Here is a 72,089-nt window from a genome sequence, read left to right as displayed (position 1 = left end):
TTACATTCCCACCAACACAACACTAAAATTTGTATGGAACCCTAAAAGACGCCAAGAAGAAAGAACAAAGTTGGAGGCATCACGCCTCCTAATTTAAAACTTATCAGATGCAGATTGTTATAAATTGTATAAAAAATTTTAGGAAGAGAAAATACAACTTGTATAAAAAGCTCTTTCAAAAAATAGATGGGGAAAAATAAAGTTTATTACAAAAAAATATATTTGTGTCCTTTACATCTATGAAAAATAAGAATAGACATCTGAAAATAAGAATAGACATCTAAGATTAGGCATGCTGTTTCTGCTAAAATCCAATTTCTTTTGATGGTTTTAGAAGTAGGTATTTTTCTGCTATTTATGCTAAGACACATTTAGAAGTCTCAACTCTAGTCTGTACTTTATACAAGGGCCTGTATTTTGTATATATTGTTCACTTAAGAAATTGTTGAGGTTTTATATATATATGATTGTTGCTCTTCAATAACTGAACAGAATGAAAGTTGTGAAAAAGAAGGGAAGCTAATAGGCTGTGATGAAGTCTTTCATTCTATTATTTTGGTTATTTGATTAGTTAGATAAGAGAAATGTTTAACAGCTTCCAGAAGTCTAAGGCAGCCCATAGCTATGTCCTTATTGAAGTCTTACAACATATATCTAAATTAATTTTATTCAAAATATATCCATGCAACAACTTTTGAATGATCAATTCTTACTGGGAACTGAAGATTTCAATAAAAAACACACACTCATTTTCCCCACCCCCAGCATCACAGATACTGTTTAAGAGAGGTACGGAGAGATTTTTTAAATATTAAAAGTGAAAAAATATATTTTAATAAATATTATAACATACATCTACATGGAAAAGGTAACTTATCTCACCAGGAGAGAATCAAGTCAAGGTTCAGTTTAAGAGCTATAACTCTTAAAAAAACACAATTTGCCCAGCGGGTGTGGCTCAGCAGTTGAGCATTGACCTAGGAGCCAGAAGATCGCAGTTCGATTGCGGGTCAGGGCTCATGCCCGGGTTGCGGGCTCCATCCCCAGGGCGGGCAAGCAGGAGGCAGCCGATCAATGACTCTCTCATCATTGATGCTTCTATTTCTCTCTCCCACTCCTTTCCTCTCTCTGAAACCAATAAAGATATATTTTTTAAAAAAAGAAAACACAATTTATTGATGACTTTGGTTTGTAATAATTGTTCTATAAAGAGTTTTGAAGAGCTGATATTATTTATTGAATGTCTGTCATAGTGTTATGCATAATTTTATTTAGAAAGTGTAGATGATTTTTGTACGATATCAATGACTCTCTGCTAGCAATGTTTTTAATGGCAGAATAATAACAGAAATGGAGAATACCCCAGTTATTTTTGTGAACTCAATATTCCTTTTGTTTTCAATTTTTCCCTAAGAAATAATATTCCAATTCATATGCCTATGTGTAAACTCCAGGATTTTCCATATCTTTATCATAATGTTCCAGGATAGGATTAGCAATATTACCAACATTTAAAAGTAGCAGGGTAAAGGCTATAACACATTCGGGGGCCCTATGCATATTGCTAAAATGATTTCTTAGTAACTGTTACCAATTCATGGTTCCATCATCAAATTCATTGCATTCCTACCAACATTAAGAATTTTTATTTAAAAACAATATTAGTTTATAGAATGTGAAAAAATTATACAATCAAAGCAAAATGTAATATTAAAGACAGAGGCAAAATTTTATCACAAGAATGTGTTAACCCATTAATAAAGGTAAAAAAAAAAAAGAAAGATTTGGGAAAATTAGTAACTACTAGTCGGGGTGAGAAAATTAATGCACAAACAAGTCTACCATCTTGCTGACATCACAAAAGACTGTTTAAAGTTTAAAACATGGAATAAATAAATGCTAGCAATGAATATATACACATTGGAATTAAAACTCCAATACCATTTACAACCACATAAAATAAAATACTTCAACTTAAATCTAACAAACCTTGCATAGGATTTGCATGTTGCAGACTACATAAAGCTAATGTAAGAGATCAAGGATGTAAAAAATGGGAAGATATATTACATTCATGGACTAAAAAACAATATAGTAAAAATGTTGATTCTCTCCAAATTGATGTACAAATTTAACATAATTCCTATCTTAAACCCCACAAGGCTTTTTGTACAGATAGACAAACTTATTACAAAATTTATATGGAAAGGCAAAAAAATAAGTGTAGCCAAGTAATTTTGAAAAAGGAGTATGAAGTGGGAGGAATCAGTCTACTAAATTTCAAAACTTGTTATATAGCTCAAGTAGTCAAGAATCTGTGGTATTGGCAGAGGGATAGAAACAGATCAATGAAACAGAACAAAGAACCCAGAAAAAGATTCCCATCAATATTCTCAACCAATTATTGACAGAGGTAAAAGCACAATTTAATTGAGGACAGATAGCCTTTTCAGTAAGTGGAGCAATTGGATATCCATAGGCCAAAAAAAAAAAAAAAAGCAAAAAGACAATAAAAAACTGATGTCAAATATCATACCTTATACACAATAAACTCAAAATGGACCATAGATTTAAATATAAACTCTAAAACTATGAGAGTATGAGTCTAGAAAACAAACAAAAGAGACAAAAACTTTAGAATCTGGAGCCAAGAAACAAATTATTAGACTTGAGGCTAAAAGCATAATTCTTAAAAGGAAAATGTTGATAAAGTACACTGCATAAAAATTTAAAATATCATATGTTACGCCGTGTAAAAGAATGAAAGACAGTCTACAGAGTAGGAGAATATATTTGTAAACAATATAGCCAACAAAAGACTACAAAAACTCTCTGAATTCAACATTGAAAAAATACAATCTAATTAAAATATGGACAAAAGACATATAGGCATATTTTATAGAATAGAATATACACCAGAAAATAAACACTTGGAAAGATGTGCAACATTATTAGCTGTTAGGGAAATGCAAATTACAACCACAATGAAATGCCATTCTGTGGCCAAAATAAATAAAAAAATAGTGACAATATCAAATTCAGGAGAGAATGCAGGAACTGGACCACTTAAACCTTTCTGATGGGAATGTAAAGTGATACAACCATTCTAAAAAACATTTTTGAAGGTTTTTTTGTTTTGTTTTGTTTTTAAATAAGCATTCAACTACCATATAGTATAGTCCACCAACTGCACTCCTGGGCATTTATCCCAGAAAAATGAAATTCATGTTCTCACCAAAACCTGTACAAGAATATTTATAGCAGCATTACTTTTAATAGCTGAAACTGCAAACAACTCAGATGTTCTGCAACTGGTGAACGTTGAAACGAACTCTGTTACATTCACAGCATGAACTAGTACTCACAAAAATAAATAAGAACACATTATTGATACATTTATAACCTGACAGAATCTTCAGAGAATATTGCTGAATGAAAAAAGCCAATCCCTAGAGGTTTTATTTTGTATGATTCAATTTATATAAAAATTGTAGAAATAGAAAACTTAGTGATTGTCAGAATTTAAGGAGTGGGTGAGTGTGGGAGAGAAGTAACTGTGGTTATAAAAGGCACCAGGAGGGGTCCTTGTAGTGATGGAAATATTTTATATCTTGATTTATACCAATATCATTATCCTGCTTGTGATGTTGTACTATAGTTTTGCAAGATAATATCATTGAAAGAAACTAGGTAAGTGGTACAAAGAATCGCTCTGTATTTTTTCTTAAAACTTCATGATAATCTGTTATCTCAAATAAATAATCTCAAGCAAACTTTTTAATTTAAAGAGCAACTACATGTTTATAGTGCAGAGTAAGATGTCATCTATTGAAAACTATAAACATAGAAAATATTTTTAACCATGAAAATAAGACCAATTGAGCAACCTTAACTTTCTTGTTTTATATAACATGACAAAAGATAGAATGCCATATGGTTAAAGGAATTAAATATCTTCATTGTGGAAATTACCTATAATGGAAAATAAAATATCAGAATTTCAAACCAGTTACAGATGTCATTCCTTCATTTTCATGACTGCAACATGAAGATATTGTTATAGGATATTAAAAAATCTTGAAATAGGAAACTTTAAAAACTAGAATATAACCAAACTAAATAAATTTGAAGTCTAATTTGGTTTTCTTAAATTTTAACAGTAGTTGTAAGGCATAAAATTATATGATTTTTAGCCATAAAACAATCTAGAATTTGCTCAATTTAAAATTTATAGTTCACTCAGAAAGTAATAAAATAATAAGCTTGAAACCACTATTTTAAAATATGTGTATGCTTCATAAAATGATAGCAGATATCATATAATGGAGACAGTATTTGTGTTTAAGTGGTACATATGCAAATGATATCTTTTTAAATAGCAGAATTTTTCTTTCTTTCTTTCTTTTTTAATGTTATTTTTCAATTAGAGTTTGCATTCAATATCATTTTTATTAGTTTCAAATGATAGTTTTAAAATCTCTATTTTATAAATTTTCTCTAGAACCATCACGCTAATATATATATATATATTAATTCTATGCATTTTATAATGTAACTTTATGAAATTACATTAAAAGAAATAGTTTGGCCTAAAAATTTTTTAAAAATGTAATCTACCCTTTATTGAGAGAATACTATTTATAACACATAGCATATATTTACAAACATATAACTGTGTACTAATTAACTCACTGATTTTTATCATTTAAAATTCTTTTCTGAAATCTAAATATGACCTTAGTGATATTCGGTATCCTAAGGACTGAGCAGTGAAAACTCCTGTCTGTTCGCCAGGAGACCACCACCCAGGAGAGAAATGTGTCTCCCCCTCCTCCTTAATCTGTAATACACCATGGCTGCTTGGAAAGACTTCTGCTTCATCAAACGTTCAAACAAAACCCATCCAAATTAAAAAGGATTCCCATCAACTAAAATTATAAAGGATATTTTATTTTCCTCTACTGTTTCCTTCTGCAGCATTGCATTTTTTTTCTTCTTTCCATCCTTCTTGTCCCTTCCTTCTTCCTTCCTTCCTTCCTTCCTTCCTTCCTTCCTTCCTTCCTTCCTTCCTTCCTTCCTTCCTTCCTTCCCTTCACATTTTTGCTTGTTAAATTGTGTCCCCCACAAAGAATATGTTGTGTTCCCCCAAAAGACATGTTAAGGAGCCCTAAGCCCTGTACCTATGAGTGTGACACTACTTGGACAGAGTTTTTTCATATGGATTTAGTCAAGATGAGGTCACACTGGATGAAGGGGGCCTTCTATTCAATTAGACTGTGTCCTCATGCAGAGAGACACAGAGACTCACAGGGAAGAACACTCGGTGACAAGGCAGGCTGAAAGTGGAGCAACGCTTCCACAAACTAAGAAATGACAGATTGCTGGTGCTCACCAGAAGCTGAAAAAAGGCTAGGAGAAAGCCTCCCTTAGGGCCTGTAGAGAGAACATGGTCCACTAACACCTTAATTCCAGTTTCCAGCCTTCTGAACTGTAAGAGGATACGCTTGTGTTGTGTTAAGCCACCCAGTATGTAGTAATTTGTTACAGCTGCCTTAGGAAACCAATACACGTATTTTTGCATCTTTTGTTATCTCACATCTCTCACACAGGTCCTTGCCACCTCCATATACATTCATACTTTTCTATTTCTATCTGACATAAAACTTCAGAGCCTATCCAGAGAAACTTAGGTCTTCTTGGAATGGAGGGAGAGGGAGTACATGAAAATGGGGACCTTATTTTATAGACTGCCTTTTAATATGTCAGGGACACCCAGTCTGATATTGCCAGGAGAGAATTACAAGGTAAAGAAGAAGCTGTGTAGTCATCCAGTCTGAAACAGCTTTCAGAAATCACTGCCAATACAGATACATTGTCTTTGAAATAAGCTGTAGGTAGATACATCAACTCCTAATATGGAAATGCACTGCACTAAATTGTCCTGGCCTAGAAAGGGCCTCAGGCTAAGCTGAAACTTGAGCCTACTAAAGTCTGGAAAGCCAACGGAATTATCTTTGATTCATTCAGTCTTTAATAGCTCAGGATAGGACAGGGCTTGTAATCTGTTACTTGCACTTGGAAATGGGCAAGAATGTTGTCAGTTTTCAAAACAGTGAGGAGAGGCAGAGGACTGTATAAATATCCCTGAGAGAAGAAAAAAGACAAACTTCTTAATGGTTAGAAGGTGATATTCTTTCTGCTCAGAGATTATCAGAAACACTGGGCAAATTTGAGAAGACTTTGAAGGACAGAGAAAATGGCTCTTCTGACTGGTGTCTCCAGCCTTACATAATAACATCACTCAGTAAATCTCATATTGTTCACCTACCCGTATGTCTCATTGTTTTTCCAGGTCTTTAGACATCTTTCATTTAACAATCATGTTAAATCTTTGGGAAAACTGTGCAAAAAATATACACTATAATGTCTCCTTCAACTGGGCTTGTAGGCTATCTGATGACTCAGAAATACCAGCCATATTATACTTGCAAATTGACATGAAAAATTAAAAGTGCCTAATGAGTTCTGACTTCAGAGTGCTCCATTCCAGCTGTCAAAGAAATTTTACAGGAGAAGATGAGAATTCATCTGCTCCTAGCTGGTTTAAGAGGAATCGTATAGACAGGAGAAAGGAAAATTTGCATGAAGAAATTCATACAGTGAAAAATATATGTCAGAAAAAGGAACTATCAGTGTAGATAGAGTAAAAGGTTCATGGTTTTTCTATCACAGCATTGATATCCAGTCTTTTAGTTGACTGACAATTGATGACTCCTACAGGCTTTACTTTAAGTATAAACAAAAACAAAACACATGAAAATATTTAAGCAGAAATATATATTTTATTAGAATAGGATCAAGGTTTGCTTTTTTAAATTTCTGAAATATCTAAGTAAGATCTTTAGCTTTAATAACTATTCAACTTTTTACATTATATAAATAAACATATTTATTCTATATATGGGGATATACCAATGTATTATAAAAATGAACTTTTTATCTTAAGCAACAAGAACATTTAGTATTAAGATATTGGGAAATCACAATACTGAATCAATGATATGTGAAGGTCAGGTAGCACTCCAAGGAGCTACTGAATGTAAACTACAGTGAACAGGAAAAATGGTCAACATGTTGGTGTTACAAATTTGAGCCCTACTGTCCCTATTTGTTGTTTTACATACTAGAGCCCTTAAAGAACTTGAAGGAAACATCCAATTGGCTGAGCAAAATTACATGACTCTTGGTTGGTTTTATCTGGATGGGAGCATAAAGGCTGAATTTTCACTTAATTGGAAGGAGAGTAGAATGGCTGACAGTCAAACTTTTTTTTGTTTTTAAAAAATGATGATGCCTATGAAACTGGCAAAAATGAAATTTAGTCAATTGTCAATAATATTAATTATACATTAAGCACTGTGCTAATAATCTAGGAGCTATACAAGCAACATAAAATATTAGCTTTTCTTTAAGCAATCTTGCAGTCTTATTGGCTATAAAAGATTTATATTGCTTCATTCTACCTATATCTATAATTGTATCTATTTATCTGTATATCATCCATTATCATCTCTATCCATTATTTATATTAAGGAAACAATAGGAATGCCCCAGCTTATTTCATATAGACAAATACATAGACAATATGACCTAGATGAACTCATAAGGTATTTTTAAATGTCTATTTGCTTAAATTATCAAGATGTCTGGAGAAAAAATATATAAATATACCCTTTTGGAATATACTCCCTGATTTGTTTGAACTTTTTTCCATTTCTCTAATTTTCAAAACTCTCTCCTTTTCAAACTAAATTCTACCAACAAATCTACCATTTCATTGCTTAAGTATCTAACACTTGCTTTTTTCTTCCTAAATTGCACCCCCTTTTACCTCTGTGTCCTTGCCAACCTTTAAGGTTCTCTGCCCAATCTTTCATCATTGCATCGTTATATATAAAACCCCATGTTTAATGTCTGGTTAGCTCTTCTCACAACATAGAATTATTTCATTTGTTTCTGTGTTTACTTGTTTATTGTCTGACTTTTGATAATGGCATGAGTGTTGTAGCTTCTATAGCCCCTGACCTAGACGGTGTATGTTACACAATACATGCTTATAAATTATTTGTTCACTAGATCAAGGAATGATGCTCTACCTTTTAAATTCATGGAAGTGGATTATTAGCCTGAAACTTAAATACATATTTTAAAAAATTGTTTTTATTTCAGAAAAAAAGAATTATGATAGATTTTCTAGAGTTTTATAGATAAAGAGTATGGTATGCCGAGCTATGCAAATGAATATTTTGTTCAAGTTTGAAGAGTATGAAATGTAGTCTATGCTAATATTAAAAATAATTTTTTGGATGCTATTTTTTCCAAATCAGTGGAGAAACATTTAAAAATTTGCTGAATTAATTCTCTAAAATATTCCAGCTGTTGCCAATATCAATACAGAGTGACAGAGGCAGCTGCTGGTGGTCTCAAGGGCCAAACATTTAATGTGTTCTGTGGCTCAAGATGTGATAATTCTTTGGCCACAGTACATGATGGCTGGAGGCTTTTTTTGAGTGTATGGGGAGAGTGGAGAGCAGGGAAGATCTCCATATCAAATTTCTAACCAGTAATCCAAATGAAGGGGAAAAGATCTCCACTAATGTTCACACCTTGGGGGGAGGCAGATATTAGAACAAGAAAAGCAGTGGCTAAAGGATAAATGCTTTGGGGCCATGTGGATTAGAAAAATATAATTTAGTAAATATTCTATCCATATGTTAATATTTAAAATGAGGATGGGGAGGAGTTTGATGAGCAAAAAACAATTTAATGAGTGAAATCTAAGCTGTGGCCTTTTTTTTTTTTTTTAATTTATTTAAAATTGGGAAATTAGAGCCAAACACTAAAAATTTTGAGAAAAGATCAACTGCCTTTTGTTTTCTGTTGAATTAAATAGGTAATAACAGATTGCTCACATTTGGAAAATACCAGCCAGAACCTTAGAAAAATGAAACTGGGCAGCACCAGAAAGGAAGAAAAAACTCTCCTGTCTCTGGCTTTAAACTGACAATTTGATAATTTCACCAACATAGTGGAGACTCTGACTGGAAAGATTCTAAATATGAAGGGGTTAATTTTGACTATTTACCTCTATAAAGAAATGACATCAAAATCAATAATTTTTATATCTTTCATTCCTCTATGGGTTGACCAACTTAACTCCATGGTTCTCTCTTGGGTTACTCAGTGGCCGTGGTCAGATACTGTAGGAACCTGAAGGATTTGTAGGAATGGATGGCAGCCGATGCTTATTATTGTCTGGAAATTCTTTTTTCTTTCTTTTCTTTTAATTTTTTTAACCCTCCCCCGAGGATATTTTTTCCATTGCTTTTCAGAGAGTGGAAGGGAGGGAGGGAGAGAGAGAGAGAATGAATTATCGATGTGAGAGAGACACATCCATTGGTTGCCTCCTCGATAGGGGCTGGATCAAGCCTGCAACCAAGGGACATGCCCCTGACCGGAATCGAACCCCAGACCCTTCACTCCGCTGGCTGACGCTCTAACCACTGAGCCAAACCAATCTTACACTGTTCAAAATAATTTTTTTTAAGTGTAATCAATGGACAAATTATTTTTTTTGTTTGAAGAAGACATAATTATTCATCATATGCTAAATGTTCCTAAAAAATGCTAAAGTTTAAATTTATAATAAAGCTTGTGAAGTTCTAAGCCCTTAGTGAAGAAGTAGTTGAGCCTGCATGATAACAGGTGAGATGGAAAGAGCCTAATGACAAGCACTAATCTTGGTCTCAGTGGCAGGTAATGTACCCCAGACCTTATGGATGGTTCTTTCTACACTGAATCTACAGTCTGGAGTACTGGCTTAGAAACTTCCTACTGTAGGAAGCTGGAACAGCTGTATGGCTCACTTAAGTTGTTTATTGTCCCTGAGGGCTCACTCTCCTTTATTACCTGTTATTCGGTGTCTTAAAAAACATTGTTTCATATATTTTGGTTTTTTGCTTTTGTATTTTCTGTTTGCTTTGTTTTGGTCTTTGCTCTGTTTTGAGCAGGATGGTAACACTGATCCTGTTGCTCTATGTTGGCTGAAAACAGAAGTTTCTTTTATCTGCCCTAAAAGATAAAGATAAAATAAGTGTATTATTTTACTAAATAAGTGTACTATTTTAAGTGTACACTTAAAGATAAAATAAGTGTACTATCACTCTCTACCTAAGAATGCTCAACTACTAAATTATATAATTATAATTTATTACTGTATTTTATATATTATTTCTCAATTTACTATTAATCATAATTAAATAATAAAAGTTCTTTTAATAGCATCTGAAACAGATTGAATGTTCAATAAATAGTATATCTTATGATGTTGCCATTCTAAGCCATACTCTCAAGTATCCCCTACCCACTGACACAGACCATGTTATTGACCAGACTTTAGTTACGCTCTTCTGAGCCCCTTTCTCCAGTAGACCCTGACATTTGCCTTCTGTGCCCATCCTTGCCTTGTCCAGTTTTAGCAAGAGTTTTGCTAAGTTAATAGAGTGAAAATCTCCCCAGACTTGATACCTTATCACCCTTAATATTTGATGTAACTCCCGATCCCCACCCTTGCTACCTGGTCGGCTTAGTCTACCTTCATCAAGAATCCTATTAAGTCAGATTAGCAAGAATCCCTAACCTCTTGGTATCTCCTTTTAAGTGACTTTTCATCCACTGACACCCCTCACTGTTCTCTTGACTATAAATCTTCAGCTATATTCTCTGTATTCAGAGTTTATTCTGGCTTCTCTTTTATTGAAATAGGAATCTATTGTAATAATCCAGAATAAAGTCTTCTCTACTGTTTTAAAAGTGTCAGAATAATATTTTTTCTTAACACTGCCCTTTTCCCCCTCAATCCAATAATCAAATTCTCACTTATTTTATGGTCGCATCTATTTGCCTTTCACTTTAGTTTCAATTTCTTGTTTCTATTGAAAACATTTCTGCCTAGTCCACTAGTAGACTTAGTGGTTCCTTTGTTTCTGTCAGTCTCCCATGAATGAGAAGGGAACTTTGGATCTGTATATGATAGAATGGAAGTTTTGTTCAATGGTGCAATGTCTCTTCTCCCACATCCATTTAATTTTAATGGCAATCTGACCCCACTACCACCAAGCTGAACATGTACAACTCAAAGATGTTTTGTTACCAAAATATGTCCCTTCTTTTATATTTTTCCATGATGGCTACAATTAACTGTTATATATCATTAATATACCTCAACATCTGCCATGAATTTCACATGTTAATCTGCTAGATTTTCAAATATGTAGTCAAGACCTTTTTAATTATGAGCTTATCTATAAAAGTGAAGAAAATCACTAAAATTAAGCTTGTAATGCATTTAATTTCAATTTTATCATTTCATAAAGCTCTTATCATTAACATTGATCCAAGATTTTTTAAAATTAAAGATGCAATCATAACCAAAGATAGACAGTTTATAGACATATTTCTATTAATAGAATCAGATTATAGGAGTAGAGTGAAATTATAAAATGTCTTATTTTATGGCAATGACCTGGCTCTTTTATTTTCTGGTTCACATTATTATTTTTGTTTGGGGTGTTTATTTATTTATTTAGTAGACAATATAATTCTTCAAAGTATAGCAAGAAAATACTTAAGGTTTGAAGAAACGTCTTGGACTTGAAAAAGGAAAAAATATACTGATTATTTGTAGCTCAGAATTGTGTTGATAAATTCTGATTCTACATATGTTGCATTCTTATTAGATAAAATGTAGTAAGTTAGTTGGAGGCTACTTTTTTCTAAGGACTGTTCTCACTTTGTCCCTTAAATAGTGCTATAACTTATATAAGCATCATTTAGACCCTGACTTATAATCAGTGTATACACAATATAATCATTTGCTTTGTGGCATATCAGTGTGACTTTTGTTGGACCCAGAGGGAAAAATAAAATGCTCTTATTTTTCAATGTAGACAACCACATTCCAAATGGCTGTCTCACGTTTGTAGACTAAATATGTACCTTATAATTATTGAAGAGTAATTTTGTGTGTTTGATATTTGTTTTTTTAGGTGGAATTATTATATAAAACAAGAAAATAGCCTTTCATTGACCTTGTGCTGTGTTATAATACACTTGCTTTTGTGTGTTGTACTGAGTTGACCTTAATTAACATGTTCTATTGTATTGAGCAATTCCAAGATCCATAGGCAGCTACATTTGTGCAATGATCAGTGGCACAGAAACTTATAGGATATGTTCCAAGGGTGCACTCTGCTTTGTAATAGCCTGTCATTCATTATAATCAGAGAATAGCTTTTCTTCCACAACAAAATTTACCAGATGTTAAATAATAGAAATAAAATCAAATTATATTTCATTTTTTAGAAGACCAGAGTATTGTTTGGACAGCATGACCACAGTTTCCAAGTTTCTATGATAAACCATCATTACTATTTTAAGCAAACTAAAATATTAATTGCCTTGTTTAGACTATGGTGATTATAAATTGTTATGGCTAATTAATTGTCTTTTCCATCCACCCCTGAACACCCAAAAAAGATAATAACACATCAATTAAGTAGAAACCACCTTTAAAGGCAAGAAAACCCAATATTGGCTGTTTTCTTTGCATCAGTTTTTCTCATGCAACATCAGTTTGTAGACTACTTCTTTGTAAGACATACTTTCAAGGCAGAAAGAGGTAGAAGGGAATCCAGGTGTCAATGTGCGAAAAGAAAACTACGGGTGGTGGCTTATTTTCTAAGGCTGCTTATATACCATACACAAAACAGGTGACTTAAAACAACAAAAATTTAATTCTCACAGTTCTAGAGGATGACATACTGAAATTAGGTTTTGGAAGAGTTGTTCTTTCTGAGAAATTTAAAAATTGGTCTCAGGACTCTCTCCTAGCTTCTGGTAGCCACAGTCTTTCCTCGGTTTATGGACAGCATTCTCCCTACGTCTTTACGTCATCTTCCCTCATTGCATTTCTCTTTATCCAAATTTACCCCTTTTATAATAAACATAATGATATTGTGTCAGAGTCAACGCTAATTGTCGCATTTTAACTTGATTACCTCTATAAGGACACTATTTCTAAGGTCTCATTCATAGATATTGGGAGTTAGAACTTCAAAATCTTTTTGGGTGACACACCAAACCCATAATAGGTGGTACTCTGTGACTGTAGTTTTTAACACCTCTGGGAAAGCTCTACTGAATTCATAAAATATCCAGGACACTATTTTGCAGATTTATGTTCATTACATTTCTAAATTATAAAGACATTTGCTAGACGTCTGTGAAATTAAGTTATGATTTGGCTTAAAATATAAGAAAAATAGTTATTTTTGCAAAAAAAAAATATCAAAATTCTCCCTTATCTGTCACCTGGAAGAACATAAATCTCCACCATCTACACAAAATTTATAGTCACCAGAGGAAGTAAGGAACAAAAGATCTATAAAACAATAAGTAAATAAAAATCAAATAGCAATAGTAAATCCTTACCTATCAATAAATAATTTAAATATAAAAGGATTAATTTCTACAATCAAAAGACATAGAATGACACAACGAATAAAAATATAAGAACAAACTAAATGCTGCCTACATGAAACTCACTTCTGGTTTGAGAACACATAGACTAAAAGTGAAGGGATAAAAAAGTATATCCCATGCAACTGGAAACCAAAAGAAAGCAAGAGTAGCTATTCTTATCAAAGTAGTCTTTAAATCGAAAACTATAACAAGACGTAAAAAACAATGGAGAATATTATGCTAAGCAAAATAAGCCCGTCAGAGAAAGACAAATATCACATGATCTCACTTATATGTGGAATCTAAGGAAGGAAATAAGTTGAGGAACAAGGTAGGACCACAGACATGGAAGAATGAAACAGACGGACAGATCTCGGAGGGAAGGGAGTGGGGTGGGAGATGGGTGGGAGGGGGAAAGGGGGGTGGAAATAGGAGATATCTGTAATACTCTCAACAATAAAATAAATTTTTAAAAATTATTATATAATGATAGAGAGATCTGTTCATCAAAAGAATATAACATTTGGAAACAGAATTACAAAGCTCATAGAAAAAAAAAATATAAGGAAAAAGCTCCTAGACATTGATCGGAGCAATGATTCTTTGGATTTTTTACCATAAGAAAAATCAACAAAAGCAAATATCCTCAAGGGAGAGATAATATATCATTGTGGTTTTGAGTAATGTTTCCCTAATGATTAATGACAAGCATCTTTCCATGTACTTGTTGGACATTTACACGTCTTCCTTAGCAAAATGTTTATTTAGTTCCTTTGCTCACTTTGTAATTGAGGTGTGTTTACTGTTGTTGTTGTTGCTGTTGAGTTGTATGAATTATATCATTTTTATTAGTCCCTTCTAAGATATATCTTGTCAAAAATTTCTTCTAATCCAAGGGTTGCTTTTTCATTCTGCTGCTTTTTCCCTTTGCTGTGCAGAAGCTTTTACTTCGATGTAGTCCCACTTGGTGAATTTTGTGTTTGTTGCCTTTGCTTTTGGTGTCAAATCAAAAAAAATCATTGCCAGTTAAATGTCTAATATTTGAGGAAGCTCCACACTGCTTCCATAGTGGCTGCCCCAGTCGCATCCCCACCAGCAGTGCACTAGGGTCCCTTTCTCCACGCCCTCTCCAGCACATGTCGTTTGTTGATTTGTGGATGGGAGCAGTTCTTACAGGTGTGAGGAGATACCTCATTGTGGCTTTAATTTGCATCTCTCTGATGATTAGCAACACTGAGCATTTTTTCATATGTCTCTTAGTCATCTGTATGTCCTCTTTGGAGAAGTGTCTATTTAGGTATTGCAGCTCTAAAAAAGAAGGATCTCTTACCCATTGGGACAACATGGAGGGAATGGGAGAGGATTATGCTAAAAAAACAACCCAGTCAGAGGAAAAGAAGTACCACATGATCTCACTCATCTGTGGAATGTAATAAACAAAATAAACGGATGAACAAAATGGATCCAGAGACATAGAAGCATGGAACAGACTGAGGGATCTCAGCGGGAAGGTGAGGAGGGGGAGTGGGTGGGGAGAGATTAATGAAAGAACTTACATGTTTATATGAATAACTCATGCACACAGACAATAGTTCGGTGAAGGCCTAGGATGGGCCAAGGGTAGGCGAGGGGTAGAAGGGTTCAATGGGGAAAAAAGAGGACATCTGTGATAGTTTCATCTATAAAGATAGTTTAAAAAAAAAAAATAGAGAGCAGTGTAAATAAATAGTATATAAACTGAATACGTAAATAAACAAATAAATAAAATAAATAAATAAATAAATAAATAAATAATAAAAATAAATAAAAATAAAGCCTTGCCAAGGCCACTGTTAAAGAGCTTGTCCCCTATACACTGTTGTTTAAAGAGATAGCAGGTGGTTGATTCTCCATTAATATATTATGAACAAATGAGTTGTTCATATAGCCTGCTTTCAAAGTAAATTAACCAAAAGTTTGTTTGTTTGTAACAATACATAATTATTGTTTTTTATTTAATGTCAGCATAATTGCAGGTGTCCCCGTTTCCCCTGGCCTTTGTCCAACTCACCCACCCGGCTGCCTCCTCCCGGGGCCTTCTCCAAACTGCAGTATATTTAAATATGAATACTATCATCTACCTTTACATAGATGAAGAAAAAGGGGTAAGAATATATTAAAACTTTATTAAATATATTAAAACAAACATATTAAAACCTAATTATCTCTGGTAACAAGGAAAACTCAGAGAGATCCTCTTTGCCATCTTCATGCCACTCAACCTATAATGAAGATATACAGCAATGTAATTTGGTAAGTTTCAAGGAAATTCAGTGATAGGATATTAACCAAATTATATGTAACAGTTGTTGTGGCAAACTCTCTGTCTTGTGCCTTCTCAGTGTTGTGGGAACTTATTCTTCTTGTCTTTTGATTTACAGAAATGGAGACACAATGATTTTGTATCCATTCTATGATACTATCCACTGTTTCATCACGTGATTTTATGTGAATTATTCTTCAACTTTAATATAAAAAAAAATCATTCATATGTTTTCATTTATACTATGGTAAATCTTTAGCATATAAAAGAAAAAATATATACGGGACAAGGTGAAAGTTGTATAAAATGGGAACTTGTTATTTTATTCTCAAATATAGTACTGATTGATTTTATTAGCAAAAAATTGATAATATAACTTTCTGCTAGATGGTATAACTCAAAATGCACTCTGCATAAAAATCAGTTTATATACTTTATGTAATTATTAAAAAGAGAAATGCCAATGATTTATAACAGATAAACTAATAAGTGCATATGGGGGTTGAGCAATTACTCTGCATATTTAACAAACTACCACAGTAGTCTGAGAATCACAGGGCTAGAAAAATAACTGAAATACCCCTTGCTAAGAAATTTTAAATGACAATCTACCAGCTACTCCTTAAATTTCTTGTTAAATTAATCTAAGGAGCTTGATAAAGAGACAGATGCTCAGGGGTTCATAAAGTATATCTACAGTCTAAACAGCACTATGTATTTTTTAAAATGTCCTGTAGTGACTCCTTTGTAGAAGCAGAATTTAGAATCATTTATTATTTTTTAAATAAAACTGTTGGGGACTTAATGTAATTATTCCAGTACATGACATTTAAAATTAAAATAAATTTATTAATTTAGCTGAGTAAGACCATCTTTGATGTATTTCATATTTAAAAATAACTACACGTATATTTAAAATTAATATAAATATGATATTTATACACATTAAAATCATACTTGGAAAATTATGCCAAAAGGTATAATATGAAAAGTTAACTTCTCTTTCAAATCCCCACTTTTCAATATGGCACATTAAGGGTGAGTTATAATTTTTTTAAACATTTGGTTTTTAATTTTCTATACTTATATACAAACAGGTAAAACAAACAACAACAAACACATATACATTAAAATAAATATTTTCTCTATAAAATATCTCATCCCCTCACCAGAAACAAAGTATCCACATATATGATTTTTTGTTTTAATTTTCTTTCTCACACAAAAAAGAAAGCATAATATTCCCACTGTTCTGTATTCCATCAGACTTTCTATATATCTTTCTAATCTTTTCATACTGAAACATATGGGTCTAACTGCTTTAACTGTCACATATTAATACACCTTATAAATTAATGTATAGAACCATACCTTCTTTTATAAATATTTAGATTGTTTCCACTTTTGATATTAACACTTTAAGAATGTAAAAATAAACATTTTTGCTTGTATACATTTGACTGTGTATCTAAAAAATAAATTTCTACTACTAGTTGAACCAAAGGATTTTGTATTTTAACTGTGGCAAGCAATTAGTGACAAACCACCTCCCCAAAATATTACACAGATTTTAATACCTTCCCCATTAAACATGTAAATTCATTTTCCACACACTCTCACCAATAATAATGATTATTTAAAAAGGATTGAATTTTTGACATTGTAATCTAAAAGGTGTCTTATCTAGTTTCAATTTTCATATCTATTTAATTTTATTGTCTGTATATTGATGTGATTGTTTTATGTGAATTGCCTGTTTGTGTTATTTTGTAATACATAAGTGCTCCTATTGTGTGTGTATATATATATATACACACCATAGTTAAAAACAAAAAAACACTAGTCAGTGCTCTATTATCTACAATAATAGAGCACTTCATAAAATTACATGCTTCATATATTGGGAAAGTTAAGTGTTAAGTAATTGCATTTTTTGTGTGTATCGAAATTCTTCCCCTCTCATATATGCCTATATAACATTTCCACCTCAAGAAGCATGCCCTATTTTTAATAAAATCTAACTTGGAGATGTTTGACTTTGCTATTATAGCCGTTTGTGCTGATTTAGTGAAGTGTACTCAATGTGCTTAGATAAAATGTTTTCTGACAGAAAAAATAATATTGTTCCATCTAAAATGCTTTGTCTCAAGGTAAAAATAGCCAATTTCAGTCTTTCTTTAGAAAAAAAATTATAGCATTTATATCATAACAATGTGAGAGTCAGAGGGGTGGCTAACCAGGCTGTATTTCCAGGGGACTTTCTAAAGCCAGTTTCCAATCACATAGGAGCAGTTAAGCCCTTCATCTCCTCTAGGTAGATAAATTGAGTGCCATGAACTTTGCTGTGCAGGGAACTTTTGAATGAAACCCTTTAAAACAAAAGCCTTGTTTGCTGTGAGTGGAAACCAAACCATAGCTTTACAATTTTTATCAATAAAAGCACATGGTAGCTGTACATGGTAGCTATCGGTACATAGTACCTGAGCCTGTCTTAGCAATTGCTGGATATTATTATTTACATAATTCTGATTTCATACATAGTTTACAGAGCAACCCTGTTCAATTGTCTTCTAAGTAAAATTTGATTTTTATTTGTATTTTATCCAAAGCTATCTTTATGTATATTACTAGAAATACAAATAAAAATGCTTTCAGGATTAATTATTCTGGTGTGTTGATAAACAGTAAAGAAAATCACTTATACAGTGGTCTGCAGAAAGGTAACGTTTTTAGACTTGGGAAATGTACACATTGGAACACTATTCATCATAAAATAAATGACATACTGCCATTTGGGACAACACAGATGGATCTTGAGAGTATCATGCTAAGCAAAATAAGTCAGACAGGAAAAGTTAAGAACCATATGATTTCACTCATATGTGGGATAGAAAACTAAAAGCAACAAATGAACAAACAAGACAGACAAAAGCTCATAGACACAGACAGGAGTCTGGAGGTGACCAGAGGGAAGGGGGATGGGACAGTGAGGAAAGGGGGTGAAAAACATGGTGACAGAAGACGGTGTGACGACGGGTGGTGGGCACCCTGGAATGTACAGATTATGTATCATCTGTATTGAGCTCTGGTTGCTTTGCATAGGTCAACTTAAGTGTCCTAGAATACATTAAACACACACACACACACACACAAAAACCCCTCTAACAACTTTTTTTGGGGTCTATTTTGAATGGCCATAGCTTATATTTATTAAGATCTATTCTCTTCCTAATGACTCAGATTCTGTCTTTAAGTAATTAATCCCACTATGTTTATTTATTCAGAGTTAAGATGAAAACACAAGTATCAGAGAAAAGGATTTTGTTCTGTAACTATAATTATAAAATTTCTAAAATGCAGAATTACTAGAATTATCTATTTTACAATTAACAACAGGGTAAATCAGTTTCTGATTGTTTTAAAGCATCTGAAAATTTAGTTTTTTCAAAATCAGCATTGGATGGATGTATTCAATTAGAAAACTATTTAAGTGTAAACATATGAATTATTCTCTTGCAATTATTATCGAGAGTTTCTAGTACACACCTAATGTCTGCATATGCTATTAAGGAAGCTTACATTATAAAAGAAAAAACTCAGTTATCCTTGGTAGTCTCATAATTATTCATGACATTTGTAGCATATGGTAGAAAGTATGTATATTTTGATAGAGAAGTAAAAGCCATTATTGACTCTTATTATTTCTACTATCTGTTTATCATCTACTAATTTTTAAGAAGGTATATGTGGTTGTAACTGAACCCTAACTTTTACAGAACAGTAACTAAACCAGTCAAAAATATGAGTTTGTCATTTCAAATAATTTTAAATCTTTTTTAAGGCTACTACTACAGAATATTCAATAGCAAAGACCAACTACTATCACGTGTTATATAATCATAATACGCAGACTTGTAAAATATTTCCTATATTTTACTTCTTTTCAACTATCAGCAACTTTAACAGATATAAATTTAATCTCGAATTATTTTAATTACTTCCCAAATGTTCATTATGTCTTTATACCTATGTGCCAGAATATACACTCTATTCTAGTGTTTAAAAAGATCATTCTTGCCCGGCCGGGCGTGGCTCAGCAGTTGAGCGTCGACCTAGGATCCAGGTGATCAGGATTCGATTCCCGGTCAGGGCACATGCCCGGGGTGCGGCCTCGATCCCCAGTCGGGGGCCTGCAGGAGGCAGCCAATCAACGACTCTCTCATTATTGCTGTTTCTCTCTCTCTCTCTCCCTCTCCTTTCCTCTCTCTGAAATCAATAAAGATGTACTTTAAAAATAAATAAATAAAAAAAAAATAAAATAAAAAGATCATTCTTGTTTCAAAATTCAATATTTCCCATGAACTAGTAAAGTGATTTTTGCTTTGTTCCCAGACAGACTTGAAAGGTAGCCGAACTTACACATTAAATAAAATCTCATTCAAAATGTGATTCTCAAATCTATAAAGAAAAGAGATTAAATCACTTTTCAAAGTCCCAGGAATGATTTGGATGAGCATTTTCCCTCCTCTTTGTCACATGCAAATTTTTGCTAAGGCAGTGTGAATCGTTTACTACAAAATTATCTGCAAAATCACAGAATATGCTTTCTCCATCCCTACTATCTCCACAAATATTTATAGCTTATCACAACCGTATTGATATGTACTTACATCTATCATCATAGAGTTCTATAGCATTTATCAGTTATATTGTATTTTCTCATTTCTCCATTTTATGCTAACTTTAATAAATACATTCTTTTATATGCAGAATAATTTTATTTCCACATTTGTATAAAACTCTCCCTGGCTGAATGAAAGTCAATGGTTCTTCAAATAAACTATGGTATTTATCACATAATTGGGCACATAGTATTTGAGGGGGAAGAAAAAAACCTTAAATATATAAGAACTTGTGTATATTATTATTTCATTCAGTTCAAAATTATTGAATAAAATAATCTATATGAATAACACCTATTGATTGAAATGGAACAAATTCAAGATCATTTAATAAGCTGTTTGTCACAGTCAGAAATTTGTAAGAGCGAGCATAGTAAGCAAGTTTTGTTTGTTTTTCCTTTCTGGACACACTTAAGGGAGACTCAAGCTCTCAAAATTAACAGTAATTTATACTGAATGTTCAAGAGCCCAAATACCTCCTTTTTTCTTTTTTTTCTGCCCCTACTAGATATATGTAATCACATATCTCACTTCTCAGGTCACCAACCTCTCTTTCAAACATCTGACACTGTCCACCACTAAACCAAAAATATTTATCCACTGGGGTAGAGGCGTTTCGAGGAAAGTGTTTGCTGTCTTACTAAAAAGAGACAAAATACAGGAGCATGATTATTTTTTCTCTTTTCTCCTTTCTGTCAGCCTGAATTTTGGATGGTAGGATTGGGACTCAAGCAATCATCTTCCAACCATGAAAACACAAGTATGAGGACACACTCTTGATACTATGAAGTAGAAAGGTTAAGAAATGCATTGTGAGCAACTCATTTAGTGTTCCTGTTGACTAACTCTGAAAGTGGTTAAAATTCTACATGGAGATTTTTGTCACCCAAGTTGGCAAATATTTCTACCTGGTACATTAACATTGTAATTTGAATTTATAATCACTCTGAAATGTGCTCACAATGGTCAGTTAAAGTAGCATATTTTCTCCTTATTTTTAAATCCTGCTCTCAGACTGCCTCTGAAATAGTCAACAGGAATATTGAAAACAAGGTTATTTATCCCGGGAAAAGGCAGTTTAGGCTATTGGAAAGCCATGCACAATTTCAAAACCTCAACACTATTTACTACATTAAAAAAGAAATCATATGAATCCTTTTTAAGAAATGAACAAGGTGATACTGACTTTGACCTGTTCTTGGACTTCATTTTCCACAACTACAGTCATATTAGATTGAGAAGAAAGTTTTCACTTCCTTGCTCTCCAACTTTAAGCATGAGAAATACAGTTTCCGGTGATGCTGCAAAGACTATCAAGTTAAATACTGATCTCCTTGTGTCTGATTCAAATAAGACAAGCCACAGAGTGTTAAATAGTAGAAAAAAATAATAGACAGTCCACTCTCACAGCTTAAGTGTGGGGTCTAACAATATCAGAATCTTAACTTGAAATACAGTATTTGGGAAAAAAATTGTATTATCATTTTTTTCAAAAATTAAAATAAAATCATATTATACTTCTGTAACAACAAAAAAAAAGTGCTTTTGTTTTGAATTTGACCTTTTGGTTCATATAACAGACTTGTGTATGATTCATTTCCAAGTCCTATTAATCATTTACTGAATAGTTTTATGATGTCTTCTTTGTAACTATATTTTGAAATGGAATTACCTTTTGACCCGGTAATCCCACTTCTAGGAATATATCCTAAGAATCCTGAAATACTAATCAGAAAGAAAATATGCACCTCTATGTTCACAGCAGCATGATTTACAATAGCTAAGATCTGGAAACATCCCAGTGCCTATCAGTAGATGAGTGGATAAAAAAGTTGTAGGTAATTTAACCATGGAATACTATGCAGCTGTAAAGAAGGATCTCTTACCCTTTGGGACAGTGTAAATGGACCTGGAGAGCATTATGCTAAGTGAAATAAGCCAGGCAGAGAAAGGCAAGTATCACATGATCTCACTTATATGTGGAATATAAAGAACATAATAAACTGAGGAACAAAATAGATAAAGTGACATAGAAGCATAGAACAGACTGACAACTCTCACAGCAAAGGTGGGGGTTGGGTGGGTGGGTGGGGAGAGATTAACCAAAGAATTTACTCGAATATATGCTTAACCCATGGACACAGACAATAGTGTGGTGAAGGCTTGGGGTGGGGAGTGGGTGCAGGGTAGAAGGGGTCAATGGAGACAAAAGGGGACTTCTGTAATATTTTCAACAATAAAGATAATTTTTTTTTAAAAAACTGATGAAATCTGAAAAAAAAATCTATTTTAAACAGTTGTTTTTATTTCTAAAAAAAGCAATAAGTATTCAGAAAGATTATTTTGACTTTTCAAACACCTTTGTAAGAACATCAAGGCCATGTGTCATTTTAGTGTGCTGTTAAAAACTCATATTGGTTACAGTGACATTTGTTGTTTAGAAGAAAGTAACATTTTATTTATTTTGTCACATGACAGTCTTACTGGATGAAGGACGAATTTCTAATTTTGTTTTGTACAAATTTATCACATTTTTGCACTTAGGTAGTGCTCAATAAAATTATTATTTTGAGGAATAATCATTAATCTATAAAAGTTTTTGAAAAAAATTGTGATATAGTGTGAATAAGTTTCTCTGCTTTCTTTTTCTTTTTCTTTTCTTTTTTTTTTTTTTTTTTGGCCACAGTCAAGTTGCATTTTTTACACTTGAAAAGATGAAAATTAAAAAAAAACAAAAAACCTGTGTTCTAGGACTTCCATTTTGGAAACCTGAACATTAATTTTCAGCATAATCCCTTAGGTTGCATTATATCTGATTTTAAAAGTACTGACATTTTCATTATATTTTATTAGAATGGGCATCTTAAAATAAAAGCAATGTTTTATAGGATGCCACTGTAGAATTTTTTTAACTCATCTGCTCAGTAACTTTTTAAGTGGGATAAATAAACCCACAGGAAATGGTTTTACTACCTTTAGAAAGTAAATATTAATATGTACAAATAAAGTTTTAAGGTTCACATTAATTATTATGAATGCTGAAAAAAAGCAAAAGAAATTAAAGAAACTTAATCAGCAACAACAAACCGACATCAATTAGTTGTGTAATCTGATGTGGTTAGATTTGCTGACCTTTAGGCTCAGTTTGCTTCATAAAACACGACTGAATTATATCAAAAAGTGCCAATTTAGATCACATCAACTCTCTATTCTCTATAGGACTATTGTAATACATATAAATCAAAACTTGAAGTAACTTACAAATATATCAATTAATCTTTCTTGTTTCAATAAAATTTTCACCCTGTAGAGTTTAATTTTGATCATTTAGATTAATTCAAAGACTTTCACACATTGTAAACTTATCTAAATTGATTTTTATGCATATTCAAACGAGGAAATTGTTACAATATTGATTCTCTGAGCTTACTGAAAGGACAGAATTTCTTTCTGCAGGAAAGTAATTGAATTTGAATTCAGTATCTAAGGTGATTGTGTATTTATTTTCCCCCTGTGATCAAGACTGTCCACTCCAGAAGGCCATTTTCTTAGAATCTAAATCACAAATGTCCCAGAAACTCCAGGTATACTTTTCTACTTATCAATACACAGGAACATCAATGATGGCAAAGGCTGCCCTGCAGGTAGGACTGACTGGATTGAGTGATTGCTCTCTATGTTCTTTATCTGTGACTCCGCATAATGGCCCCTTCAAGAAAACTGATACCTCTTCCTGGAAATCTTAACCACCCTTTTGTGGCCCCTAATCCATATATACAGTCCCCAGTGTAGAAAACACTTTATGTTCATACACCAAAACTCATAAGGTCAAATCTTATTGCTTTCGTGTCATCAAGTTGTTATTCCTAAAGCATTTCTTGAAAAGTACCTGAAGTTCCCAATGATGAACAATATTTTACTGCCATAGAAAATTTAGAGAGACAGAAACTAGGTACAGTAATATCTTATTATTTGTAGTGGTTATGTTCTGTAAGAAAATCTCCTTAGACACTGATTTAGTATATACTGAAGAATTGCTCTTAGAGAAATAGAGGATTAGGTTCCTGAGAATCTCTGCTCATACTAATCAATAGATACCTTGTTTTCGGCATGTTTTTGCTTAAAGACACCTTATTTAATACATATTGTTTAATTCATTAACGTTAAACTCAATGTCCACAACACTGTTTCTCATGCCTGAACAAAGCTTACTTAACCCACATATTTTCTCTGTAAGGCATGTAACAGCCTTTTTACACTAGGATCTCTGGTAGGTAGCATTTCAGTACTGTGCTTGGGGTACATTTTAAAAAGCAAAAATGCAAAAAAAAAAGCATAAAATTTGCCCACCCAGTGTGCCTCAGTGGACTGAGCTTCATGCTATGCACCAAGAGGTCACTGGCTGGATTCCAGTCAGGACACAAGCCCAGGTTTTGGCCTCAATCCCCAGGAGGGGGCATGCAGGAAGCAGCCCATTGATGTTTCTATCTCTCCCTTTCCCTTCCTCTCTAAAAAAAAAATCAATAAAAACATATTAAAAAATGACACAAAAATTCAAGAAATGTATCACTAAATAGATTGTAAAAAGTACACTTGTTTTGTGTACGATAGCTGAAAGAAGACAGTTTCACTTTGACTTCAGCTGAAAACGTGCATTGTGTGGCTCAAATTTTTGCTGCTCTTAGCAAAATATCTGCAAATGAGTGTGAAAATAACATGACTATTGATTGGGGGTTACATATAAATTTTACTGAGTAAACAAATTAACAAACATGGAATTCCACAAGTAATAAAGATATATAGACAGATAATCTCTTTTATGTTTGATTTTGTTTCTTCTGGTATCAACATTTTTAATGCTAAAATTTTTAAATATATTTGTTATATGTCTTTAAATATATTATGTTACAATGCATAATCTAGTGCATTTCATAATAATTTGTTTTATTTTCTGAGTATAAAAGTAAAAATTGTTTATTATTAAAAAGAATCTGAAAACTACTGAAATATATAAAGTGAAATGCATCACACAGAATTATGCTATCTCAAAGTGAATCAAGTCAGAAAATTTACATGTATATAACTATACCTCTATCTGTTTTAAATTAATGTAATCTCTGTTGTTGGGCGTTTATACTGTCCTCCTTTTTCTCACCAGTTTAAAGAAATTATGATAACATTTATTTTCTTAATGTTTTTCCTATGTTTTGCATTATCATTGGAATTTTGGGGTAAAATTCAATCAATATTTTAAGGCTCTTAAGTTAATAAAATTGGTCAAACAAACTTAAATCCTCAACATCTTTTTTGGTGTATAAGTACTTATTTCATCTCACCACTTTTTCACTGGAATTGGGTATAATCAATAACAGACACACACACAAACACACACCAGTATGCAAATCAGGTAAGCATTAGCATTTTTAATTTTACAATACATCTATATAATTGTCTTTATATTGAATTTATAACCTTTTTCTATTTACTTTCCATGTATGTGAATTGCATATTGATTGAATGACAGAATTTTGTCTTATTTGTATATATGAACTCTTTTTTTCTTTTTATTGAATGCATTGGGGTGACACTGGTTAAAAAAATTATATAAGTTTCAGGTGTACACTCCTTTAATAAGTCATCTGTATATTCTATTGTGTGTATTAGGCTGTTGCTATCACATTCAAAGCAAATTATTTCTCCAAGTTTACCATTATTCAATAGTCACTATTTCTATCTTCCTTATGTTAATAAAAACACTGAATATTGCTCAAACTTTATTCTTTTAAAATCTTCGCCATCTCAATTAGCGGTCACTCACCTTCGTAGACTCTCACGTTAAATCATTTGCAGTCACTCTTGCTACCTCTCTTTCCATCACACTCCACCTGTGAATTCTGTCAGAACAATCCCCTCCCACCCCTGCCACTGCTAACAGTTTGTTCCGTGTCACTCTCATCTCTCACCTGGGTTATTGTAGTATCATTGTGACCGATCTCCTAGCTTTCACCTTTGCCTCCGGTCTATTTTCCACCCAGCTGCCAGACAGATCCTATTAAAATGTCAAATCAGATCAAGTCAATCCTACGAAAATTTTTTCATAAAATCTAAATCCCTAAAATGGCCTACTAGCCACCACATGATTTATAAAGTCTTGGGTCTCATCTCACCACCACTCTTCTAAAGCACACTGATGTCTTTGCTCCTTCAACCAGGTCACTTATGCCTCCAGCTTAGGCACCTGCACTGGTTTTTCCTTATGACTGGAATACCCTAGGGGGTAAGTGTCTTGAAATCACTTGAAAACAACCTCTCTGCTCTTTTATTATTATCCTTATTATTTTTACATAAGGATTGGGCATAGGTGTATTTTCTATTAATAATACACTTAGAAAAAAAAGCATTAATGCTCTTTCATAAGCTTCACTAGAGATCCCAACCATCTTTGCACTATTTTGCCATTGAATCTTAGCAGTACATAAAGTCATGCAATTAGTAATCAATTTTGAACACATTAACTAATTTTAAAAGAGCCTAACCTATTAAAAATGATTTTCAATAAAACTGCCTTTTTATTTTTAATAAATTGAGCAATATATTCTCTATAGTATTTTATCAATTATACTATAAACACTTATAATTATAATTTAATCAGGGTAATTTTAAAACACCTAAAGCCTTTGATCACATGAAACTTAAAACTTAAAATACAGTTTATTTACATATTTTGGTGTGTTTATAATCACATGATCAGTACACTTTCAAATGTAAACCAATATATCTTTCAGGGAGAAAATAAGTATCTAAAGGTTTTTACTGTTAAAGAGGAATATGTTCACTTATAAACTGATGATGGTAGATATGATTAGTTAGATCAAACACTAGTCTAAATGTTGCTGTGAAGATACTTTTTACAATTCATTTACTTTCAGTCAAGGAGATTACCCTTTATCATGTAGATCTCATCCAATTAGTTGAAGGTCTTGAGAAAAAAGACTGAGGTTTCCCAAGCTCATAGAAGCAGAGGGTACAGTGGTTGTCGCCAGGGGCCGAAGAGAGGAGGAAATAGGGGGTTGCTGTTCAGGGGGTTCAAGTTTCAGTTACACAAGATGAAGAAGCTCTAGGTCTGATGCAATTATAGTTAACAATACTGTGCTTTATACTTCAAAATGTGTTAAGAAGGTAAATATCATAGTATTTTTTTACCACAATAATATATATTAAAAGTAGGCTTTCACAGTAATTGTATAAATAAATAAGTAAATAAATAAATAAATTGTTTTTATACCAACTGGGGAGATTCCAGGTTATTTAGAAAGACCATTAAATTATTAAAATTGCTTTCTGAAGGAAGGTTTTTGTTTTTTTGGTGTGCGTGTTGTTGTCGTTTTTTAAATTTTATTGATTTTTAGACATGAAGGAAGAGAGAAACATTGATCCGTTGCTTCCAGCATGCCCCGGCTGGGGTGCTTGAGCCCGTAATCTGGGTGCATATCCTGACTGCAAGTCGAACCCACCACCCACCTTTCGGGTATGAGAGGATGCTCCAGCCGAGCCACACCTGCCGGGGCAAGGAAGTTTTTTTGCTATTATTATGTAATGGTTACTGGACTTTGGGAATAAATGATGGAAGTTTGAAAATTTTTCTTTTGTAGCAATATGGATTGTTTAAAATAGCCACTAATTTGTATTTTTAGTATTATTTACTACTGTTTGAACACAAAATTAAAATAAAACATATGGATCATTGTTATAAAAAAAAGAAGTAAAATTTAAGTATTAAATCAGTTTTGAAATCTAAATTAATATTTTAAAATATACAAAGTAACGGAAAGTTTTTCTTGTAATTGTTCATGGCCAGAGAAAGAACTGTGTCACTTAGGCTTGAAAAGAGTTCCCTTTCTTACTGTTGCTTGATATTTCATGCTCCGGGCCCTACTGCTGAAATTCTTTCCTCTTTCACAGAACATGGTTTTATAACTAGCTTGTGGTGATGTATTGTAATAAATGGCATTAAGCGAAAATTGGGTGGCAGAAATTTAAATCTGCATTTTGTTTTAGGTAACTCCTACAGAGATTGACTTTCATTTTGGGTAACGGATCCCTAAATATACATCTGTTAACCACTATTTGATAATTTTCTCCAGCTGATAACAGGTGATAACACGATCCAATATAAATTCATGTAATTTTTCTATTAAAAAGGGATAGCCCTGCCAGCCTGGCTCAGCGGTTGAGCATCTACCTATGATCCAGGAGGTCACAGTTGGATTCCCAGTCAGGGCACCTGCGGGGGTTTCCTGCTCGATCCTCCAGTAGGGGGCGTGCAGGAGGCAGCCGATCAACGACTCCCTCTCATCATTAATGTTTCTCTCTCTCTCCCTCTCCCTTCCTCTCTCTGAAATCAGTAAAATAAACAAACAAACAAATAAATAAAGGAATAAAGTGAGGGCTAGAATTATGCATGTTTTCACTAAAATAATAGTTTAAATTTAAATATGCTTAATATCACTACACATATATTTTATTTTATAGCCTTTAAAATTTAAATAAATTGTATCTTGACTTTGGTGCCAAACATATGCACATCCACAGACACATACGAAAGTGCCAAATAAATTACCTACAAATAGGCTTTGCCCAGACCAGAAAGCGTTGTTGTGACACTATCACAAGAAAATGCATAATGAATACTAAAGAACATAACTATGCTGCGCTGAAATAATGCCAGCCTTCCATCAGTTCTCAAAGATTGCTTTATTTATCATTCAAAATGAATGGTGCCACCTCACCATTTCCTATAAAATCTCAATTTTCTTTGAAGAACTTTTATATGAATGTCGACAGTTTTGATGCTGCCGTTTTATGAGATGACTAAATCAGAACTCATATTGGCATGTTTGCATGCCACAAAATATTGCTATAATATTGCATGCCTTGATTTACTTTTACATTTCATTCCTCATTTTGTATCATTTTCTGATATATATTTGAATACAACAAATTCAAGGCAGGGTTGACTTTGATGTGTCATAGTACTATAGGATATATCTCAATCTGTTGTGTAATATATAATTGAATGGTGCTTCATTGTTTACAAGCATTGCTCATGTTTACTTCCTATGCCATGTAGTCTATCTGTAGGAAAAATTGGCTTTTGTATCTCACTGCATCTTAAAGTAAGTAAAATAAAAACATCGGTGTTTACATAACCATTAAATATTCTTTGCAAATTGGCAATTTGTAATGTTATTAATTCTTAAGCTCAGAATATATATCAAATTTTAAAAGCACACATTTAGACATTAATTGAACCTAGAGTGTATGTTGATTGTATGGATAATATTTATAATATATTACTACTCAAATGCCTTCCATAAAATATCTTTTGCCAGGTATAAGAGAATCTGAGTGTAAGATATGCTGTTCTCCATAAATGTACTAACAATTTCAATGGTTATCAATACATTTTATGCTTCTCCATAATATAACTGACCAGTGCTTTTCCATGAGTAATGTTTAGACATTATTGGATATTAACAATTCTCATGTTTGATAGGGTTGAGGGAGAGATTGGCCAAGTATCTTCATTGAAAAACATATAACCCCCAGAGGACTATGTGATACGAAATTCATTCATCCCACCCACCCGCTGGAAATTTCTGACTTGACAGATGATACACAATTCCCGGTCATGTCTGGAGAAAGTCCATTTAGATGGACTTTGAAGAGAAAGAGGTTTGACATTCTAAATGACGCTGCCAAGAGAGAGAAGAGTCTCCAAGGCATAAGGAAAGTTGTGAGGGACTAAAGAATAAGTATCTTGTTCAAAATGAAAGATTCATACCACAAGAAATTTAAGGCACATTTGTAAATACAGAATAGAGCACATTGCTCTCTTAGATTTCTTGGGGAATCTATATATGAAAAAAACATGTGAAGCAAAGACGGTCTTGCTTATATTTTCAGTTAATGATGGGATAAAATTGGGAGATTTCCTAATTTAATGTGTGGGGGAGAGAGGGCGAAGGCAGATTCAGTGACAGTGTGAGAAATTATTGGAGTTTTCTTTGATGTAATTTTTTGCTATGGTGAGAATAAAGTGGCTAGAAAGAAAAGAGTGTTCATGAAAGACACTTTAAAAATAAATTTGTATAGGAAACTGGATTTAGAAATGAAGAAATAAAAACTCAGAGAGGGCTAGAAATTGAATTTAGGGTTGGCATGAATAAATGCAAATAAATAATCATAAAGTATTATATCCAAGTAGGTGGCTAAGAGATTCCTAACCCCGAAGCTGAAATTTGGAAACTACAGAATTGCTCAAAACTCCTTGACAAGTATATTTGTTATACACTTATTTACATTTACTATTGACACAAGGTCCTAAAAGTATGATCAAAGAACAGGGGAACAATAATATCTTCAAAATGTGCTTACAAGGACACCTTCACAAAGTTCTCGGGACTCATTCAGATGTGATCTGTGTGTCATCACAGTTCAACTCAGCTTTTGAAATATAATATGTAGCTATTTATAAGGCTTTTTTTCAATCTCTCTGTCTCTCTGTCTCTCTCTCTCTGTCTTTCTCATTAACTCTATTTTGTGTGGACCAAGAAGTCTCAAATCCATTAGAGAAGGTAAGTTACATTTTTACTTAACTTCCAGTTGAAGTTCTGACTAAAGACTAAAGAAACAGGATGGACAGAGGAACAAGAAAGTTGAAAACATCACCTGTGTAACTGTTTATACAGTTGTGCATTATAAAGTAGCCACCAAAAAGTGCCTATTTTGTTCACTTTTCCTTTCAAAGAATAGTAAATGGGATAGTGTTTAGAAGTTCACTTATTAGAAAGAATGCTGAAAATTTTAGTGTTTCTGAAATAGATGATTTCTCCTCAGCTCTCTGATTGTGTGTGTGCATGTGTGCGTGAATGTGTGTGGACCTATCTTAATGAATTAAAGGTTGGTGAGTTTTAAGTTGTCCACTTAAATATATGATCATAAAATCTTCAGTCAAAACATTCTATACTGTTATAGACAGGTTTAACTAGGTTGAAATATCATTAAAGGCAAAAGTACTTTTTCTATGTACCTTTGGGTCTCTCGAGTGTCTAGTGTAGTGCAATTAAAAAACTTTTTGAAAATGTAAGAAACGTATGCATGCATGTTATCTCTGTGTGACTAAAAAAATATACCTTCATGTTTCTAGAATTCAAAGTGAACTCTTCTTTAGATTAAAAATAGAGTTTTTATTTGTGACGTGGCAGGTTAAATATACTGCCTTAACTTAACCCCGACTATTATTGGAGGAATGGCCAAGTTTCGTCTTCACATACGTGGTTGATTGGGGTCAGCTCACTAAGATTCTTTTTTTAAGCTGCTGCTGTGATTAAAACTCAAAAACAAAAAGTACATAGATCAATTAGCAAGGCCTGCCATATACTCCAGATATGGGAATAGCATACTTATTGGCTGACCCCGATATAATTTATTTATAAAGCACTTTCCTTCATGGAACTATTATATATATTGAATAATATTTAGCAGTATGAAAAGAGCTTCTAGAAAAGGCTCTGTGAAGGGAGAAACAGTATAATAATGTGTGAGCCAGAGGCAAGACACAGGGAAGAAAAGGAAGACACAATTAGCCTTTGGGGGATCAGTGGAAATGTTAGAAAACCTGAGAAAATGTAAGTGAAAGTAGTGAATATAACCATAAAATACTATCAATTGGCAATTAACATTAAGTATAGGCAGGTTCCGTCTAGGAAAGGACAGTATTTTTCTTTTTTTTTGGTTAATCCTTGGCTGAGGATATTTTTTTCCATTGATTTTCAGAGAGAGTGGAAGAGAGGGGGGGAAAGAGAGAGAAACGTTGATGTGAGAGACACATCACTAGCTGCCTCCCGCAGGCACCAAACCAAGCTGAGGATGAAGCCTGCAACCAGGAACGTGCCCTTGACCCTGACTGAAGCTTAGACCCTTCAGTCAGTGGGCCGCCGCTCTAACCACTGAACCGTGCTGGCCAGGGCAGGACAGTATTCTTAAGAGCACTTCTAAGTACCTTTCTCTGCCTCCAAACTCTTATTACCTTCACTTTATTTACTTCACTGACTCTACTTTTTAATCTCTCTCCACTTACAATTCTTCAAAAATAATTACTGCTTCCCTTTTTTTCTTTTCTGTTCTTCCCAAGCATTGTTCTTTTACTGTTACACCCATTCCTGATAAAATTGTCTTCCTACAAGTAACTCATGAGCCCTGGCTGGGTGCTCAGTTGGTTAGAGTGTTGTCCCGATACTCCAAGGTTGTGGGTTCGACCCCCCAGGGCACATACAAGAAGCAATCAATGAATGCACAAATAAATGAAATGACAAATCTCTCTTTCTCTCTCTCTCAAATCAACCAATGAATACAAAAATTTAAAAATATATTTACCAATGATCTCCAAATTTGATAGCTGCTTTATCATTGTACATAGTTTCTGTGGAATTTGACAGTGTTAACTATCTAAGAAGTGTGCTCTCATTCCATCCATGAAAATGTATTCTCTTTGTTCCTTACTGAATCTTTAGTGTCTTTTACCAGGTTATCCCAAATTCATTATCTTTTTTTAAATGTCTTTAACATTGTTTATTGAGCTCTAAATATCTGACAAAATCCATACATGTATGGAACATTAAACATGTCCATGAAGTGAGTTCACACTCCAGTTGTGTTGCTGGAAATACAGTTACCCAGTGTTCATGTGAAAGAATATAAACACCCATTTATGAGGCCACAAACAATGCTTCCTGCATTTGAAGAGCTTCAGAATTAAATCACTGCTGGGAACTGGCCTTGATGATGGAATAAATTTCACCAAGCATTTGATAAATTGCTATCCATTCTTAATATTTAAACAATAAATATTCATTAATGTAATCATGAACCTTGCCTATCATGAAAACAAACACAACTCTCTTTGAGGAAAGATTGCTGCAGTTCCTTACAGTGCTTTATTTCACTTGTCTGCTTTAGACACCATCTCAAGAGGCATTTTCAAAAGTTCAAAGTACTCATTTACCATTTTAGAGTCTCTATGCTTATACAATTAACCAAAGGTATGTGTTCTTAAAATTTTCTAACCTATAGCTAAACTTTATTCTGCTTTTCAGAATAACTTTAAAGTAAACAAACTATATACTATTGATTCATTTAAATACAGAAAATTAAGTAAACTAAATCAAAATTTCAGAAATTCAGCATGTGTTTATCATCAAATAAAATGGTGTGCTTTTATTACTCTGGTTTTCAAGTAATCCAAAAAGTTTCCAAAAGGAAGACTTAATGAGGTTGATGGACTGATTAGTGGAAATAATAACACATTATACACGTATACTCATCTATGATTTACACATCACTATCAGTTAAAAACCTGAATAGGAAATAAAAATATCATATTCTGCATTTTTAAGAAAAGCAATGAGGCTTCATTAAATTTGAGTGATGTGTTCAAAGTAACACAATCATCAAGTGAAGAAACAAAGAGTAAAACAAGTATGTCCTTTATTTTAATGTTTTTTCATTGATTTCAGAGAGAGAGGAAGGGAGAGAGAGAGGAACATCAATGATGAGAGAGTCATTGCCCTCATTGGTGATATTCCTCTAAAAGAATAAAAATATCAAAAAAAGTTTTTTTTTTTTTTCTGGTGAGTGCAAGGCTTTCCCTGATTAAATAAAATGGGTTGGCTTTGTTTTGTAAATCACATTGATAAACCCAAAATAGAATCATTTCAGTAGTACATAGGTCTCTTTAAATCTGAATCAAGTGTCAAAGATTCATGACCAGTCCTTAACTTCTTCGAGATGAGTGGTCTTGACATTTTTGAGACTTGCGTGCATACTTATTTAAATCTTAGGATTTACACTGACATCCATTACAAAAGCAAAACAAAATAACATACTAAAGAGTAATTATTTTAATTATAATAAAGGAAATTATTGACAAAGATAAGTGTGTACTTTCTCCTGTGCAGGAGGGTGTAGTTTCTTATATTACTTAAAGAAGTTATAAAAGTACAGAGAATTTATTTCATAATGTGGAAATTACTTTGGGGTATTAATCATAATAATAATGTTAGTTGATAAGAAAATATGGACTTTAATACTATTCAATCTTTAAAAACATGCACTGTTTAACTAAGAACTTTATACAATGAAGAAATAACTAGCTAATGACCAAATTCTTATGGCATTCCATAATTTTTTTAAATAAATTGAAATCTAAATAAATAAGCACAACAGCATTAAAAGAGATAATCTTTTAGCACAGTGCCCTTTCAATTGTTTGTAATATGACACCTCAATCAGGAAAAAGCTTTTGAGACATGGCCCCAATAATTATAATTTATTAAAGTAGTACATGCAGGTATTATTTAAATTGCTATACTTTGTCTGTTATAAAATAAACCTAAGGTGGAAATGAGTAAGATTTTCTTGATATGCTCAGGTTTACGTTCCCTACCAGAAACTACTACTCTGATACCATAATCAACAATACTTGATGATAAAGAACAGCTTATCATAAGCTATATCCTAGGCCTAAACTATTTAAACGATATAAAGGAGACTCTTTCAAACATAGTCCATCTGAGAAATTTCATTGCCAAAGAGATGAGTGAATATTTTTCCAAAGGCATTGTATAGTTGGTGAGCTCATGTGAGGCAGCACTAGAAATGACCCTTCCAAGACAACAAAAAATTATAGATATTCTGAGGGTTAGTGTCAAGGACTTGCATCAACTCAGCAAAGAATATCTGATATAATCCATAATGAAAAAATTAAAATATTTTATCATATTCACTTCATAGATTGAACAGTTAAAGCCTGAGGAAGCTAACTGAATTGTCTAAAATTTAGTTCAAGCTAATGATGTATGACCATTTTAAAACTGGTGCAAGGAAAATCAGAAGTACAGGTTCCTATATCTCTGACCAATGAGTGTTCTTTTCTCCTTACTACACAAGAGAGTGAGTCATTTTTAAACATCCTTGCTGAAGCAAAAGGCAAAAATCTCCTTTTTTAATATGTTGATCTCAACTTAGGATCAATTGTAGAATTTGGTTATCAACATAACTCTCATTATAGTCTCATGGGCCTGGAAGAAATGTAAACTTCTAAGTCACCATTTCCGTATTCATTTAGGAGGCCACTCTGAAATTAACTCCCTATTGTGTAAGTTTTTTCAAAGGAAACCTGCCTCTCTAAAGTGAAATTGAATGTAAGGCTTGTTTTTCTAGCCAGTGCACATACTAGAAGATAGAGTGAGACTCATTTTGTCACTGCTGATGTTGCCTTTTCTGATTCACTTTCTGCAGCCTTGTTTATCTTCTGGTGTTCGAGGAATACATGATTTACCTGATATGTGTATGAGACTAAGGTAAAAGCAGGAAGGTAAAAGCAGGAGGGTAATGATGTTGCCTGCTGGAATCTGTTTTTGAGAACACCCTTCTAGTAGGCATTGATCCACATTAACATCAGGAAGAAACGTAGAAATAAACTGTTCATCATTGTCCTTGAAAAAGTGATTGAGTAATAATTTCATGGTTCTGATAAACACAAAGATTATAATGAAAACACACACACATGCACACAAAGCACTGATATTGTCTATAGGGATAATGCGGTCAATTGGTTAACTGAAAGGATTTTGCATGGAAGATGCAGATATTTTAATCTTAAATTATTGTTCTTTCTGACCTTTCCACCCAGAGAGCTTTGATTTATAGATCTTCTTTCCGAAGAGACCCTGCTGTCTAATTGAGCAGTAAATTCTTTGAAAAACAAATATATATAATAACAAAAATATTTAGAATGTCACACAAAGGTTTCATAAAGAGTTGCTCACTCAAATATAGTTAAATTAAAAACAAAGTTGGATTATTATTCTAGATATTTGACACATAACCTATGTCGCTTACCTATTTTATGAGAGTTTCAGTATGTTATGTTAGGATTATTTTATTGGGAGTATATTTAATATAGGAAAATGCTACTGTATATAGATATCCCTGATTTCGTACCATAATTGCACTTATTAGGTAAAATCTACTTTCTCTATCACTAAATTTAATCACATACCACAAAAGGAAGATTTTCAATGTGTGATTATCTACAGTCCAACCAGATTTCTTTGCCGTTCTGCTTTGAAACTTAATATCAGACATACAGTATGTCAGAAAAGAAAATGATCCATTAGGTAGCAGCATTCCTTCCGAGCACTGCAAGATCAAACTCACCTTAGCGATTATATTTTATTTGCTTTTGAGTGCAGGTTAGAAAGATCATTCTCATTTTAAACATTGTTTGTTTTACTTTAAAAGTACAGAAACATTTCCAGGTAATAAAACATGTTTACCAAGCTACATTGCCTCAAGGCTATGCCACCTACACCAGACAGAGATGAACAAATGAAATCATTATTCTTGACGACAGCCCAGTCATAAATGTTTACTGGAATTGCACTACGCTGATACCTTAAATAAAGTAGGCCAGAGTTGTTGCAAGCATTTCAGGCTTCTATTTTGTGTCTACCCTATACCATTCTCCAAACTCCTACCCTTGGTGGTACTCACAAAAACTGGGATCAAAGCAGATCCTTGGGCAGCAGATCAGCAATATCTCAGCCTCATTTATTTGAGAAAATGAAATGTAGGCTACATTTTTATACCAGAGTAATGAACATTTGAGAACAACTCTGTCCAGTGGAAGATTAATTCATTACCAGTAACTGAAGTATTGCACATTGCTCTTTCATCCTACACTTCTGAACCTGCCTTTTTAGCCTAAGGCAGAGATTCACATAATGAGGAATATAATTTTAATATGAGAAATAAGTATTTTAAAAACGGAAATAATCTATTTTTAAAATATAGTGTAGAAAAAGTTTCTATATCAACATTATTCCTTCTAGCTTCCATAGAAGGAACTCATATTTTATTATGTCATTATGTTCTTATAGCTCCCTTTTCTCTCTCTCCTTCTCTTCACATTTTATTCTTACTCTTCCTTTTTATTCTTTCTTTTCTGAAAAAATTCATAATTCACTTATGAAAATATTCTCATTGAATTAATAAACAATATACTTATTAAAAATAAACCATCTCGCCCAGCTGGACGTGGCTCAGCAGTTGAGCATTGACCTAGGATCCAGGAGATCACGGTTCAAATTCTGGTCAGGTCACGTGCCCAGGTTGTGGGCTCCATCCCCAGCAGGGGGCGTGCCGGAGGCAGCTGACTCTCTCTCATCATTGACATTTCTATCTCTCTCTCCTTTCCTCTCTCTGAAATCAATAAAGACATATTTTTTAAAAACTAAAATTTTTTTAAATAAAAATAAACAATCTCCTATAATTCAGACCATCAAAATTGTAGAGATATGCTGCTAACACCACAGACACCTTTTCTTTACTGGTTTAATACTGAGTTGGGAAGATAACAGGTTTGCCCGATAAAGCCATTTGAATGCAGTACCATATTTCACATTTTTATTTTACCCGAAATTCTGCGAAAATAAAAGGTATTAAAATATGTCAAACTAAAATGAAAATGGAATTATTTTCCTTCTAGATAAGAATAAGTAGGCATACACTTTAGCTAGTAACTACTTAAAATATATGCACCAAGTCAAAAGCAGGTTCCATACAGAGTTCTCCACCTAATAAATAGTCTATTTTGTAGAGAAGTCAGCATACATGGGAAATTGTAAGTCATAAAGATCTAATTATTTGTTATTCTCTGTTGTGTGAAGTGTTCAAGCTGAAACTTTCATAGGATACCATGTTTCTATACTGCTCTTGCTTCAGTAGCATTAAAAATGTAGTAGTTTCTCAATTGTGGAAAGAGGATCTCATTACCCGGTCTTGAATGTAAAAGCCTATAAACCATAAAATTGAATGATTCAATAAATAAATTCCTGAAGAAAACTGCCAAGAGGATACACTGGTAATTTGTGCATCTTTAAGCATACATAAAAGACTGAACTCCAGGGATGCTGTTATATAAATAAATTTTCTATCATACTCATCAATCCAACTATTGTTTTTGCTCACTCCGGCATTCTGTACTATATACTCAGAACTTAGATATGTGATGAGCTGTGATTAACATTGGTACTTAATTTCTTCCCCCGCCCCACTCCACATATCACGTCAAAATTCTCTAAATTGCACTTTTGGAAGAACACTGCAAGAGAGAATTTGCATTACACTAATCTCATTTTACGTGTTTGTTTCCCTGGTAGCCCATTATTAATCAGAATTTGATCCAGGGAAGCATATAACAATCTGTAGAGTGGGTAGCATGTATAATTATTAAAAAGCATGAGAATATTGCCAAGAGTACATATTCATTTTAAAATGGCATTTAAGACATTCCAAATTCTCATTTGTTTTCATCTTCATTTTAAATTGTCAGTTACTGGATACCTTATACCGAGATTTCGATGTTTCACAGTTTGATACATTGCCCAGTTTTCCTTTCTGAACTCAAGTATTGAGGCTATTTGAGTTTTCTGAACACAAAAATTTAGTCGTTGGACCACTCTTTAAATAAAATACAGGCCCGACCAGCGTGGCTCAGTGGATGAGCATCTATCTATGATCCAGGAGATCACGGTTCAATTCCCCATCAGGGCACAAGCCTGGGTTGCAGGCTTGATTCCCAGTAAGGGGTGTGCAGGAGGCAGCTGATCAATAATTCTCTCATCATTGATGTTTCTATTTCTCTCTCCCTCTCCCTCCCTCTCTCTGAAATCAATAAAGATATATTTAAAAATAAATAAACTAAAAGACAGAAATCTTGTCTAGACATAAAATCGATTTGAATCAAATTTTTAAATGTAGTTTCTTCCCAATCTCTTGGTGTTACCAAAAATCACAGGAAATAAAATCACAAATTCTTAATTTTCCAGAATAAGTGAGTGATGGAATTCAATTTTATGACTTTATGACTTTAACCACTCCCAATTTGTTTAAGTGTATTTCTACTTATTGCTCAAATAAAATTACAATTCCAGATTGTCCAATTTGTTGGCATATAGTTGTTTGTAATATTTTCTTATAATTTCTGTGCTGTAAGTTGTTACTTCTACTCTTTCTGATTTTATTTATTTGTGTCCTCCCTCTTTTTTACTTGAGAGCCTGGTTAACATTTTATCAATCATTTGTTAACATTTGTTTGTCTTTTCAAAGAACCAGCTTTAGGTTTCATTGATCTTTTGTATTTAGACTCTATTTTATTTATTTCCACTATGATCTTTATTATTTCCTTTCTTCTCACGTTGGGGTATGTTTGTTGTTTTTTTCTAGTTCCTTTTGGCTTAAAATTAGATTTTTAAGATATTTCCTGTTGCTTAAGGTAAACAAATATTGCTTTGAATTTACCTTTTAGGACTGCTTTTGCTTTGTATCATAAACTTTGCATTGTTGTGTGTTCATTTTCATTCACTGCGAGGTAACTTTTGATTTCTTTCTTGAACTCATTTTTAACCCATTTGCTGTTGAGTCCCATGTTATTTAACCTCCATGTATTTGTGTGTTTTTTCTGGTGATTAATTTATAACTTAATACCATTTTGGTCATAGAAGATGTTTGATATAGTTTCAATCTTCTTAAATTTATCGAGATTTGTTTTGTGTAATAAGATGTGGTCCATCATACAATATGTTCTATGTGCACTTGAAAAGAATATATAGTCTGCTGCTTTGGGATGAAATGTTGAAGATATCAATTAAATCCATCTGGTCTAGTGTGTCATTTAAGGCAGCTGTTTGGTTTTTTTTTTTTTTTGAACTTTTGTCTGAAGTATGTATCCATTGACAGCAACCTGGTGTTAAAGTCTCCTACTATTGCTGTATACCCTACTATTGATCTCTCCCTTTATGTCCATCAAGATTTGCTTCATCTATTTAGGGGCTCCTATATTGGGTGAATAAATATTTACAAGGCTTATATCCTCTTGGATTGTTCCCTTTTACATTATATAATGTCTTTCATTGTCTTTTATTAAAGCCTTTGCTTTAAAGTCTGTTTTGTCTAATATAGGTATTGCTACTATGCTTTTTTTGTATCCATTTGCATGAAATATCTTTTTTCAATCCCTTTACCTTTAGTCTGTGTATTTTTCATTCTGAGGTGGGGCTCTGTTACACACCACATATATGGGCAATGTTTGTTTATGGTTTCTTTTATCCATTTAGCAACCCTATGTCTTTTGCTGGAGCCCACCGGCAGAGTCGAACGGTCCTAAGGCAGGGGTGAGGATGGAGAAAAGGCAGACACAAAAAAGACGAGCTCGGGAGGACTGCAGCTCGTGACTGCTACAGCCCCGAGTTTATTTTCTCAGCTCAATATATACAGGCACTGTTGATTGTGCTGAATAGCACCCCGCCCCGCATTTCTTCTCCTTGCCCGATACACAGTAATTTCTTCAAGGCGTATGAAGGCTCTTTCAGAGTAAACACCCTGCCTCCTGCACAAGCTCAGACCTTGGTAACTATCTTTGTCTCGGCTTCTCATGGGAATTTTTGGGGAAGATTGAGTCCTTGGCTCAGTATGTGGCTTGACTGTCCCTTAACCCTTCAGGCCGGGGCCAACTTCCTAATAAGCCTTTCTGGGATTTATGGTCGCAAGCTAAATTAGTACTGCCTTGGTGCCTCAAGGTCTGGGTCAGGGAGCAGGAGAGCACCTCTGCAGCTCACCCAGGCAGCTCCTCCATGCCTGGGGCCACAGCAGCTCATCCACATCTCCCCGGGAGCAGGGGAGCACATCTTGCAGCTCACCCGACAGCTCCTCTGTGCCTGGGGCCACAGCGGCTCACCCACAGTCTTTTGATTGGAAAATTTAAACAATATATATTTAAAATGATTATTGGTAGGTATGTAATTATTGCCAATTTATTCTTAATAACTATGTTCATTTCTTTTGTTCTTCTTCTTAAAGAAAACCTCTTATTATTATTATTATTTTCTAATAGTGATTTTGGTGGTAATAAACTCCTTTAGCTTATTCTTGTCTAGGAAGCTCTTTATTTCACCTTGCTGGGTAGAGTAGTCTTAGTTTTAGGTCCTTGCTTTTGCATATTTTGTGCCAATCTCTTCTGGCCTGAAATGTTTCTGTTGAGAAATCACGTCACAGTGTTATGGGAGCTCCCTTTCAGGTAACTTTTTCTCTGGCTGCTTTTAACATTCTCACTTTAACTATTGCCATTTTAATTCTGATGTGTCTTAGTGTGGGCCTTTTTGGGTTCATTTTTTTGGGATTCTCTGAGCTTCCTGGACATGTGTGTCTTTTTCCTTTACCAGGTTAGGCAAGTTTTCAGCCATTATTTCTTCAAATCGTTTCTCAATTTCTTGCTCCCTCTATTTTTCTGGCACCACTTTGATGCAGATGTTGCTATGCTTCATGTTATTTCAGATGTCTCTTAGGCTATCCTCATTTAAAAAAAATTTTTTTAAATGTTTACTGTTCTGATTGGGTGTTTTCTGCTACTTTGTCTTCCAGATTACTGATATGATCCTCTGCTTCAGCTAGCCTACCGTTGATTCCTTCCACTGTATTTCTTATTTCAGATATTATATTATTCATTTATGACTGGCTCTTTCTTACAGTTTCTATGTCCTTTATTTACATTGTTATCTCTTTGCTTAAGTTCTGAGTTCATTTTCTCTTTTCCTAATTTTGTTGAGCCACCTTACAACCATTTTTTTGAACCCTGCATCTGGTGGTAGCTGGCTTGCCTCTATTTCATTTTGTTCTTTTTCTGGTGATTTCTCTTGCCCTTTTATTTGGAGTCTGTTTCTTTGTCTCCCCATTCTGGCTTCCTCTTGGTATTTGTTTCGGTGTGTTAGGTAAATCTGCTATGCCTCCTCATCTTGGTAGGTTGGCCTTATGTAGTAGGTGTCTTGTGAGGCTCAGTGAGAAAGTCTCTCTGATCACCTAAGCTAGGTGCTCAACCACCCACCAGGTGCCTTAGGAACTTTGAGATAGGGTATACTTTCAGGAAGTTGCCAGGGTGAGGCCAATAGAGTTCATCAGGCCCCAAAAGACCAAGATATGGCCATGTGAAGGGAAGGCTCTGCACAGGAATGGTGGTGCTGGTTGGGCATGCAAGGGGAAAATGACCCCTGCCCCAGAACCAAACAGATTAGTTTTTCCCAGAGTCTGCCCAGACATTCTGGAGAGTCTACTGCACTGTGGGACCAGGCTTCCCGCAGCCCCCTCGACAAGGTGGAGCCAGTGGTTCTCCCATGGTGGGCAGGGGGTAGGGGGCAGATTATCATTGCTCTGTCATGCAGGGTACTTGGGGCAGCTGCTCTACAGCAAGAGGCTGGCACCTGGGTTACTGCTCCGGTGTGCGACAGGTGGTGAGGAATTGACCTCTGCCCCAGAACCTCACAATTCTGTGTCTGACTATCCCTGAATTAACCTTCAGGATCCATTCAAGAAAGTATATATCACAGGCTCAGGAGGCAGACTCCACTGCAATGCATGAGCTCAGCCAGTGGGGCGACAGGGACTCTAGAGGGTGGGGCTAGTGCAGTCCTCCAGACAGTTGCAATTTGGAAGAGAGTGCTTCACCCAGGAAGGATGGCATCTGTGGGTAGTTCTGGAGGACTCAGCACAGAGCCACACAACCCAGTCTGTCCTCACATGACTCTAGTCAGTTTCGATCCACTCTCCCTGTAAGGAAGCCCAGGAACTGTGGCTGTGAATGAGATTTTGTGTGCTGGCCCTTTAAAAGGGCACCTGGGCTTCTAGCAGATGCCCATCTCTCCCCTGCAGACAGAATCCCTGCTGATTTTCATAGCCAGATGCCATGTGGCCATCTCTTTCCAGCTTTGGTGTCCTGGGCGAACCAGGTGTGAGTTGAGACCTCTCACTCCTCAGGAATAACCTTTGTAGCTGAGCTATCCCTCTGGATTTTTAGCGGCTGCACGTGGGTGTGAGACCAGCCCTTGGCACACGAGTGCCCTTCCTGCCAGTCTCAATGTGGCTTCTTCTATAAATCATTGGTTATAAGACTTCTGTTAAGCTAGTCTCTCAGTTGGTTATTCAAGTTGATCATTCTATATTTTAATGGTAATTCCAGTTTGAACTTGGTAGGAGGTGAGTGTAATTTTTACCTAATCCACCATCATCTTCCAGTGCCCTCTGTTTGCTATTTGATAAAATCCACCAATCCCAAACCCACATTCCTCATTCTGTTTGTGTGTAATTTCCCTACTGATTCTTCAAGATTCAGCTGAAATGGCATTTCTACTAATAAAGCTTGCTTGGCTCCACAAGCTAGATTCTGTGACTCTCTTTAGTGTTTCTCACCTTTTGAGTAAGACTTATATTATAGTACACTATATATTATATGCTAATATATACATGCATCTGTGTCTCGTTGATTTCAGGGGCCATCAGTAGTACAGTGAGACTGAGAACATATTTACCTTCCTATTACTAGTAGACTACTAATTATTGCCTAACATCTTAATAAAAGTGTTCTGGTTATCACCTGCCTGATGGGAAAAAGGTATTGTTTAAAGTTGACTCAGATCAAGGTTTAGGGGAATGAAGATTGAGATATAAAGAACAGAAAAATACTACAATTAATATTGTCAACTTTCATTTTTTACTGCTTTCATACTAACATACACAGAGTCTGGAGAGCTGTGAGGAGTAGTATAAATACAAAAGCATTCCATAAAACAGATACTTTATGCACAAATTTGGTATTTAAAAGTATCAATTGAGTATAATTTTATGTTACTATTTTATTTTGAAGACTTTTAATTAGTTTTCAACTCTTCAAAGCAGAGTTTATGATTATGACTTTGAAACATGAGATTTTAAAGATAAAATACTTTAAAAAATATCTCCTTGTAAGAAAGCTCCCCATAAAGAACTGAAAGTAAAGAACCTGACCTTAAGTCTCATGAAGGTGTATTTTCTATTATTGAGTCTATTCAACTAACTCCCCTTACAGAAATAAAATAGGGAACAGCCAACAAAAAATCAATTCACCGTGTCTGAGGCTGCCAGTTCCCAAACGAGCAAGAGCAGACATAATATGATTATGAGGACTCAGAGCATTCAGGACATACAGCTGAATCCCACATAAACTGACAGCCAAAGGGAAATGTTGCTGGATGCCCTATTAACTGGGATTTATAACAATCTGGCTTTTCGGTATGTGTTTCTGTGGTGAGGTGGATCCAATGTCCAAAAATTAGGCTTTCATAGTTACAAATTCTGCCAACACTTTAGCTCATTACCTCTAAACAAGTCTTCAATAATTACAACATTAATATTGTTGGGCATTTAGTACATTAAAGCACTGGCCACTGTTATGAAGATTTTCCTGCAAAACAAAATAAACAACTGCCTGAAATCATCCCTATTTAGATAAAATTGAAACATGAAAAGAAATGCTTTTCAGGGTGTGATGCAATGCATTAGTGCAAAAAAATATCCAGGAGGATTCATTTAATGCTGCTTATACTGGTTTCCAAAGTTCTGTAACATGTTTCAACCCTACCAGCAATGTATGAGAATTACAGAGACTCCACATTTCTGCCAGTACATGGCATTGTTCTTGGTGGGTTGCTCTCTGTGTCCCCACCTGTTACCAGTGGAAGTGGGATTCTTGGGGTGCTGCTGGGAAAAGAATTTCCTGAGGCCCCCATTGAAGAATGAAATACCGTGGTTAAGTTCTATTGTTGTGAAATTAAGAGGGTTCCCTTCCAAGGTTCCATCTCCCTCTGTCTAGCCATGGAAAAAATCCAATCTTGTCTTCAGCAAGGCTAGGATTAAAGCCACTGCCCAGAGTTTCCACTCTGTATTAAGATCCAGTCCAATCCAGTATCTGGCTGGCTTAGCTTGTGCTCCCAGCTGCAATCCATTGCATGCTTAAGGCCACATGGCTATGGACATGCATGAGTGAGTGTGTGTCACAAAGCAAGAGAGTGCAAGGGAGCAGAAGCGAAATGAGAGAGAGGAGCAAGAGAGGGAAAGTTTCTTTGTCTGAGGATTTTAACCTTCCAAGGTTTTGCACACTTGCAGTGGCTTCACCCTTCTAGCCAACTATCTTTCTCCTGGTGAGACTGACAGACAAGCACCTTCCCAACCTCGCCCTGACTTCAAGCATGACTGCACAAAACCTTGTAGGTCTAAGGACCTGACTCTATGATAGAATACGGATGCTTGAAACTTTTCTGTGTTCATCTTTCAGGAAATGTAGACCCACTCTATGACATTCTGACTGGAGGGGGAAAATAGAATCCAAATTCAAGGCTGGGAGTACCATTCAGTTCTTCAAATCCCATCATTAGTTCCTGATCACCATGATGACTATGCAAACACCTAGACATAGAAGTGCTGTACTGGAGCATATGAAGAGGCAGCTGAGAGAACCGTGGATGGACCTTCCCAGGGAATGAGAAAATGAACCAGCACAATCAAGCCACTGCTCCAGAGATGGGTTGACAACCACCTGTGTCTTTGAACATTCACAACATGGGGACCATGCTATTTCATGTTCAACCAGCTCAATGAGTAGGATTTGTTTGCTAAATTGGGTTTTACAGGAATCACTTGTCCCTGATCTTCCTATACATAGCCAAAAATTACATAGATCAGCATCCAGACCTTAGGATATGATAACTCTGAAGCTGCTTCTACATCAGGAAGCCAACCGCTGCTTCCAAACCTTAACAACTGCCCCTTCACCACTGCCATGATGGTCTGGGCATGGTGATGGTAAGTGGGGCAGTGGGGTTACAGCAGGGCCAAAGTGGGACATTTTACATTTTCTGAATGTAATGCTGAGGAGAAGTCTGTTATTTAATTTCTATCTTTATTTTAACTAGTCAGTCTTTATTATGACTGTTACCCTAACTTCCACCCTCCTTCACTACACTCTACACACAAAGGATAAATAGATGTTTTTGAACTGAAGACCATGTATATAGGAAATTCTGTCAGGAAACTTACTGTGAGAGTGACCAAAAACAGAAAAACAGGGTAGTAAAAGAAATAGATTTAGGATCAAAGGAGGCTTGAAAATTGGAAATATGGGTAATTCAAATGCTTCATTTATAGAGGATACCTTGAAAACGTAGGAGAAAGTGGCAAAAATTGAGGGTATGAATTCATTCAATAGACAAGGCAGGATAAGGTACAGAGAAACTGTGAAGGCATTGGCATAGGTAGAGGGAGAGATCCTTTCTCCTTCCTAAAAGTAGTGGGCAAAAATAAAGCCTAAAGTATGTCTGTAAGCTCTAGAGTTGTGGTTAATAAATGAGGGAGTTCCCATCTGATGGCTTCTAATTTTTCCAATGAATTATGTGGAAATACCATCAGCTGAATATGTGTGTTAGGTGTGGTAGAAAGAACTAAGTTGCTTGAGAATGGAAAGAAAATACAGTTTTAGAGAAATTGGGGAAGTAAGATAGACAAGATTGAGTTCTCTATCTTTTAACCAGTTTTGAATAAATGATTACCACTGGCTCGTCTTTTTAGGGAAATTCAAGTTATAGCACTTGGGAATACAGACTTATAATATGGGTCTACTCCAAAAGAAAGAAAATATCAGATGCAGTGTTGTAGTCTAGGTAAAAGGAGAGAATGTGTCACTAGGTTTTACCACTTACTGGCTGGGCAACGTGGACAGTTATATAACCCCTAAGTTTAAACTTTCCCATAGTAAAGGCTCAAAATGATAATAAACCTCACAGAGTTGATGTATAAAGGGATTTAATGTGTGTGAGACATTTAGCACAAAACCTGGTCCATATTGAGATTGCAGCAATGGCACTGGTGAGGATGGTAATAAAAGTAATGATAATCTCAGACCTACTGGATTAGGAGAGTCAAAAGAGCAGAATACATCTTAATATACACCTCAGCTAATTCTTCAAGCGAATCCTTACTATATCACCTGCCTACTTCCTTCTTTCTAGACATGCCTTATTATTTCAACCTTGTCTGTTATATTTCAGCTAGACTAAACTATTTATGGTATTCCATTATTACAAAAAATACCATGAAATATCACATAGATGCACCTTTACACAAAGATTTCTTTCTGCCTGGAAACCTAACCAGAAACACCAACACCCCCACCAACATACACACACAAATACACACACATACACACATTCACACCACTCTTCTTTTGCCAAAGGGGTACTTATTCTTTGAAATTCAACTCATCCATCTTTCCTAAAAGCCTTTGCTAAATGCAGGTTAGTGGTCATTCTTCTGTCCATCCTTGTGACATAGTGTGAATCATACAATATTTTCTGTGTGATTCCAATCGATTGTGAGCTCCCTGAGAGAATGGGCAGCTTCTTCTATACATTCAGTACTTTATACAGTTACTGACAAAAAAAGGGCTCCCTACATAGTTGCCAATTAGCACATGGAACCTCTGAAAGCAGAGAAAACCCTGTGCACATTTTAAGCAAGGCTTCAGATGTAGGACATTCTGCACAAGAACAGTCTGGAGATGAAAGGGCTGGAGTATTTCCAAGTGATTTAACTCCCACCAACTGCAACATTAGCAATAATGGTGGCAGTAGCAGAACCCCAATATTTGTTATAAAGAAGGGCTAGCAATTAATTCTAAAGGAAAATAAACCACAAGGCGTAAGGAAAGTCACTGCAGAGGGGGAAGGCAGGTAACAAAGGAACTTCCCACGAATAAAAACTTCAGATCCCCAAATTCTTACCATCCAAATCAAATGAGTGATGAAACAGCCCAAAATTTCCTTTGACAAGAAAGTGATTAGGGTACCAACTCCCCCTTCAATGACAGGAAATGCCATAAGAAAGGTTCATAAGAAACCTAACATGGTATTCTGTGCAGCTTCTTATTTGGGGGTAATTTTGTATGCTATTTGCAAATTCTACTTTCTGTCTAGCATTTCACCTATGTTCTGTTTGGAATTTAAAAGGTTTCCTCTTGGGTGTTCAGGTAATTGTTTTGTGCTAGACTTTAGTGATAAATGTTAGGTGCCCAGCTACCCTATATGTGGTTAATAGATTTCCTCATATTAAAGAATTTTGCCTAAGACCATTCAATAATTTTGCCTCCTATTTTAACAAAATGCATGATCCTTTCAATGATCCAATACAGTGTGTTTCTTACAAGCAAAGTCTTTTATTTACAAATATAGAGAGATAGAGAAAGACAAATCAGGTAGATAAGAAAGCTCTTTTTATTAGCTTCTACTGTACTTTTTAGCAACAATAGAGTAAGGTTATGCTACTTTGGTATCATTTGATGTTGTGGAGCAAAAAGAGGTCCATTTTACCAAAGCACTGTCTAAGTCATAGCACCTGATAAATAGCAAACTCCTTTCCATTGTCAATGCAGAGTATAGTTTCCCCTCTTTTAAGTTTGTTTAATATGACTTGCTGTAAGTAGTTTTCAGTATTTTTTTAAGCCTTTCCCATGACTCACCAACAAATTCTTTTTTAAGATTTTGAATTGAGTTTTAGAGAGAGAGGAAGGAAAAGGGGGAGAGAGAGAGACATCAATGTAAGAGTGAAACATCAGTCGGCTGCCTCCGGCACATCCCCTACAGCTTATCAAGCCCACAACCCAGGCATGTGCCCTGGCCAGGAATCAAACCAGCAACCTTTTGGTGCATGGGACGATGCCCTACCAACTGAGCCACACTGGCCAGGACAGTTTTCTCTCATCTTTAATTTCAAGTAAGACTTCACTGACCTAAGATTAAATAGATAGACAAGAGGACATTGCAGGTACTCATTGGTGAACTAATTGATTCTCAGATTAAACTTGTGTTCAACAAGGTCAGGTCTTCCAGATTGCGAGATGGTATTTTGAGTGACCCTTCTGTTATGTCGGTGGTATTGCAGAACCGCCTGCCACTACAAGACACAGTCATGATGCCCTGTTTGAAGGAAGGACTGTTATCAGTCCTTAAATACTATTAAAAGAAAGAAATAGAAATATTTCAAATAACCATTATTTAAAAAATTAATTATACATAAGCTCAAGTGAACTAAGTTTTTCATCCGTGAGAATCATAAATTGATTTATTTCCAACTTTCCAACTCCATTTAAAGAATGTATTATTGCAAATATTTAAAGACCTTTTAAAAATTAAACCTTTTACCTATCACTTAAGGTGCTCTCCTGTACCAGGAAAAAACTTTCAATAAAGAATAATTCTGTCCTATTGATCTAAGAAAATTATGTGTTATTTAAAATCTGCCTTCCACACTTGGTTGATGAGTCGTGGTAAATAATTAAAAATGATTTCACACATCTGGTCTCAAAATTACTTAATCCATTAGATATGTATTGTTTTATAGTCCAGAATCTATATAGATTACAAATCAAACTGCAGCAATTCCTTTAGGAAAAGTGTCTAACTTAACTGTAAACTTTGAGTGGACATATTGAATGGAAATACTTTTGGTAAGTTCCAGACATTTTTTTTCTGATGGGTGAAAAAATTATTGTGTTTACACATACACAAACAGATACATACACACAGTGTTCAATGACTTCACATGGTGTTAGTGAATTCAAATTGGTAAGGGTAACATTCTTAGGAAGAGTTAGGTAGCTAACATTGAATATCTTCTATTTTTAGGTTCTTCATGAGTATCAACTCTTTAATCCTCAGAATAAAGTGCTCATTAAATATCAATTTAATAGATGAGAAAGCTGAGGTTTCACAAGAAAAACTGCATTTCTTAAAGTCACACAAGAAATATGCTTCATTGCTGGAATGTCAATATAAGTTTGTCTGAGTTCAGAGACTATTCTGAGAAAACCTATTTCATAGGTTTCTATGACACAGTTTTTATTTAACTCATAGTTTTAGCTCTTGTAGCTTGAATACATAATATTGGTTTCTTTATGGGTTGTCTGTTCAGATTCTATCTCCAAGGCACTGCCTTGGTTTTCTGAGTTGTGCACAAATGTAAGCTGGTTAATGTGGCAGAGGCCTAATGTTATAGAGGCCTAATATCAAGTACAAACAAAGCTGAAGATGATTGAATTGAGATTAATTTGGTGAATAGGCATATTTAAATTTTCCTTTGAGACTTCTGGAGAGATCTGGTTTCAGTTACTCATGGTAAAATATAATTCGCAGCATTGCATTTGTGTATAGAACCTTTTAATATTGTATCTCCTGTCATTTCATTAGTTAATGTAGGACGTACTTATGTGGTTATGTTTTTATAGATTTCTAAAAGGAACATAAAATAGGTATACTGTATTTATTTTACACGACCAGTGTATGCTACTGAACTTAAAACTTTTCAATTTGGAATTGTATCCTATGCCATATAATACCTTGCAGAAATGTCAAGGACAGATAGATGAAGTTTTCTGCTCTGGTTTCCTTATTAATTGATGGTGTATTAGCCTACAATAATAAGAGAGAACAGATAGTAATTTGTGAGTGTATCCCACTCTTATTTAAGTCTAGACTGAGATATTGTCCAGCTTCCCTGGTGTGACAGGCTCCATGAATTAATAAAATCTCCTCATTTTTTCCTATTAAACTTTTCTCTCTCTTTTAATTGCCCAGAGGAGCTATTTCTACTAGAATGATGGTTCTTGATGACATTAGTTTCCCCCACCTTCACAGTCCCTAAGTGATCTCATTCAAACCCAGGATTTAAATTCTTCTAGTTTCCAGAAGAGGTCTATTTAATGATTTTTGAAACACACACCCATTGTTCATGGGCCCAATATGATACACATATTTTCTTAAAAATTCAACACAGCTCACACTTTGCTTTCTTTAACTTCTATGAATTTTTTTTTTAGTGTAGAACAGTGTATTTGAATGCCCTTTAAAAATTATAACAAATAATAACATAGATGATCAGCATATAATTTACCTCTCTGAATTCCTAGTCAGTAATCTAGTTCTCCTTTGTAAATTGTTAATCATTGTTTTAAAGAAAACTATTAAAGGTTGTTATTTAAGGTTGGCATTCTTTCTGAGGCAAAAGAACTGCTGAAAAATTTCTTTTACATTTTTTTTAAAAAGCGAGCTATTTTTTACATTATCTTACTGAGGAGATCCAAATGCAAAAATAGTTACAAAGGCTTGAAGAAGAAGCCATACCTTCTTATATTAATTGATTACACTCATTAAAAAGTAAAGATTGAATATTAATCAGTATAAAGTTTCAGTTATGCTTGATAAATAAGTTCTAGAGATTTGCTATGTAACATAGTTCCAATAGTTAATGATGCACTTCAAAATTTGTTAAGAGAATGGATATAGCATGTTGAGTGCCCTTAGCACAAATGAAAGATAGAGAGACACACAATGAAACTCGGGCAGGTGTTGCACAGGTGTTTGCATATGTCCAGACTCATCAATTATACATATAAATGTATGCAATTATTTATTTTATTTTTTATTTATCTTGAGAGAGGAAGGGAGAGGGGGAGAGACATAGAAACATCAATGATGAGACAGAGTCATTGATCGGCAGCTTCCTGCATGCCTCCTACTGGGGACTGAGCCCACATCCTGGGCATGTGCCCTGACTAGGAATCAAATCCTGACATCCTGGTTAATAGGTTGACATTCAACCACTGAGCCATTCCAGCTAGGCAAATATATGCAAGTATTTTTATATCACTTATAACTCAATGAAGCTGTTGAAATAGTAAATATAGAAAAAATGGAGTAGGAAGCACCAAGAATCTGTCTTTCCACCTTTACAAAAGTTGAACTAGCAGAATTTATCTAACATAACTATTTTGGAGCTCTGAAGTCTATTGAAGGCTTACAACTTCCAGAGGAAAGCTTAGATGGTAAACTATGATTAATTTGTCAATTTTAGCTCTTATCACAGTAGCAGCTACTCTCTACCCTCTTACCCCATGTAAGGCAGCCATGAATACATTACTGTAGCACATTATATGAAACTAGAAGGAGCCAGGGTTGGCAAAAAAGACCTGCCCTCAGAATATTAGGGGTCTGTGCTCTGATTGATCACTGATTGCTATTTCTGATCTCAGAGGTACAGACAAAGATGTAGGCAGCCATTGTTTTTGCACTTCTCTCAAAGATTGCAAGTCCCTCCCCCTCTGGCTAAAGTAACTACTAGAGATTTTAAAAAGCCAGAGTCCTTTGTACCTTTCATTTTTATCTTTTTTTCTCTTTTGGGGGCCAGACATTAAAAATTAATACATTCAAAGGCAATCGTATACATGGGAGAAAGTAAAGTCACCATGTACTCCCAGAGAAAGGCATATGCTCAGAAAAAAAAACTTGGAAAGGTTTTAAGTTTACATCTCAGCATGATTCTTTCAAAAGAAAAGGGCCTACAACAACCCAAAATAATAAACAAAGGCAATAAACAATAAACAAATGAACAAAAGAACGACTGGGAAAGTGAGAGAATCTGATTTCCTGCGTTACCACATCATTAGGTATAAAAATTCAGTTTTCAACAAAAACAACAAAAAAATCACAAAGCATAAAAAGAATAATATGTATGGAACATTCAGAGAAAATTAAGTAAATCAACAATAACTTGCCCTGAAAAAGACTTGGTGATGGATCTACTAGATAAGTACTTTACAACAATGGTCTTCAGAGTGTGCGATGAAAGGGAAGATATGAAGAAAAAATTTTTTAAATGTACAAGAAAAATAAAAATATTAATAAAGAGAGAGGGAAAAAAACCCACCTTAAATACCAAAGGGAAATTCTTGAGCTGAAAAGGACAATTGACAAAAAAAAAAAAAAAAATCACTAGAGACAGTCAAACGTAGATTTTAGCAGGGAGAATAAAGAATAAGTAAACTTGAAGGTAGGACAATGGAAATTACCGAGTGTAAAGAATGGAAAGAAAAAAGATTGAAGAAAATTAACAGAGATTTGGGTATATATGGAATACCATCAGGCAGATCATCATATACATCATGGAATTCTCAGAAGGAGAAGAGATAGAGAAAAGAATGAACATAATATTTGAAGAAATAATGTCAAGAAACTTCCCAAATTTGATGGAGGGCATGAATGTTAACATCCTGGAAGTTAAATAAATAAAAAGTAAATAAATAAATAAACAAACAAACAAAACACCTCAAAATGAGATAAACAAAGAAACCCACTGTAGGATACATTATAATCAATTTTTCAACAGACAAAGAAAGAATTATAAAAGCAACAAAAGAGAAATGACTCATCACATACAAAGGATCTTCAATAAGTGTATAAGCAAATTTCTCATCAGAAATTTTGGAAGTCTGTGGGCCAAAGTATTAAAAGAAAAAAGATAATCAGTCAAGAATCCTATACCTGGCAAAACGTTTCTTCAAAAGTAAAATAGGAATTAGGCCTGGGGGCGGAGCAGATGTGGGGTGGAGGGAAGCAATGGGGAGCAGGGGAGGGGACATCTGTAATACTTTCAAAAATAAAGATACATTTTTTTAAAAAGTAGGAACTAGGATATTTCCAGATAAACCAAAGCTGAGAACTTTTGTTACTATTAGACCTGCTATGCTGGAAATTCTTAAGAAAGTACTGGAGGTTGAAATAAAAAGACACTAGAGAGTAACAAAATTATATGAAGAAATACAGATCTCACTAAAAATAAATACATGAGTGATTACAAAATTTGTCTTATTGTATCAATGGTTTTCAATTCTCCATTTTGCTTTCTACATGATTGAAGAGACTAACACATTAAAAAACAATTATTAGGCAAAAAGCTAGTATTATTGTAACTTTGGTTTGATACACATTTTTTATATAATGTGACTAACATATTTATAATAATTATTATTATGTTTTGGGCACACATGTATAAAGATGTAATTCTGTGATAATAAGCATCTGAAAAAGGTGTGGATAGGTTTATAAAGGAACAGAGTTTTTGTATGTTACTAAAGTTATGCTGTTATCAATTCAAATTAAAGTATTATAGCTTTAGGATGGTAAATGTAAATCCAAAAATCCATGGTATTCAGTTAGAACAGTTTTAAAATATACACAAAAGAAAATGAGAAAATAATGTAATTGTTTCAGTATAAAAAATTTAAGTAAACACACACACACACAAACAGAAATGCAGGACAAAAACAAAAAAGGCTAATGATATACAGAAAGCAAATAGCAAAATGATTCAAGTATGTCCTTTCTTGTCACTAATTACTTTATATCAATTAAAAGGTAAAGATTAGAAGAATGGTTAAAAAACATGACTTAGCTTTTTGTGGTCTACAAGAGGCTCACTTTAGATCCAAAGACACAAAATAATAACACATGAAAATAATAACACAAAAAAAGCAGGATTGGTTACACTAATATCAGATACAATAGATTTTAAATAAAAAAACTACAAGAGAAAAAGAACAATATATAGTAATAAAAGGTACATATTAGCAAAAAGATATATTCATTATAAACATTTATGCAACTAATAATAGACCACCTAAATATATAAAGTAAAAAACTAGAAAAAATTAAAAACAGTTACACAATAATAAAGTCTTTAATATTCTACTTTAATTAATGGATAGAACAGACACAGATAAGAAATAGAGGATGTGAGAACACAATAAACCAACCAGATCTTACAGAAAGATACAGAAAATTATACCCCAAAACAACAGAATACACATCTTCTCAAGGTCACTTGAGATATTTTCCAGGATAGACCATATATTAGTTCATAAATTATGTCTCAGTAGATATAAACTGATAAATAACATCCAAAGTATGTTTTCTAATCATAATGGGATAAAGTTAAAAACCAATAAATAAAACTGGAAAAGACCAAAATTGTTGTAATTAACACACTCTTAAACAGCAAATGGATTTTAAAAAATCCCAGGGAAAATTAGAAAATACTTAGAGACAAATAAAAATATAATCATATCAAAACTTAGGGGACTTATTCCAGAATGTAAGTATGGTTAAACATACAAAAATTGATTAATGCAATAAACCACATTAACCAAATAAATGAAAAAAAAAACAAAACAACATATGTTCATTTAATTGATATAGAAAAAGTATTTGACACAATTAAAAACATTCTATAAAAAAAAGATCCTCAACAAATTAGGAATAAAAAGAAAATACCTCAACATAATAGAAGTCATAATATATGAAAAGAGTTCTAAAAATAGATGGTGATGGTAGCACAACATGTGAGTTTATTTACTACCACTGAATTGTACACTTAAAAAGTTACACTATGCAGCTGTAAAGAAGAAGGATCTCATACCATTTGGGATGGTATGGAAGGACCTGGAGAAAATTATGCTAAGTGAAATAAGCCAGGCAGAGAAAGACAAACATCACATGATCTCGCTTATACTTGGAATCTAAAGAACTTAATAAACTGATGAACAGAATAGATTCAATGACATGGAAGCATAGATGAGACTGACGAATGTCAGAGGGATGGAGGAGGGCAGGTGGGTGGAAGGGGAGAGAGTAACCAAAGAATTTATATGCATATATGCACAATCCAAGGATATGGACAATGGTGGGGAGAGGGATTGGGGAGGGGGGTGGGACAGGGTGGAATGGGCCATTGGGGAGAAAAAGGGACACCTGTAATATTTTGAACAACAACAAAAAAAATAGTTAAGATGTTAAATTTTGTAAGTAAAGGCATTTATTTTTCTATAATGAAAAAATAACATATTTTTTAAAATATTTTTTTAAATATATGGCATTGCATGAATTACATATTCAAGAAAAGTTTAATTACTCCAATATATCATATTTCATGTTTAAGCACCACAGTTTTTGTTGTTGTTAATCTTCACCCAAGGATAATTTTTCCATTGATTTTTAGAGACAGTGGAAAGGAGAGGAGGAGAGGAAGAGCAAGTGAGCGAGAGAGGGAGAGAAACATCAATGTGAGAAAAACACATTGATTGGTTACCTCCCAGGATCAACCGGCAACCAAGGTGTGTGCCCTTGAGCCTCTGAACCACACCAGCTAGGACTAGGTACCACATTTTAGTATACTTATGGGATCACTTATCCTATGTTGCACTGAGCCTTTTTATGTTCGCCTCAAGCATAATAAGCAAGGTTATGCTGCAATAAAATATAACCCCATATCCATGTGGCTTGTGACAGCTAAAGTTTATTTCCATTCTTGCTAAAATTTCTTAGTGGGCTGGCTAGCAGTGACTTCAAAACTAATCTCACTCTAAGAAACTGGCTGGCAGAACTTTTATCACAACACTTCTCAAACTTTAATGTCTGTCCACATAAGTCACTTGTTAAAATGCATATATTGATTCATCTCTTGGGAGGTGCCTGACATTTTGCATTTCTAGAAAGTTCACAGATAATTTTTATGCTGCTGGTCTGTACACTATACTGATTGGAAAGGTTCTACTGTAGAGACTCTTCATGCAGGAGGAATAGAATCTGCTAAATTGCTCTTTGGCTCTTAATGACCGTTATAGGGAAGTGAACTGTCCCATTTTTTTCATATTCTGTTTACTGAAGCAAGTCAGACAGCCATTGTCAATTTGAATAACATAAGACTAAGCAATCCTTTTATATTTGCAGAAGAGGGAGACCTGGAATTCCAGAGAAAGGCCTTCATAACTATTACAGACAATGAAATGTTCTCAATGCATAGGGCTGTTGCAGAGAAACAGGTCCATCAGCGATGGCTCTTTCTGAGCACCCCACCCTACATCAGCTGAGCATGGACCGCAGGCTCAGGCTGCCAGGGCAGTGCGCTCCTTCGCAGAGTTTTGACTGCTAAAGCCAGGAGACCCAGAGAGAAACAGGCCGGCGGGGAGGTAACAGCTGCGCCCGCTGCCTCCCGCAACCACCTCAAAATCACAACTAAACAGAACCACCATCACTCAGAGCCTCCTGAGATCCAGCTGCACAGAAGCCCCACAACCAGGGAGCTGAATCAGCACCGAGAAGATAGGAGGGGCAGAGACACCGGCGGATCGCGGCTGGATCCCAGAGACGAGGCCGCGGGCCCACACCCAGGGCCGCGGCATAAACCCAGGAGGGAATCTCCATGGTGGGGGTTTCCCAGAGAAGTGAGGGGTCCCAGCCCCACAGCAGGCCCCCAGCCCAGGGCTCCAGGCTGGGAAGAGACGTCCCCACAACTCCGGGCTGTGAAACCAGCGGGGACTGTCCCTGAGGGTCGCGGAGGCTGCAGGAGCCCCAGCAGCTCCTCCTAAAGGGCCCGGCACGGACTCACTCGGACGCTCCCTCTGAGCCCAGCGCCGGGCAGCAGCCTGAAAGGACCCGGGACACTCGGGGAGGAACTAACCTGCCTGGAATCCGGGCGAGAGGCGGAGGGCGGCTTCCTCCCAGGCAGAAGGGCTGGCAGAGGCTGTTGCTCCTTTGGCGAGTCCTCCCCGCACACAGCCGGCAGGCAGGCGCCATGTTTGAATCGCCGGCACCTGACTCTCACCGTTGGCCCCGCCCCGTGATTCCCGGAGGCCCCGCCCCTCCCCACCTGCAGCTCATCCAGACCATTTCCAGGGACTTTTCTGTGCAAGTGGCCTCTCGAGCCTCATGCTTAGGACTTTCCCAAAATCTCTCAAACAAGCAGCAGCGGGCCCCATACGGCTTGATAAGTGGCCCCAGGCCTGGCACTAGCGGCAGCTGCACTGGCTCATAGCTTGACCTCTCCTGGACACCACCAAGCCCAGCACAAGTAGCAGCCAACTACAGTTTGCTGTGTAGCTCATGCTGGGGGGCCCTGGGCAAGGCACTGGCACAGGCTGACTTTGCACCTACTGGGAGGCCCCAGAGACAGTGCACCTTGTGGTCACACTCGACCATGCTGGATTACAACCCTACCATATCCACAAGTGGCACACTCATGGGGGGCACTTGGTGAACACCAAAGCCCCACTGAAGTAAATCCTGCTCCATAGGGGTGTCCCCAGCACAGCAGCTCTTTGGCTGTAGCTGCAGCTGGTCCTCACAGCTGATTGGCCTGGGGGTCAGTTCCTCCCAGTGACACCAACAGCAACCAAGGCTCAACTACAACAGGACAGTGCACACAGCCCACACAGGGGAGCACCTAGAAGGCCCAGCTCAGGGGACTGGGGAGGCTGAGCCAATGGACCTTATAGGACACCTACTACACAAAGCCACTCTACAAATTCCAGGAGACATGGCAGCTCTACCTAATACATAGAAACAAATACCTGGAAGCAGCCAAAATGTGGAGGCAAAGAAACATGTCACAAGGAAAGAACAGAAGAAATCTCTAGAAGAGGAACTAAATGAAATAGAACCAAGCAAACTAACAGATAAAGAGTTCAGAATTTTGTTTATAAGGGTGCTCAAGGATATTAGTAAGAGTATTACGAAAACAACTAAAGAAATCGATGACATGATAAAGTACCAATTTGAAATGAAGGCTACAGGAACTGAAATGAAGAATAATTTACAGGGAATCACCAGTACAGGAGAGGATGCTGAGAAGCAAATCAGCAATTTGGAACATGAGGAAACAAAAAACACCCAACCAGAACAGCAAAAAGAAAAAAGAATCCAGAAATATGAAGATAGTATAAGGAGCCTCTGGGACAACTTCAAGAGGCCCAAGATTTGTATTATTGGGGTGTCAGAAGGAGAAGAAAGAAAGAAATTGAAAACCTATTTGTAAAAATAATGAAAGAAAACTTCCCCTACCTGGGGAAAGAAATAGACTTATAAGTCCAGGAAGCACAGAGGGTCCCAAACAAGAGGAACCCAAAGAGGCCCACAGCAAGACACATCATAATTAAAATGCTGAAGGTTAAAGTCAAAGTGAGAATCTTAAAAGCAGCAAGAGAAGAGCAGTTAGTTACCTACAAGGGAGCACCCATCCGACTGTCAGCTGATTTCTCAACAGAAACCTTGCAGGCCAGAAGGGAGTGGCAAGAAATATTCAAAGTGATGAAAAACAAGAATCTACAACCAAGATTGCTCTACCCAGCAAAGCTATCATTTAGAATTGAAGGTCAGATAAAGAGCTACTCAGACATGGAAAAGCTAAAGGAGTTCATCACCACCAGACCAGTACTACATGAAATATTGAAGGGTCTTCTCTACGAAGAAGCTAATGAACAAAAGAATCTGATGAGCTAAATAGATCCAGAGACATTGACACATGCAACAGATGATCATATTTCAGAGGAAAGAGGGAAGGGAGGTGGAGGGTGGGGAAAGATTAACCAAAGAAGTTATATGCATATATGCATAAACCATGAACACAAACAGTAATGGGGTGATGGCCTGGGGAGGGGGTGGGAGAAAGGTAGAGGGGGTCAAGTGGGGGAGAAAATGGGACACTTGTAATACTTTCAACAATAATGATAAATTGAACAACAATAACAAAAAAAGAATAAAAAGCCTGTTAACATTTAAAAAAAAATAAAATAATAATAATAAATAAATAAATAAAACCAGGAAATCCAAACCAACATGTAGACTCCTATGTCATATAAGACATCTTATAAAGAAAAGAAAAAACTTGCTTAAACCTAAAATATATTCTGATCTAAGCAATCAATCTTCATCCTGTACCATAAAATTATTTAAAATATCAGCCAGATGATTCTGTGAAAATGAATGCAAATTACTCAAACTGACAGTTTTCTAGAGTCCTAGGAACTTCAAAGCTCATATTGTCCTATTATATCAGGAAGACCATTTGAATAGATTGGTCAGAATGATCCATGCTAATTTTCTACAGGTTTATTCTTACATTTACCTAATAATTGACCATGATTCATGTGTAACATGGACCTAGGGACTTTGGGTACCCTTTCATCTGAAACAAGAATCTTAAGTACATAGAAATGCATACTGCATGAGCCTAAAACAAGGACAGATATGGAAAACTCTCCAACTTCTAAGATGCCTTTGGATTCCTACCACAATGAACTTAATTTTAGTTCTATACCCTTCCATAAGTTTCCCACCATCTTAACGATAAAAGGCAGTCCAATCACAACAGTACATTAAAACTCTACCTGCTGGCCACTCAGCTGAGTGATTAACACTCTGTTCAATAGTGAAAGTTTCCTTTATATCAGAAAAACTTGATCATGGCTCTTCATTTACAGATTATTTTAGTAGGCTGCTGCTCAAAGTCCTTCATATCTATATTCAGTATCCTCTATCTTCAGACTGAAAATTATAAAGAAATCTAAAATGCTTTAACTCCGCTAAATGAATCTGGAACACCCATGATACAAATGGCAACAATAACATAAAAATGCATAGTAGGTGTCTAACCATCAACTCACAAATTATTTAGGATAAACACTTTGGCTTTCTCTCCATTTGAATAGAAGGCCTCATCTACTACTCATTTAACTTTAGCCCATCATGTGGTAATCATTCACTCCCAATAATGACATACCACAGGCAATAATAAGTGTATCCAGAAGATTACTGTGACCATCACCAACTTGCATAAGCCCTCAGAAAGAACAGTGTCTTTATCCTGTGATTTCCTTGCAATTTTCAGAGCTAACAAATCCCTTACTAGCTAGAAGAGCAATAGATTGCTTAAGATTATTGATAAAAGACGTTTGTGAACTACCAAGAATAGTGTAGCATATGTAATGTGGAATAATTGTGAGGACAAGGAAAATCCTATGAAAAAGATATATTCACTATCTCTTCCACTCATCTGAAAATGCAGAATCAGAAATTCATTAGTATTACAGAGATCATCAAATATCTAAATTTTATACTCTTCAGCATAGCACCATGACCACTAAGGATGACTTGACATAGGAAAAATAAGCAAACTGTAAGAGATTTAAGTGAAGAAAATGGCATGTCTACGGTCAAGTCCAGCATTTGGTTTCAAGGAAGGGATGGAACTGACAAACATAGTCATAGGAAGCTTATCACCTAATAAGTGTCCTATCATACAGCATATTATCTCAAATAGTTCAAATATTGAGTTCCAAAAATAAAAATTCCAGTTATTTTACAACTTATTAAAATTACCTCTTCCTTCATTTTTTTTACATCTGTTTTTCTATAACCCTGAGTAATATAACCCCTCTTTTGGACCAGTTTCCAAATCTACATTAGAGTAGCAGTATTGATAGCTGAGGGGCCAGAAAACATGTTTTTTATGACATTGTAACAATATTTAACTTTAACCTTTTATTTTAAGGTAAAGTTATTACATTCAGCCTCAACAAGAAGAAAGAAACTGTCAAAATTCAGGTTCATATCTCAGGAGGACATTAAGGACAGAATTTAGAAAATTGGGACTTATCCATTTAGAGATGATATTTGAAAATATATAACTGTAAAGGGAGAGATTATTGAAAGAGCAGGGGGTCATGAAGAAATCTGTTGGGTAACATCTGAATTGGTGGAGTGAAAGAGAAATAAAATTCATCAGTGTAGACACTAGATAAAACAGATAAATTAAGAAGGGAATAAAAAAATTGCCTTGTCATATGCCAAGGAAGAACAATGAATTAATAATGTAGCAGTCAATAGTGATGAACGATACAGGAAATTTAAGATAACAGCTAAAATAATTCTATAATAACTTGTTTGTTTTGAAAGTTGTACTCCAATAGGAAAAGGTCAGTTACCATGTAAGCCCTGGAATTAGACAACCTGGATTCAAACCCAAGCTTTGCCACTTGCTAGTTCTGTTGTGCCTTTGGGTGATTTTCTAAGTTTTCTAAACTTCCAATTTCCTATCTATATGTGGGTAAAATTAATTAATCCATATGAAGGTTTTAGTTGATGTCTATATAGAAAGCCTTCAATATATGTTAGCTTAAGAATAATTTGATTACATTTTTAAGAGCAGCTGTGAAGAGTGATGAGTATGAAGCCAGTTTGCAAGGGATTCAGGATTTGGGTGTGATTATAATACAAGGGCAGTAAATGTTCACTAACTTGTTGAATATTCACAGCAGTAGCGAGGTAAGCCTATCATCTCTATCACCCTTGACAGGTACTTGATTTGAGGTTAGTTATCTTTATTTCTCCTTGTTATTAGGTTTTAGAATGAAGTTACCTTGAACATATTTTTAGTGGACCGGAGGGATACAGTGAAGAGAAAGACTTTAAAGGGAGAAAAGTTAGGATGAAAGAATCATAGCCTCGGTAGGCAGGTTGGCTTTGGTAAACAAGACTAAAATACATTTCTCTGAAGCCAGAGGGGGGTAGAAAAGGAACAGGTTTGTTGAGATTAGAAGATGAAGGTGTGTTTTTTTCAAATAGACTCAGTCTAAAAATATAGTAAGAAAGGTCAGTTATAGAATGAAAGTAGCCATGATGGGGTTTGATATTGGGAAAGCAGAAAAAGTTTGGGATAGAAGTAAATAGGGTATTATATACTGTCACTTCATAATGACCAAAAAGTTCCCAGAATTAGAAAGAGAAAAAAGATAAGGTAGAGAATTATGGTACGCCTTAATAAATACAGGATCTGAATGTATTTTGACAAGTATTGGATAGCCAACAAAAATGAAGCTAATTACACAATAACTGTAATTGAGAATGACAAACTTCAGATCATGCCCTTTATCAAATGTCAAATGTTTTCTTCCATTTCTGAATTGCTCAGAATGCTACCAAGATTTGGGGAAGGTATTTACTGACGTCTTTTACAGTGCATATTTCCCCCTTTAATTGTTAATTGTATGAATTTCGTTAATGTTGAATATTTGTTACTGGTAAAAACCTTAATTGCTGTTCTTTTATAAAGTTGCTGTAAGTAAATTTACGTTTAAGATTTTTGCATCTATTTAACCATCAAAAATGTGTTTGAGGAATGATCTTGGAACAACAAAGACTCATCTGTATGTAGGAACTCGGCGTGCAAGGCAACGAGAGTGGAAATTAGAGCAAGGATGATGAATGGATGGCAGATACACACATTTTCATTTTCATTTGTCTACTTAATTCACATTTATAAAACAAATATTATACAGACAAGAATGTGACTATGTGATATTTTCTACTATCCCCAAACAAATTCCATCGTAAATTATATAATTTATTTGAAACAGGCAATTTTTAAATCAAATTAAAATATTATGGCTAAATTTTCATTATCCAAGTTACTGACTCTTTGCAGTGTAAGAAACAATGAATTGACTGGACTGAAGATGAAATTAATTAGTGTGCTTTGAGGCTAAGGGATTGAAAAAATTTGGTTTATTTAATGAGGGCATTATTCTATTAGGTTTTTACATTAAACCAATTCAACTATTAACTTTCCTCAGATACAAAGCTTTTTTTTTCTTCTTTCTTTTCTTTATATAAAAAGGACTCCTGTAAAAAAGGCCCTTATGTGATTTGGTGTTTGCAAAGTTCTCATGAGGTGACTACTTCTTTTGTCCAAGTGCCTTTTTTTAAGTTGGGAGCTAGTCCTTGGGATCAAAGCAAACTCACAGGACCAATACAGCTATTTGAACTTTGCTCTAGAAATGAATTAATTCAAATTCTTGTTTGTTGGGGAAAACCATGATTTGTTTACATAGGGGAAAACGTAGCATACAATTCTTCCCAGGGGAAAGGCATTCTCTATGATTTATGTCTGTGACAGGAGAATAACATAACAGATGTCTACTGCCTGAAATAAAGTGTATGCCACATACAAATTTAAATCATATACATTTTATGTTTTATGGTACAGTTGTGAGTTATGCTTTTTTTGTTTCCATGTGTAATTAGAGAGTAGAACAGATGTGAAGGTTAACTTTAATATGCCATTACAAATAATATATATATATACCCTGCCCAGGGAAAGATGTTTTGTTCCCTGTATGGATATTTTGCTGTAGGAAGATACGAAAGGAGAAAAGTGGACTTTAGGAACCACTATTTGGGAACATACACAGTAAGAGGAATCACAGATAATGCCATCCTTAATTTATGAAGCATACTCTATGTTAGGCAGTAGCCTGGAAACTTGGAGTTTTCTACTTAGAGATTTAGAGATATAATTAAGATACTATGCCACAAGATATTCCTACTTTTGGCTGATACAATGTGTGTACCTGCTCTTTGGAAAGCATATTTCTCCTGCCCGATCCCCAGTAATAGAACTAGAGTGCGAGGCAAGCTCACAGATAGGCACTTGCTTCTTCCAGCTGTGTGCATTTTGGTTAGGGCTGTTTCCAAGTGTGTGGTGCCTTGTAGGTTGGCTACATTTTTCATACCAGAAAAAAAAAGATGAAATAAATCAACCCATGGTAAAAGGGCTCCGGAGTAGACTGTTAATAATTGTCAACTTTATGTTTGCATCTTACAGTATAAAATTGGCCCTCTGTGGTTTTCCTACCATTAATTTAATTCATACCCACCAAATTTTATATTTTCAATTTGCATTGGGAGGCAAAAACAGGATTGATGATGATCTGCAAGTTTTACCCTAAGGTACAGAATAATGCTGTGTACTAGATGAGGAAATTGCCAACTAAAAATATTTTGCACAAGATCATTTTCCCTTCCATGTTTTCAAAGCAGGATTTAGGCAAGCTCTGTCTTAAGGGTCAAATTTTAAATGTACATGCCATATTTAATCCTTTGGATTTATTTTCACACTAAAGAAGTCATTAACTCAGAAAGAAAATCTCCAAAAAGGACACTTTGTATTCTAAAAACTAAAAGACAAGAGTAGAAAAACATTTCCTTCATAGCATTTTCTTAAAAATTGAGTGCTTAACATGAATTGAATGTTTAACTCATAAAAAAAAAGCCTTTGAAATGTTTTTAAGTCAGACTCAAAATATTTAATAAATGTTTGAAGTTAAATCTTTCTTAATATAAAAGATCTATAATAAGATTAGTTAATTAAAATCTGTGCAATTTACATGATAGTGCTATTGATTTGATGAGAAGTGAACTGGTTATTAGTTTTGTTATTTCCAAAATACTACACTCAAGTGGATCAAACTGCCAAAATGAAGACACAATTTGTGATTTTGATATGCTTTTTGGTACTATTAGCAAAGGTTACTTTTCAAAGACCTTAGTCACTATCTAAATCCATGAAATTCACAATAGCACATCATTTCCTCGTTTTTCTATCTGTATACTATGGAGAGTAATAGCAGTTTCACCACATTATTGTGTGAGTTCAATACAATATTTCATTAAATGAGACCAACAAGGCTGCTCTGAGAAGGCGCAGCCATCGAGGCTTGAACCCTCACCACACGACTCCCTTACATACAATTTGTACTTCAAATTTACATCTCAGCAACAGAAAATAGGATAGTTTGTAATGAATCCACAGGACCATTACATCAGCATATGTTTAGATTTGCTATCAAAGATGCGCCCTCAACTCTGTCCTTCAATATCTGCTCTGATCACCTCTGCTTCTGTCAGCAGCGTGGATCACGGTTTTATTGTTATTTATTCTAAACACTTGGGCCTAAATAACCTTCATTTTTACATCTGTTGTTTGCTTTTCAATGACCGGAATGTAGATTATATGACGACAGAATTAGATAAGTACAGGTGCAGTTTCTTATTTAAAGCTCTGTGGGGGTTTTCCTTAGTGAAACCATAGCAAATCCTAAGAGTTCCAAATAGATGTTATTTGCTAACCTGCAACAGGGCAAAGTGAGTTTGAACAGCAGGTGATGGCCACAGTATTGGAAGGAGGACCACATGAGCTACGAATGAGGGATTGAGCCTGGATAAGCTCGCCTTTGTGATGCTGTCCAATTCTATAAATGACTTTCTCACTTCATTCAACCCCCTCCATCCAGTCATTGGCCAGCCTATTCTATTTAAATATCCTGTCTCAGCTTCTGGTCTAATCAGAATGGTAGTCAGCACTGCTCAACTCATTGCTCCTGCAGTGCTCAACTCCATAGGAGCCAAAACATAATGGACCTACATAATGGATGACTGAATTGGAAATAAAAATAAGCTATTTGTTTGAAATTTACCTCCCATTTATTACAGACTTGCATAGGAGGCCTCCTAAGAATCTGTAGGAGAGCCTTGTGTAGAAAAGTTATATATGTTTATGTGCTGAGAGTAGAAGACACATGTGATTACTATAGTGTTTCATAGCACTGATTTTTTCTTAAGTAATTCAGCCTTGAGGAATTGGAATGTAAGTCTTGTCACCAAACACATGCCTAAATGACATTCTAGAATAAGAGTCGTGAGGGTACACATACACCCAGACATAAATCACAGATGATAATTGCAGTTCTAATCATTAAGGATGTGAAATGTGCTTAGGTTGTTCAGGTGCATAAGATGATGTTACCAAAATAAGTGATTTCTCTCTGCATACTATGAGCTCTGTCAAGCTTGAGAGCCCATCGTCTAATGATTTAGAATTAAACATTACTAAGATCCATTCTCCATACTCTGTAAGAGCTATTACTTCAAACATAAGTGCTGTTATTGCGAGGAGAAATTTTATCCATATTTCACCTTGTGTATCATTAAAAATGCACTCCTATACATTTTACATTATTATTATTACCTGATGGCCATTCAGCATGCAGCCATCAACATGCAAGATATGTGGCTCTCCAGTTGCATAAGAGAAAGCAATGAGCTAGGGTAATTTGCCAGCTCTGGAAAGTAGTGTCATTTGAAATTTATGATTCTGAAATGGAAATTAAGGATGATATACAAAGGCTTATAGGAACAGCTGTCTCTACGTGAAAAGGGTTAACATTCGTAGTCTGACAAGTTTCAGGTATTTCATTGAAGTCTTTTAAGAACAAAATCCTTATTATTGGAGCCCATGTATGGTAACTAGTAAATGCACCTAAACCATGGGCTTTCTTCTGTGTAAACTTTTAAACAAGAATGAAGCTTTATTTATCCAAGGTTTTCAGATATTATTGTAAATCATCCCATATATATTAGAGGATTCATTAGGCTATTTCTCAACTAAAACAACAACAACAACAACAACTATAAAATATATGTAGAGGAGGACTGCAACTTTTCTTAGAGAAGCTCATTCCTCCAGCTATGCACAGCAAAACACAAAGATGGGATGAGCAACTCATCCCAATTTCCTGAGACATTTTTTCCTGGTTTTAAAACTAAAAGTTCTGCATCCTAGGAACCCCCTTAGTACTGGACAAGTTGAAACTCTAGGCTAGAAAATGACTATAGATAGCTTTTTTTAAATTAAAACTTCTTATATTTAACAATAGAGAGTAGAAATTTAATGTAATACAGCTCCATACCACAACATACAGATATCACATACACATGCACATACACATACACATATACATACACATAGCTAGTGAAGATCAACTAAGAGGTACTTAGTTGAAATAAGTGATAGATCAGCAAATTATTCAGGTAAAACAAACAAAATAAAATAAATCAATAGTGCTCACCTTAGCTACTGCTTACTAATTATGAAACTCAATTCTGATAGAAACATCAATACCTTTAGCTTATTCTGGTGGTTGAAAGCATAATCTTAGTAGTTGGGCTACTTTAAAAACATAGATGATGATGAATGGTTTTAATGATACATTAATACAGGTTACTTACTGCATGTAAATATATACATATAAAACACCCAGAATATAATCAATGCTGGTGCTATCCCTTCACCTTCAATCATTTGATAGGAGCAACAGTGTTGCTATTGACCTTCACTACTACTTAACATTGTCTCTTGGAATCAAGATGGCACTGAACAATTGGTTTTAATATCACTTAAAAAATAAAGTGATATTCATTCAGATATTAATATTCATAAACTTCCTTGCACATTGTTTTGATATTGCTCCACTTTTAGGCTACTCTGAGATACATGTTATCAGGCTCTCTGAAAAACAGTTCACCTTGATTTGACAGTTGTATAGATGAGCCATTCTTTTAATGACCCCAAATCCAACACTAACAATTCTTTTTGTAAAATGTGATTACACTATTTAAAAACATTTTAAATATTCATTTTGTCACTAACTGTATAAATCACTATTTGATTATATGTATATGTCCAACAGTATCATGTTAGGATAGACAAAGTGTGTGAGCAAAGAAAAATTAAGTAAAAAATTATGATTTTTATGTCTTAGCAAACTAAGAATCAAAGGAAAATTCTTAAGGGTAGGCAGAACTTCAAAATTCTGTAACTATTATCCTTAATGGAGATAATTTACAACCATTTCCTTTAAATATCAGGAACATAACCAAGAAAAATAAATAAATTATAGAATATATGTAAGAAGAATAAAGAAAAAACTATTATGTTTAGGGGTGATATAAATACTTATGTAAAAATAGAATATAACATGAATTCAAGTGATTTAAGCATTTTAATACAAAATCAATTTCAACATGTATTTGACTATATCAAGTATAAAAATCATTAACATTTCTCCCAAAGAGCAATAAAAAATAATCTAAGTAATTAAAAATAATTTACTAATATGAAGAGCAATAAAAACTGTAAAATAGCTAGAAATCAAGTTTTAAATATACAATTTAAAATGAAGTTTAAAATGTCTACATAGTGAAAAAATTTTAAATTATACTAAAAAAATAAATAAAACTTTAATAAGGAAACATAACATGCTCTTATAATTTAAATTTATAAAATGTCAATTCTCTACAAATCTTCTATAAACACATTGCATTTCCAATAAATATTTCAGTTAGACATTTGGATAATTCAATTCATGTATTTTGAAATTTACTTAGAATACATTTCCCTGAAAGTCTGTCAAAGTGAAAGAAAAGAAGCAAAAATAAAAGACTTCCTTACTAGATACTGAGGCATACATACCACAAAGTAAGGAAACAAAATAGGGGAGAGAGAGAAAGACAGACAGACAGAGAGAGAGACATTTTGGGAAACTTGCAAATTATACATGGAAAAACTGAAACTTAATTTCTAGCTAACAAGATATGGAAAGATAAACTCCAGATGTACTCAAAAGTTAAATGTAGAAGTTAAAATTAATGAAGTTAATAAAAGTTAATAACATATAAATTTAATAAAATATTAGTGAAAGCTAATGAAGCTAATACAAGATAATGCATATGACCTAGATGTCCAAAATTCCAAAACAAAAAACATAAGACAAGGAATTGATGCACCTAAACAGATCAAACTTAAAGAATTTATTTCTAAAAAAAGCCCCTGTTGAAAAAATTAAGAACACACGACAAGCTTAAAAAGAATAAAGTAGTTCTTTGTATTTTTAAAAATAATTGCTTTACTGGTTATTTTAAAAGTAATAGAATTACAAATTCCTTATAAATTTTGGATAGTAACACCTTATCAGATTTATCATTGGCAAATACGTTCTCCCAGTCAGTGGACTGTCTTTTCATTTTAGTGATGATTTCCTTTACTGTGCAAAACCTTTTTACTTTGATGTAGTCCTATTTGTTTATTTTTTCTTTTGTTTCCTTTGCCTGAGGAGATACATCAGAATAAATACTGCTATGGGAAATGTCCAAGATTTTACTACCGATGTTTTCTTCTAGGATTTTTATGGATTCGAGCCTAACATTTAACTCTTTAATACATTTTGAGTTTATCCTTGCGTGTGGTGTAAGAAGGTGGTCTAGTTTTATTTTATTTTTTGCAGGTCTCCATCCAACTTTCCCAGCACCATTCATTGACTAGACTCTCTTTAGCCCATTGTACGTTCTGCCTCCTTTATTAACTGACTATAAAGGTGCGGGTTTATTTCTGGGCTCTACTCTGTTCCGTTGATCTGTATGTCTGTTTTTATGCCACTACTATGCTGTTTTGATTTCTATGGTGGAGAATATTATGCTAAGTGAGATACGCCAGTCAGAGAAAGACAAGTACCATGTGATTTCACTCCTCTGTGGGACCTACTGAACAGACTGAACTAGCGAGCAAACCAGAGACGGGCTCCTAGGCAGAGAGCAGGCTCACACCCCTCGGAGCGGGGGGCCCGTGGGCACCGAGGGAATGAGCAAAAAGAAAAAAGGAGAAAGAACTCATGGGCACAGACAAAAGTGTGGTGGTGGCAGGAGGTTGGGGGGGGTGGAAGGGGGGAGTAAAATTTAAATGTAATAAGATTACTACAAAAATCAAAACTGTGCAGCAGGTGAGGACAGAGAAATGAAGGGTTTCCTTATCAGCTACTCCCTCTCCCCTCGAAAGCTAACCTTTATTAAGATCTTACTCCAGTCTATTAATAAAGCTAACCCTTTTAAGATCTTACTGGAGTCTAGACAGAATTAAGAATTGTGCATCTCCCAAACGTTTTCTGTATTTACACTCTCACAGACAGTATAAAGATATTTAAAATTTTTACAAAATGCAATTTATGTGACCTTTCGCAAATTGTTTTTCTCTTCACTTATCACCATATAATTGATATATTTCAAGGTAATTCATACATATCTACTTTACTCACTTTAATGACTGCATATTATTCCATATTTTATAATATATTTACATGTAACATATCCAATCATTGTCCTACCAATATATATACCTGTGAATATTTTATGTATATATAAATCACATTATTTTAAATTAACATAATATTTATATTGCATTTATATATTATAGTATAGTCATATTATAGAATTAAAATATGATTATATAATTATTATATTCTAATTATATTAATAATTTACGAATGGTAGCAAGAGTGACTTGTTCAGGAACAAGGTTTATAGATAAGGAGGACTTGGCCTTTATATATAATATATATCTTGCAGTAATATTGTGGTATTCACATCTTATCTATATTACTGAAAAATAGCAAGAAGGAATGAGTTTGGAGAAAAGTTAGATCACTAAGAGCCGAGGGAATAAAGCTGCTTTCACATTCAGGTCATAGCACCATTGATTGATTGATTTTAATCTTGAAATATATCTACAATCCAGGTTTTGTATATTCAAAATATCAATCAATTTTTCTCAAAATCCCTATTATTCTTTGATGCTTAAATTGTTCTCTGCTTAAGTACCTAATATTTTGTCATTTCAAAATTAAAATTTTAATTATAATTGATAAAATTAAATTTTTTGTATGCTTTGAGTTCTTTAACTTCTTTTTTATTACTGTAATAAAATTTTGCTTTTTGTAATATATTCTATTTTAAATTTCAGTAATTTAAAAAAATTTTTTTTTGCCATATAATGTTAGAACTTTACAACTTTTCATAACCTGTGATCACAGAATTGTATATTTGGAGAAATATTTATTTGATTGCTGAGTTTATCACACATATACACATACATACACATGTATTATTGCTGTGTCTCTCATATTATAAACATTATTTATTTCTGAATGGAAGTGTTTATTTTAATTAGCTTGTCCTTATTCAACTATTGTATCATTATACATTGGGCATTTGGAAACACAAATGGTTTTGGTTTTGATTTCCCAAATATAAGAATCAAGAGAAAACACATTTTAGACATCCTATAGATCACCTGACCTCACCTGCTGATAAGGGAACCAGCACGAACTCCCAGAGATTCTACCTTCCAGCTTGAAGCTGGGTTGCTTCTTTCAGGTCATG

Source organism: Miniopterus schreibersii (assembly GCF_964146895.1).
Source record: "Miniopterus schreibersii genome assembly, chromosome: 5".
Lineage (NCBI taxonomy): Eukaryota > Metazoa > Chordata > Mammalia > Chiroptera > Miniopteridae > Miniopterus > Miniopterus schreibersii.
The sequence above is the reverse complement of the archived record's forward strand: the minus strand, read 5'-3'. Positions refer to the sequence as shown.